Source organism: Nannospalax galili, unplaced genomic scaffold (genome assembly GCF_000622305.1).
Source record: "Nannospalax galili isolate Female #2095 unplaced genomic scaffold, S.galili_v1.0 scaffold591, whole genome shotgun sequence".
NCBI lineage: Eukaryota > Metazoa > Chordata > Mammalia > Rodentia > Spalacidae > Nannospalax > Nannospalax galili.
The window spans coordinates 2,089,724-2,160,596 of NW_008330926.1; the positions used below are offsets into that span (position 1 = coordinate 2,089,724).

Here is a 70,873-nt window from a genome sequence, read left to right on the forward strand (position 1 = left end):
CGCCCATCTGTTTAGCATATCCTGCCTTCCTAAGAGTGGCCCTGTGACCAGATGATTGATCAGTTAAACTTACACAAAATGGAGGGGCTCATGGTATTACAGAGAATGCAGCACTAACTGAGAAGAGACAGAAGTCTTTAAAGGTAAAAAACACAAGACATCTGGCATTTTAGTGAAGCAATTACAAGATGTTAATGTTTTACAAGGTATATGGTTTTTCCTTTGGATAAACATAGTATTTGTGAAACATAAGCTAGTTCCTGTCAAGCAAACAAGCAGATGTACAGAAGCAGCATCTTGAAGGTGCCACCATTGTTTGTGGTCAGCTATCTCTCAGAACCCAGCTTCTAAAGGGGAGGTGAGGGGGCTCCCTGGAATTAGACTTAGTCAAATGTCAATCTTGCCTTATTCAGGGGAACAAAATGGAGAGGCAGTAACAAGATGGGGTTACTCTACTATGGTCCCAAATGGAGCACCCCCAAGTTGTAATAGCCAAAATAACTTCATTTTGTATAAAGCAGCCACTTTAATCTTCAAAAGCTAGAAAAATAGCCAGCTTCAAGGTTAAGCACCTGAACTTAGTTACTTCCCCTTAGAAGAGTGCTTTCTTTGGAGTAACTGACCTTGGGTTTCCCAGACACAGTACCTGCACTTAATTAGAAAGTGCCTTACTGCCAAGGTCTCTATACCTCCTTAAGTGAAGAACTAATACAAGCTTGCTTTGGCTTCTGTAGTTTGCTTATCTGCTAACTTGGGCATGCTGACCATATTCAGGACCACCTGGCATTACTCATGTGTGATGAAATTCCTATGGGATTTGCGGTTTTTGCCTTTAAAAGCTAGTTCCACCCTCCCCTCAGGGGCCCTGGGTCCTAAATCTAAGGGACCACAGACAGCTATATCCCTAATAAATTTGACCAATTAAAATTTGAATTGAATCTCGTGGTCTTTTTCCCAGTATTTTCAAACTCCATAACAACTCATGCTGCCACAGTATCATACAACACATATGTACATGCACATTTGCATATATGTATACATGCATACTGTGTGGCAGTATGACATTTGATAACAGGGTAAACGGTGATGATCATGAAAGGCCTGAAGATTAGAAGAGTGTCCCTGTTCCTGTACTCTGCAATCTCCAGGCTCTGCTTAATGAGAGGACAGAAGGCCCTACCACTTTAGGGACCCACTGACCCAACTCACCAAAGGTGGCCTGTATCTGAACGCAAATGTCCTCATTTGCCTAGAGAAAAGCCTTTTGAAGTAAAAAGCTACTGCCAGAAACAAACACATGCGGTCTGTTGACTGCTGTTGCATCACAGCCTTTGGAGCAGGCCTGGCTCTGGGTCCAGTGGTACCCATGCTCCATGCAGCTATATTTCTGCCCTTGTCTGGACCTTCCGAGTGCTAAAACAGCCAGTCCAGGCCAAATGGAACACTGAATGGCCATCCATTCAGCAGGCTTCGCCTAAGAGGTACAACCTGGTGACAGGGCAGGGGCTGAAACTGCTCTCAACCAAGGTCCTAATGACCTCCCAGTGACGGATCCCTGAATCCCGAATCATTCTCTAGTTTCATTCCCTGCAGTTCCTTGCAATGCCCTCCCTCCTCAAGGCTTCTGTCACCCACTGTGTCCTTGTTCTCTAAGAATCCCTTTTCCATCTCCTCTTCTGGGTCCTGTCTGCTTCCTAAATGCTAGTGTTCCCCAACACTATACCTTTGGTAAGATTTGTGTTTTTCCATACTGGAGATTCAAGCTAGGACTTCTGCATGCTAGGAAAATGCTCTACCACTGAGTTTTTCAATTTTTTTTCTTTGAGACATGGTTATGCTAAGTTGTCCATGGAGTCCTTGAACTCACTGTGTAGCTCATACTGGACACAAACTTGGGGTCCTCTTGCCTTAGTTTTCTTTTTTTTTTTTTGGTCTTTTTGAGACAGGGTCTCCCTGTAGCCCCAGCTGTCCTGGAACTCACTATGGAGACCAGGCTGGCCTTGAACTCACAGAGATCTGCCTGCCTCTGCCTCCTGAGTGCTGGGATTAAAGGCGTGTGCCACCACGCCTGGCTGCCTTAGCTTTCTAAGTAACTGGATTACAGGCCTGTAACACCAGGCCAGGCACCAGTGCTCTGGGTTTAATAGTACTAATAAGCCAATAATTTCCAAATGTTATCTGCACACTTAACTTGTTGAATATGGAACTTCTATTTCTTCATGTCCACAGTGTTATTAAAAGGCTAGTCAGTGGGGGCTGGAGAGATGGCTCAGTGGTTAAGAGCACTAGCTGCTCTTGCAAAAGATGGGGTTCAAATTCCAACACCCACATGGTGACTAACCATCTGTAACTCCAGTTCCGGGGAATCCAACACCCTCTTCTGGCCTCCATGGGCACTGCACGACACAGGTGCACTTATATACATGGAGGCATAACATGCATACACATAAAATAAAAATAAACAAATAAACCAAATAAAAATAAACACTAGTTAGTTAAGCTAGAAATCAAGGAGACACCTTGACTCACTCCTCCTCAGGATATAGTCTCAACAAATGATTCCACTTTTGAAATTCCTCTGTAGCAGTCCTTTTCCTCAGTCTCAAGGCTATGGCCTTGGAGGTACTGTGTTTAATGGTTAAAGACCAAGCTTGGAATGGACTACCAGGGTTAAATCCTGGCTCTACAGGTATTGGCTATGAGACCATTCTAAGCCTCAATTTCTCATCTGTATTGTGACAATTAAATGATTCTTGTAAGATGGTACTAACTACAATACCTAGCATATAATAAGCACTCACCACACATTAACTCTGTATGTTGGTATGTAATTCTGGAGTGCAAGAAATTCAGTTCCATTCAGCTCTGTTTTGAGTTCCTATTGCACTGGGATGGTGGAAGCAATGTGAGTCAGTTTAGAAGCTTTCTCTTTCTTCCCCCAGGGTGGAGTCCAAGCTGGCGTGGGGGGTCGGGTGGGGTGGAGATATGGACTGCTAAGACTTCAAGAGTCGAGCATCCCCTTTGTGGCCATCCATTTACAGGCATATCCACTAGCATCTTTTTTTCTTTCATCACCTGGCCCTTTCAGACCCAGGCCCTCACCCAAACAGAAGAGGCAACAAGCAACTCCTTCAGGAACTGCTTTCTGCCTGGGCCAGGAAAATTTACACACCTGCCTGGCTCCTTATACAATTGTTCGTTTGTGGAGTTCTGTATTCCTGGGGGTCTTCCCAGGAAGCAGGGAATGGGTCACCTGTGTTCAGGAGCCATGAACATTGCTCAATGCTTACCCTAGCTACTGAAAGGTACAGGAATCTCTTTTGGTCTTCAGAAGAGTGATGGAAACTTCACTTTCTCAACCTGAATCTCCTCTTCCTTTGAAAGTTCTGGGTTTAGATATTTCCTGTTTTAAGTTTGTCTTGTTTTTTTTTTCCCCCTTGTTGCTGTGATAAAATACACTGGAAAAAGCTTCTTATGAGAAAAAGAGTTTGTTTTAGCTCACAATTCATCACTATGGGGAAGTCAAGGCAGCAGGAGCTTGAAGCAGTTGCATCTACAGTCAGGAACCCGAGCGGGATGAATGCAATAACGCAATGCTTTTCACCCAGTTTCCTTTCTCTACTTTGTACAGTTCAGAATCTCCTGCTGGGGGAATGTCCTACCCACAGTTAAGAAGGGTCTTCTTACATCAGTGAATATAATCAAGATAACTCCCCACAGCTATGCCTATGAGACTCATCTCCCAGTTGATGATAGATTTTGTTGAGTTGAGAATACTAACTATTGGGGGAGGGCTCTAACATGTCTGCCATGAGCCTTTTTTTTTTTTTTTTTTTTCTTTTTGAGACAGGGTCTCCCTGTAGCCCCAGGTGGCCTGGAACTGGCTTTGTAGACTAGGCTGGCCTTGAACTCACAGAGATATGCTGGCCTCTGAATCTCAAGTGCTTAGATTAAAGGCGTGCACCATCACAACCCAATTTAATTCTTTTTTTTTTTTTTTGAGACAGGGTCTCCCCATAGCCCCAGTTGGCCTGGAACTCAGTATGTAGACCAGGATGGCCTTGAATTCACAGAGATCCACCTGCCTCTGCCTCCTGGATCACTGGGATTAAAGGCGTGCACCATCATGCCTGGCTTGCCAATGAGGTTTTGAGCCTAGGCTACCCAGCTGCTTGAATGGAGTGTGAAGGGAGAAGGGAAAAATACCTATCATAAAATATGCTCCAGTTTTTTCCCCCACAATATTTGTAACAGTTATCTTTTATTAGTTTAAGCCTTTATTATCTGTGCTACTGTAATCACTTCCCAATTGGCCTGTCCCTAGCCTTATCCTCTCTAAGCCCCTGCTGCCACTTTTTTTTTGGTCTTTTTGAGACAGGGCATCCCTGTAGCCCAGCTGGCCTGAAACTTGCTATGTAGACCAGACTGGCCTCAGTACTTACAGAAATCTGCCTACCAAGTCCAGGGATTAAAGGCATGTGCCACTACACCCAGCTTTACCATCACTTTTCTAAAGCATAAAGCTGACTCTGAGCCAGGCGTGGTGGCATATGCCTGTAGTCCCAGCACTTGAGAGGCAGATGCAGGCAGATCTCTGTGAGTTCAAGGCCAGCCTGGTCTCCATAGTGAGTTCCAGGACAGCTGGGGCTACAGGAGCTAACCCTAACCCTGCTTCAAAAGGACAAAAAAAAAAAAATGCTGACTCTGACTTGCATCTAAAGAGCTCCTTGGCTGGTGGCTTCTCACCAGGCCCTGTCTCGGTATCTTAGCAATGTGCCTAAGGTGTATGCAACTTGACCTTCTCCCTAGCTGACCTTTTCTCCCCTATCACCAAGTTTAATTTCTTTAATATTCTTGTACTCGTTGTTTTCACTGGCTGGAATGCCACTCGCCTTTACTCTAATAAATTCTTCAGTTTTCAGCCCACATTGGCAATAGCAGTGGGACATGGACCAGAGGCACACCTTCATGCTGTGGCCTGTAGCAACCTGAGTTCTTTTCAGAAACCCCTACACAGGTGAAGCCAGGATTCTTCACTTTGCTGCAGAAAAGAATTTCAGGTCAAGTCAGAATGAAGACAAGTTGGAGTTTGTTTATTTTATTTTGTGGGGGGAGTTTGAGATAGGTCTCCCTATAACCCCAGCTGGCTTGGAATTCACAATGTAAACCAGTCTGGCTTCAATCTCACACACACAAAAATCTGTCTCTGTCACCTGAGTGCTGGGATTAAAGGCATGGCCCACCACATAAGGCTTGGAGTTTATTAATAAGAGATTGTAACACAGATTTAAGCATAGAGGTTAATAGACACTTTTTGGGGGTCTTTTTGAGACAGGGTCTCCTTATGGCCTGGAACTCACTATGTGGACCAGGCTGGCCTTGAACTCACAGAGAGCCACCTGCCTCTGCCTCCCAAGTACTGGGACTAAAGGTGTGTGCCACCATATCCAGGTGAGTGACATTTTTAATCCAAGCACTGGTAAGGCAGAAGCAGGTGGTGTTCTGTAACTACATAGCAAGCTCCAAGCCAGGGAGACTCCCTTCTTAAAACAAGCAAACTGGGTGTGGGATATGACTCTAATCCCAGCTCCCTGGAGGCAAGGGCAGGTAGATCCAGGCTAGCCTGGTTTACATAGGCCAGCTGGGACTACAGGGAGACCCCTGGTCTCCAAACAACAGCAAAAACACATACAAAATAAACAAGCAAAAATAACCAAACAAAAAATAGAGCACACACACTGGGGCATGTGTGGACTTCTGAGTCTTTTTTGCTTTCGTGCCTTTACAATACCCATGTCTCTGATTTTGGTGGCTTTTGAAGTTGCCAAGAAAATTAAATGATATTATAGGCTATCATATTATAGTTCTCTAGGTGCACTGGCTGGGATTAGAGCAAGTAAGGAAAAGTCATAAGTGGACACAAGGGTTGAACAAGTGAGTTACATTTAAATATATTTTTTCTTTCAAAAGTGGCAGTAACTTTTAGGTTCACAGTTGAATTAATACAGTTATACAATACTGAACTCAGTATAAACCCCAGGAAAGGTGCTGGCACCAGGATGCCAAAGGCTGTGCAGCCCAGGGAAGCAAAGGGAGGTCACATTTAAATTTTAAAAAAGTATTTTATTATTTTTATTTTATGTGTATGTGTGGGGTCTCTCCCTTTCCTCGTGGGTCGTTGCCACCGGTCCACGAGGACAAAGAGAGCAGAAGTGATGAACAGGGACCGCCTTCAGGGGAGGCAGGTTCAGTGATACAAACAGCTCCAGACTCAGTGAAACAGCTCCGTTTATTCAGTGGGGGTTAGGGAAAATATAGTGTGGAGGCAGTAGCCAATGCTTCAGCTAATAGGTGCTCATAGTATGCTTTATTTACCATGTGGTAGTGGGAGTCTATCATCCAACTATGGGCAATGCCTAATTATCATATAGAAAAAACTTGTAGGTAGAGGTTACTCCAGGTAACTATGCCAAAGGTCATGTTTTAAATGAGGCCAAGCATCGGTGCTTGGCGGCACTTTCCAGGTAAGTCAGGCAGGAAGCCCCTGCTGAGAAAGGAGCCAACCTTAACAGCAGGGTTCCCCAACATGTATGAGTGTATTGCCTGCATGTATGTGAGTGCACCCATGTCGTGCAATGCCGCGGAGGTCAGAAGAGGGCTTCGGATTCCCCTGGAACTGGAGTTAAGGACGGTTCGTAGCCGCCATGTGGGTGCTTGGAATCGAACCCAGGTTCTCTGCAGTAGCAGTCAGTGCTCTTAACCGCTGAGCCATCTCTCCAGCCCCACATTTAAATATTTTAACTGTAGATAAAATTTGTATTCTTGATTGTGAGTCTCCCAGGTCCATATCTGGGAAAGAAGTAAAGCCATTACTTGCGGCTCATCCATGCTTAAGTATTAATCATAGTTCATTGTAATTTTTTTAATTTTAAAAAATTTATTTTATGTATGTGAGTGTTTTCCACCTGTAAGTGCACCTGTGTCATGCAAAGCCCAAGGAGGCCAGAAGAAGGCATCAGATCCCCTGGAGCTGAAGTTATGGACAGTTAGCCACCATGTGGATGCTGGGAATTGAACCCAATTCCTCTGCAAGAGCAACCAGTGTTCTTAACCCCTGAGCTATCTCCCCAGCCCCCAGTTGACTGTAATTTTTATTTTATTTATTTATTTATTTATTCATTTTTGTCTTTTTGAGACAGAGTCTCCTTGTAGCCCCAGCTGTCCTGGAACTTGCTATGTAGACCAGGCTGGCCTTGAACTCACAGAGATCCACCTGCCTCTGCCTCCCAACTGCTGGGATTAAAGGCATGTAGCACCACACCCAGTTTTAAACAAAATATTTAAAGAAAAAATAAGCCAGGTGTGGTGGCACATGCCTTTAATCCCAGCAGTTGGGAGGCAGAGGCAGGTGGATCTCGGTGATTTAAAGGCCAGCCTGGTCTACATACGGAGTTCCAGGGCTACAGGGAGACCAAAACTAAAAAAAAAAAAAAACAAAAAAACCTAAAAACAACAAACAAAAAAGACAAAAAACAATTTTGTTTATTTTTATGCCCAGAGTGGTGGCACATGCCTTTAATTCCAGTACTGGGGAGTTCAAGGTCAGCCTGGTCTACATAGTGAGTTCTAGGCCAGCTGGGGCTATGGGGGGATCCTGTCTTTAAAAAGACCAAAAGAGGGCCTGGAGAGATGGCTCAGTGGCTAAGAACACTGGCTGTTCTTGCAGAAGACCTGGGTTCGAATCCCAGCACCCACATGGCAGCTAACAACTGTCCTTAACTCTAGTTCCAGGGGATCCGACAGCCTCTTCTGTCCTCCGAGGGCATTGTACAACACAGGTGCTCTTACCTACATGCAGGCAATACATGCATACAAATAAAATAAAAATAAATTTAAAAATTTTTTAAAAGACCAAAAGAAAAAAGTATTTTTAGTTTATGTGTATGAGTGTTTGCCTATATACACATAAGTGCACCTGTGTTGTGCAAGGCCCAGAGAGGTCAGGAGAGGATGTTGGAGCCCCTGGAACCAGAGTTAAGGATGGTTGTTAGCTTCCATGTGGGTGCTTGAAACCAAACCCAGGGCCTCAGTGTTCTTAACCACTGAGCCACCTCTTTAGCCCTTAGTTTAACATTATTTGAAATATCTCTATAGAAAAGGAATATTGTGTCTATCAGCAAATTTTGTTGATAGTGCTAGAACTTTTTTTTCTTTTTTTTTTTTTTTTTTTTTTGAGACAGGGTCTTCCTGAAGCCCCAGCTGGTCTAGAACTCACTATGTAGACCAGGCTGGTCTCTATCTTACAGAGATACACCTGCCTCTGCCCACAAATGCTGCAATTAAAAGCATACACAGCCACCATGCCAGCTCAGTGCTAGAATTCTTAACTATGGTGATTTCAACCAGACTCCAGGATGAGGGGCCCCTTTCCTTTCCCATGACCCCTTAATTTGACCTGTTTTTCTATCCTTCCTCAAGATCAACTTTTAAAACCTCTGCTAGGAAGATTTCTGTGCCTTCCTGCTATGATTCCCTCCCTCTGTGTTATTTGATTATTTGTCCATTGCTTGTACCATAACAGCATGTCTCTAGAGCCTTATCTGTGTTTATATATCTCTGTACACATCACCTAGTTCAATGTATAACACCAAGCACCCCACAGGTATTCCCCCAGGAATATCATAGAAAGTGGCAGAGGTTAATGGAAAGACTAGGGTGACGTGATCGAGGCAAGGGCAGGGGCAGGGGATACTTGAAAAACAGCTAGTTTGGCAGTGAAGGGGAGTTGGAGAAACAGCAAACCAAGGAACTGCCTCCACCTTATCCCTACTATCCCCACTGAGAGGCCTGTCTTTGGAGGAACTACAAACCCCAGGATTCCCAGCAGCAGGGACCGGAAGCGTCCTATCCCAGTGAGGCGACGGTAAGGGGCGGTGGCCCAGCGGCGGGAGATTCAAACTTGGGAGGAGGAACATGGATCCGAGAGCCGCGGCCCCGGGTCGGGCGACCTGTGAGTGTCGTAAGGGTCCGGGGAGAGTGGGGCAGGGGTGCCACAGGTGGGGCTTGACCTTCGTGGGAGAGGCTGTACTGCGCACTGCTTAGTGAGGAGAGGGCTCAATTGTGGGCAGACCCCGTGCACGCTCCAGAGCTTTCAAAGAGCAGTCTACCCTAATCCCGGATTCAGGAATTCCAGGATCCAGCGAATGTAGAGGATCTAGATGGCCCCTTAAAGCAGTTACTGTACTTGTAGGCTACCATACTTGCCAAAGGCTGCCACAGGACCTGGAAACACTTAGGCTTTGGGATTCCGCTTTGAGACCATGCCCCTCAGACTTCATAGTGCTTAAACACTACTTACTTAAACTGCACAATCTGCTGGTCGGGTATGGTGGCGTTTGCCTGTAATTCCAACACTCGATAGGTGGAGGCACGTGAATCAAGAGTTCAAGGTCATCCTTAGCTACTTAGTAAGTTGGAGGACTGCACTCCTTTAGAGAGAAACTCAGGTTAGCAGAAAGGGGAGAAGGTTCCATCTGATTGGCTGAATGAAAAGCAAAACCTTCACCCCAACCCTTCTCCACTAGGGCTCAAAGAACAAAGCGTGTGCCCTCCAACCTCATGAAGGAACGCTAGTTCCAACTTAAAAAGGGCAGGAAGACTATTTTACACAATGTAAAGATACATTGTGTGTGTGCTCAAGGCCCTAACCAAGCCATCTCAGGCAGTTCCCAATGCATAACTCTGAGGTGATGTCACTTACTGGTTTATTTTCTGTGCTTAATAACCAACACTTGTACCTTGTAAACTCCCTCAGAGGAACCCAGGGATTTTCTACTGTTGGCCAGCATTTTCAAATCTGTACTTGGAAATGTGTGTTTGATTTAACTTTTATAACTGCCAATTCAAATAAGCCCTACCCTCCCTGAAGTCCTTATTGCAGGATATGCAAGATGAAATTGGGGTGGGAATGGCTTAAGTGCTGAGTCAAAGACAGTGACCAGGCTGCCTCTGCAGGCACTCTGGTATGTATGTGCAACTTTCTCTTGCCCTGTGTGTTTAATTTGGTTTTGTGTTCCCTGCAGAGTAGAGATGGGGAGAGGAGGAAGGAGAGTCATAAAGGGAGGCTGTGGCTAAGGCAGAGTAGGAATGCTATCTTATTTAAGGTATTCCCTGTTTTTGAATTTGGAGGTTAGTATTATTTAACCTCCAAACATTTTACTTAACTTAAAATTACTTTCCTCCCCAGATGAGCAGGAAGGATAGTGATGATACCTGTGTGATTGTTTTGTTTTGTTTTGTTGGTCTTTTTGGGGCAGGGTCTCCCTGTAGCCCGAGCTGTCCTGGAACTCACTATGTAGACCAGGCTGGCCTTGAACTCACAGAGATCCATCTGCATCTCCTTCCCAAGTGCTGAGATTAAAGGTGTGGGCCACCATGCCCACTCATGTGATCTTTTAAAATTTTCTGTCCTTTCATTTAACCCCAAGTGTGTGGGATGGATCCCTCTTTTGGACTACTTTTACCTGCTCATCTTTACTAGCTTTACCACCCAACTCATAGGTAAAATCTTTTGCTTCCTCTGCTGTTTCCACAGATTTTATTTGTGGACTATAATTGTACCCCTGGCTTATTTATGTACATGTTTTTCTCTTTTACTAATAGTCTCTCTCTCTCTCTCTCTCTCTCTCTCTCTCTCTCTCTCTCTCTCTCTCTTTGTCTTTTTGAGACAGGGTCTCCTGTAGCTACAGCTGACCCAAAGCTTGCTTTGTAGACCAGGCTGGCCTCAGCGTTACAGAGATCTGCCTGCCTCTTCCTCTGTAGTTCTGGGATTAAAGACCATGCACCACACACCTGCCTATATTTCTTTTTTTTTTTAATTTTTTAAATTTTATGCATATGAGTGTTTTGTCTGCATGTATGTAAGTACACCTATGTCATGCAATGGCCACAGAAGCTGGAAGAGGGCATTAGAGCTCCTGGAACTGGAATTACTGTCTGTTGTTAGATGTCATGTGGGTACCGGGAACTGAACCTCTTGCAAGAGCAGCAGTGCTTTTAACTGGTGAGCCATCTCTCCAGTCCCTATATTTTTTAAGGGTCTGACCAAAAGGAATTGAGTGAATGAATGGCTGTTGCTTACTGGTTGGTTGTGTCAGCCATACCTTTGAGGGAGAACCTGACTGGGACAGCACTTCTTTGAGAAGTTAGCATCTAATGAAGGGTAAGACAAGGGGCTAAGCTGCCAGCCAAGGAAGGATCTAGATAACCCTGCTGGGCAGCACTAAAGGAAGTCCATGAGGTAGACTTGGGAAAGAGGAGAAAGAAAGGAAGATGACTTCAGAGGAAAGAAGGGAAATGTCTCTGGCACTGAAGGAGGTTCCCTGATGATGGGAGTTCTGGGAGGAAGAGTCAGGTCATAGGGAGGAGCTTTCATGCTAGAGGGGCTGTGGAGATAGTGTATTCCCGAGCAGCATTAGCTTCAGAGTTGAGATTCTGTCTTTTTTTTAAGATTTATTTTATTTTTTATGCCAAGCACGGTGGTGCACACCTTTAATCCTAGCACTTGGGAGATAGAGGCAGGTGGACCTTCTCTCTGAGATAGAGGCCAGCCTGGTCTCCATAGCAAGTTCCAGGCCAGCTGTGACTGCAGGAAGACCCTATCTCAAAGACAAAAAAAAAAAAAAAAAAAGGGATTTAAAAAATTTTTTAGTTATGTGTCTGTGGTGTATATGCTCACAGCTCACATGCGTGCATGTGCCTATAGAGACTAGAAGAGAGCCTCAGGTTTTCTGGAGCTGGAATTACAGATTGTTGTTAACTATCTGATGTAGGTGCTGCGATCCTAACTTAAGTCCTCTGTAAGAGCAACAAGTACTCTTAGTAACTGAAACATCTCTCCATCCCCTGAGGTCCCTGTCTAATGTTCCCTTCTTAACCTTCTTCCCTCACACCTTAGATGAACGCCTCACAGCTGAGGAGATGGATGAGCAGAGGCGACAGAACATCGCCTATCAGTACCTGTGCCGGCTGGAGGAAGCCAAGCGGTAAGCAGGGTCCAGAAAGATGGCTATCCTAGGCACCTGTCCCCAAAGCAATGTTGTAAGGAAGGACAAGTTGAAACAGTATCTTCCCGCTGGGCATTGTGCACACACCTATACTCCTAGTCCTTGGGAGATAGGAGGATAAGAAGTTTAAGGTCTGGGGTTGGGGAGATGGCTCAGTTGGTAAAGTGCCTGCCACACAAGCCTGAGGACCGGAGTTCAGTTCCTAAGCACAGCGTAAGCCAGGCATGCTGGGTGTGGTAGCGCACACCTGTGTATGTTTAATCCCAGCACTAGGAGGCAGAGGCAGGCAGATCTCTGTGAGATCAAGGCCAGTCTGATCTACATAGTGAGTTCCAGGTCAGCTGGAACTACAAGGGGACCATCTCAAACAAAGAAACAAACAAAAAAGCCAGGCATAATAGCATGTGCCTGTAATCCCAGTACTGGGGAGACAGGTGAATCTTTGGAGCTCATTGACCAACCATCTTAACCGATCAGTGAATTCCAAGTTCAATAAGAGACCATCACAGAAAATAAGATGGAGAGTAATCAAGGAAAACACCTGACATCAACCTCTGGTCTCTGGTATGTGTACATGCATGCACACACATACACATGTGTACCCACCCATATGATCATGTACATATACCCTCCTTCTCTCCGCACACAGAGTTCAAAGTTAGCCTGTACTACATAGCAAGTTTGAGGCCAGTCTGAGCTGCATGAGACCCTGTCTCAGGGTAAAATTTTAAAAAAAAAAGAAAAGAAAAGAAAAATAACATCCTCTGTTTTTCAAGGCAAATCTCAGATGTTACACCCTTTCACTCCTTATGTCCTTCAATACATAGCTCTATACTGTGTGGGTAATTGCTTACCTAACTGCAGTGCCATTATAATACCCAACTAAGTTATCTGTTAATCCCTGGAAAATCAAGTCATAGGCTGTTTTCCAGTTTTACTCACTGTCTAAAAAGAGAATCTGTCCTTATATAATACAGAACCATGTACAGTGAATAAATACAGTGAAAAAAATTTAATTAAAGGAAAATCTGTTTTGGCTTATTAAAATAAGAATCTAAAACACTGATATATCACGATTGCCTCTCAAGTCTTAACTCAAGAGCAGCTCACCTGCCCCCTTTTTCATTTTTTGTGTCATTGACTTGTTTAAGAAACTGGATCCCTTTCCTGACACTGTCTTTATCTGCTTCTTGATGTCTTCAACTTATCTCTCTAAACTCCATATTTTCTATAAATGGATGTTGGCTCCAAAAGCTTCATTAATTTCAGGTTCAACACTTTTTTTTTTTTGGTCTTTTTGAGACAGTGTCTCCCTGTAGCTCCAGCTGGCCTGGTACTCTCTGTTCAACAGGTTGTCCTTGAACTCACAGAGATCTGCCTGCCTCTGCCTCCAGAGTGCTGAGATTAAAGGTGTGTGCCACAACACCCAGCTCAGGATCAACATTTAAAAAAAATTTTTTCTTTATTATTTTTATTTTATGTGTACGAGTGTATTGCCTGCACGTATGTGAGTGCACCCGTGTTGTACAATGCCGTGGAGGTCAGAAGAGGGCTTCGGGTTCCCCTGGAACTGGAGTTAAGGATGGTTCGTAGCCACCATGTGGATGCTGAGAATTGAACCCAGGTCCTCTGCAAGAGCAGTCAGTGCCCTTAACCGCTAAGCCATCTCTCCAGCCCCGGGATCAACATTTTTTGATGAGAAGACTTCATCGATGGTGGCATGTTTCACATCACATCTCATAGGAACACAGTGTCTCCTTCTGCTTCTTTTAGTGATGCTAAGTCTGATCTAGGAGTTCAGATGGTAACAATCTGTATTTCATAAAATTCCCTATTAACCTATCACCAAATGACTCTTTATGTTGTTGGCCCTCAATGGAATTGATTATCAAGGATGCAAAATAAATGCGAAATGAATGCTTGTTGGTTTTTTCCTACTAGTAAAGATAGAACACAGGACTTTATGCAAAATGAAATAACCATTTTCCAATTCTGTTATTTTTTCCTCATTAATTGATTTCCTAAAATTTTTAGTAGACTAGGGAGATGGCTCGTTGGGTGAGAGCACTTAGTGTATAATCATGAGGACCTGAGTTCAAATACCCAGCCTGAACATTAGCAGTGGTGGGATGGAGATAGATAGATCCCAGGAGCTCACTGGCCAACCAGCTAAGTAGAAATGGCCAGGAGCTTCAAGTTCAGTGAGAGACCCTATCTGAAGACAATACAGCAAGAGGGATAGAAGATGACACCCAATATACTCCTCTGGCCCCTGCATATGTGTGATGTATATATACCCACATAACTCACATGTATGTGCACCCATATACACATACCCTACACACAAAGGACTTCGTTCATCATTTTTTTTAAACTTTTTATTATTTTTATTTTATGTGTATGTGTGTATTGCCTGCATGTAGGTCAGTGTACCCAGGTTGTGCAATGCCCACGGAGGTCAGAAGAGGCTGTTGGATCCTCTGGGACTGGAGTTACAGACAGTTGTTAGCTGCCATGTGGGTGCTGGGATTTGAACCTGGGTCTTCTGCAAGAACACCCAGTGTTCTTAACTGCTGAACCATCTCTCCAGCCCCTCGTTCATCATTTTAAGGCTGGTTACCCTTCAATTCAGTTTGTCCAGGAGGGGCTTGATAAATACATAATTCTGTGTGCGTGTGTGTACGCGCGCAGGTATGCATGTAGATTTCAAAGGGGAATGCTAGGTACCTAGCTCTGTTAGGCTCCATCTTATTTCCTTGAGACAGGATCTCTCACTGAACATGGAGCTAGGCTGGTGGCCAGCATGCTCTAGCAATCCAGTAATATTACATAGTGCTGAGGTTGCAGGTGCCTGGTTTTTGTTGTCATTGTTTTAGGGTTTTTTTGTTGTTTGTTTGTTTGTTTTGTCCTTTTTGAGACAGGTCTCTCTGTAGCTTCATCTGGCCTGGAACTCACTATGTAGACCAGGCTGGCCTTGAACTCACAGGGATTCACCTGCCTCTGTCTCCCCAGTGCTGGGACTAAAGACGTGCACCACCACACCCGGCTTTTGTTGTTTTTTTTTTTGAAACAGGGTCTCACAATTTGGCCCTGGCTGGCCTGGAACTCATAGACATCCGCCTACCTCTACCTCCCAGGTGCTGATATTAAAAGCATCCACCACCATGCCCAGTGATGCCTGGTTTTTATGTGGGTCCCTGTGCTTATGTAGCAAGCACTCTAACCTGCTGAGCATCTCCCTAACCCCTCTTTTCTTTATAACTAATAGTCTGTTTTAGTGTTTTCCAAAAAGCAGGTAGGATGGAGCAGAGTGGAAATTGGGATATTGAGACTCCAGCAGGGACAGCATGAAGCAAGATGTGACTGGTTCTCTTTGGAGATAAATACTATCTTGTAGACCTCAATGCACAGGGAAATCTGGAAAGTTCCTAAGGAGTCTTTTTTTTTGTAAATTTATTTTTATTTTTTCATTTAGTTATTTTTTATTTTATTTTATGTGTGTTATGGCTGCCTGTATGTAAGTGCATTCATGTCATGCAGTGCCCATGGAGGTCAGAAGAGACCACCAGATCCCCTGGAACTGAAGTTATAGATGGTTGTTAGCCACCATGTGGGTGCTGGGATTCAAACCCCGATCTTCTGCAAGAGCAGCCAGTGCTCTTAACCGCTGAGCCATCTCTCCAACCTCCCCGAGAAGTCTTTATGCTTGCCTTTGTACAGCCACTGGCAGAAAAATGCTTTTATATTCCAAGTGTTTTCACAATCACCAGCTCATTGGTCCTGGCAGCTGCTCAGTGAAGCAGACGGTACCAGTGGTGTTGGCCTCATTTTGCAGATATGCAGTTGAGTCTCAGAGGTGAAGTCTGGGACATAAATTGAAAATTAGGCCTCTGATTCTAAGAGGTGTGCCTGTTGTGTCCCTTATGCTGTTTCTCTTCCAACAATCCCTGGGGTTCCTGTTACTGTCATCATCCTCAAAGCTGAGTTATGAACTATGAAGATTATTTGAGCAGGCATGAACTTTCTGTTCTTAGGGTTCTAGAATCATGAGAGAAATTGTAGATTCTGTTTGGTTTGAATTAGGTATGTAGCCAGAGTGGGAGGTTATGTAACAGGCTCTGGCTATACCTCTCTGAAGACTGGCAACTTCGAGATCCACCCAGGAAGATTTTCCAGGGTGGGTGAGCAGAGGGTTGGCTTGGTTAGGCATTTGTGGCAGCTTGGGAAAAGGGGCGTGGGTAGTGAGACAATATGAAGAGAGGGAACTTGAGGGCAGGGAAGGAATGGAGGTGTCCCAGGGCACTTGGGGGCACTTGGCAGGCCCTATAGGGACCAGGACCTATATGGCCTGCCCAGTGGGTGAGACAAGCTCTCATGCTCACAGCTGGATGGAGGCATGCTTGAAGGAGGAGCTTCCATCACCAGTGGAACTGGAAGAGAGTCTTCGGAATGGAGTGCTCCTGGCCAAGTTGGGCCATTGTTTTGCACCCTCAGTGGTCCCCCTGAAGAAGATCTATGACGTGGAGCAGCTGAGGTATCAGGTGGGCACCTGCCATGTCTTTCTCCCAAGCTATCCCTTTTCACAGCTATGAAGGTATAGTGACCATGTAATTTAAGAGTCCACATCTGGCTGGAGAGATGGTCCAGCCATTGAGAGCACTTACTGCTCCTCCGGAGGACCTGAATTCAGTTTCTAGCACCCACGTGGTGGGTAACACCTGCCTATAAGTCCGTGGTTTCTGGTCTCTGAAGGCACCAGGCATGTGTGTGATGCACTTACATACATTCAAGCAAAACGCTCATACACATAAAATAATAAATAAAATCTTCTAGTCACAGTCTCCACTACAAGGTTCACAGGCTTCGTCACCCTGAAGGACCTTCCTGGGTGTGTGTGTCCCTTCTCTGCTCAAGCCGGCCTAAGCCTCCTGTCCTACGCCAGCTCAGACTCTCTTTTTAGGAAGCCTTAGTGAACTGTTAGCCCTTCTCCAGTGCCATCCTTCCCAAATGTCCAGCTGGGTCACCCATTCCCCTGTTGCTCTGTTTTTCTATCCTGGAGAGCAGGGGAGCTATAGAATGGGGTCCTCTGTCTCCTCTGACCCTTCCCTCCTAAATCCTTAAGCTGGGATCTGGTCTGCCCATAGGGAACCCTGAGAGTTATAGAAATAGATTCTCTCTTTCCTCCCTTTCAGGCAACTGGCTTACATTTCCGTCACACGGACAACATCAACTTTTGGCTGTCTGCAGTAGCCCACATTGGTCTACCTTCGGTAACAAGGGGCCCCAAGATTATTGTTTATCTAATCTAAGAGAACAGCTTTTTGGGGCTCTGTGCCCCTGCTTTCCTGTTCAAAGGTGTGAGCTACCATGCCTGGTGGGGTTTTGTGCCTTTGAATCAAGTTGCATGGTGGCTTCACTTCCTTGTGTATGAAAGGAGGTTAAGGTCTCCTGGGCTAAGAAGAATCATTATTGTCACGCAGCAGAGCTATGAAGTGTAGGCATGGAGGACATGTCAGCCCCATCAGCCCTATGCCAGAAAATGCAGCAGAAAGGAGGGAGGGCAGTAATATGAGCACTTTTCAGGAGGGTGAGATTTTAGATCCGCATGGGTGTTTACATTCACGTGCATGTTGAGGGCATATTTATGTGTGACCTTTGTGAGCAAAGGAGCAGCAGGGTAAGATTCAGGTTATGACTAGGATAAGATGAATCAGTCAAGAGCATTACATGCAAGACACTTAATGCAAATAGGGAAGGCTACTTGGTCCTACCCACAGGCAGCCATCATCTTACCAGAACTTCAGAGTGGAGCAAGAGCCTGCCACATTTCCAGGTGGGAGACTTCAAGCCAGAGATGTAGGACTAAGACCCCACTGCACCCATGTTACATGTCCTTTTCCTCTGTGAACCCCAATTTGTTTTACACCTATAAAGTAGGTATGATCATTTCTGCTTGTCTACCCTATAATGTTGATAGGAGGATTCCATGGTCTGTAAATTCCCTTTGTAGAAGCACTATGCAAATTAAGGCTTGATAGAATTCTGCAGTGTATGGTTTCTTCTTTGTGTTTCTTCCACATAGAAGGGAAAGATGAGGAAGGGCTATTAAGATGGCTTACTGGGTTAAGGCATTTGCCACCAAGCCTGGCCTGAGTTTGCTCTCCAGGTCCCACATGGTAAGAAAACCAACTCCTGAAAGTTGTCCTCTGACATCTATGCACACTATGGCATGTGTGCACCCACATATACACACACAGAAATAAATAAAAAATGTAAAAAAGTAATAAAAGAGGAAATAGCAAAGAAAGACATTTTTCTGGGTGTGGTAGCACAAACCTATAATCCCAGCACTTGGGAAGTTGAGACAGAAGGATTGTGAATTTGAGGCCAGCTTTGGTTATATAGTGAACCCTATCTCAGAAAAGTAAAGAGTTGGGCAGCTGGAGCAATGGCTCAGCAGTTAAGAACACTTGCTGCTGCCGGGCATGGTGGTGCATGCCTTTAATCCCAGCACTCGGGAGGCAGAGGCAGGTGGATGTCTGTGAGTTCAAGGCCAGCCTGGTCTACATAGTGAATTCTAGGCCAGCTGGGGTACTGGGAGACCTTGTCTCAAAAAGACCAGAAACCTGATACCTATATGAGCCTTGGCAATACATGCCTCATTGGGCCCTCCCTGACAGCATGGCCAGCTCCCCAACATACCATCTTTGTGGAGAGAGACTCAGGTGAGAGACTGGGGCTCACTGAGGCTGTAAGAGCCTGGGGCCCAATTTTTCTGCCAAATATAGCTTACATTCTATAGTCCCCATTGTCTCATCTAGTGATCAGTTAATCCTAGGCACTCTGTGACTGGCCATGTCTTGTCTTAGTATGTGTCCCCTCTGCCTTTTTACACTGGGCTAAAGGGAAATGGTCATGGAAACTGACCTAGAAGCCCCAGGCTTCTAGCTTCTAGCTCTGGTTGGCAAGGAAGATTCATTGCCAGTCCTCTCTATACCTGATACAGTAACTGGCTGACTTCTCCTCTAGACCTTTTTCCCAGAGACCACGGACATCTATGACAAGAAGAACATGCCTCGGGTGATCTACTGCATTCATGCTCTCAGGTGAGAGAACCCTGAATTTTGTCAACTAGGCTCCTCTAGGTGGATGTAACCATCAGTCAGCAGCAGTAAATGCAGCAGGTAGGAGGGAGGGCAACCACATGAGCACTTTTCAGGAGGGTGAGATTTTAGATCCGCATGGGTGTTTACATTCACATACATGTTTGAGGGCACATTTATGTGTGACTTTTGTGAGTAAAAGAGCTTCAGGGTAAGGTTCAGCTTGTGACTAGGATATGATGAATCGGTACCTGGACTCATCAAGAGAATTACATGCAAGATGCTTAATGCAAATAAGGAAGGCTGCTTGGTCCTACCCACAGGAAGCCATCAGCAGTCAACTGGCCAAGTCCTAGACAGGGATTGACCTGTACCCACCATGCCATCTTTTTACACCCTCCCTTCCCATGTCCTTTGCCTCCATTCCTGGCCTCAGCAGCTCTGTTTGCTATGCCATTCCCATCCTCCATCTCTACCCTGTTATTTTTCCACTACCCTGTATCCTCCTTCTGTGGCACCTTCATGGCTGCCTAGACTTCCTGTAGCATTGAATTTCCCTTCCATAGCTCTTGCCTTGGCTGATTTTCCTTGTAGGTTGGGGTGATTTGAGGGCAGGTGCTAAGTGCTCTTCATCTTTGGGTTCCCATGTCTGTCCTACCTACCTGTTGTGAGCAGATTGTGAAAATGAATAGATACCAGTGTGTCCTAAAACCTTCCATCCTTTCCAGTCTCTTCCTCTTCCGGCTGGGATTGGCCCCTCAAATCCATGATCTCTATGGGAAAGTGAAATTCACAGGTAAGCCAACTCCTTTCTTATCTCCATAGTCTGGGAAAAGCCTTTGGGCTCTGAGTCTAACGAAGGGCATCTATCGTACCATCGCAGCTGAGGAACTCAGCAACATTGCCTCGGAACTGGCTAAGTATGGCCTCCAGCTACCTGCCTTCAGCAAGATCGGGGGCATCCTGGCCAATGAGCTCTCAGTGGATGAGGCTGCAGGTAAAGCTAGGCTCTGCCTTTGGAGTAAGACATAGGAGCATGCAGAGACTCACAGCCTTTGGATGGGCTCTGATACCTCTTATATCCACAGGCTGAGAAATCAGGCTCTGTCCCCTGAGAATGCAAAGGGGGTATATTAGAGTGGGTATGTCAATTGCTTGTATTCTTGTCCTGGTCCCTCTGGCTTCTTGACTTTGTTTCCATGCCCCTCCCAGTCCACGCAGCTGTTCTTGCTATCAATGAGGCCGTGGAGCGAGGGGTGGTGGAGGACACTCTGGCTGCCTTGCAGAATCCTTGTGCTCTTCTGGGGAATCTTCGTGAACCTCTGGCAGCTATCTACCAAGAGCTGCTGGCTATGGCCAAGATGGAAAAGGCTGCCAACGCCAAGAACTTTGTAAGGCACCTTGGGGTACAGGGGCCAAAAAACTAAGTGGCCTGGAAGTCTCAAGTGGAACTGGGACTGCTGTCTATCCTGCCTCAGGTTCTAAAGCTGCTTCTTAGCAAAACAGGCCAGTGATGTTTTATAGGAGAGGAAATGGAAGAGTGATGTTATTCAGCCAAGGAGGCTGGGGGAGATCTTCAGGGATGAGCCTCAGGGTGGCCTGAGGGGCTCAGGAATGTGGCACAAGATGAGACTAAGACTAGAGAGTCCACAGGCTCCTCTGGCCTAATTATGTCAGTTCCAGGGGATAGACCCCACAATTTCTCCAAGTCCTAAGCAGATTGGTCTGTAGAAGTGAGTGTAGACAAGGACAGAGAGGAAGAGATTGCATTGGTTCCCCTGGTCTCTTTCTAAGTCTAGCTTTTACAGGATGACAGACAAGAACAGGACATCTATGAGTACTGCCTCACCCAAGCAGAGATCCAGGGCCATATCAACCACGTGAATGGTAAGAAATGATGAGGAGCGTCCTAGGAAGCTTAGGGATGGCTGCTCTGATAAACTCCATGACCTCATGTGAGCCAGTTCCTATCCCAGGAGATCAGAGGCCAAAGGGGTGTGTGTCTTCTGTCTGGCTGTGGTGGAGGAGCGGCTCTCTACTTTTGGAATGAAGAATTACAGAAAGGCCAGAGGCAAATGGTCTTTCAGCTCCTGGTGCTGGGGACAAGGGAATTAGAAGGTTGTATTTGAATTAGAGTCAAGAAAGGAGTAGAGCTGGGAATAGGGGTATACACTTATAATACTAGCAGTCAGGAGGCTGAGGCAGGACGATTGAGAATTCAAGGCCTTACAGAGCTACACAGTGAGACTGTCTCAGAAGAAAAAGAAATGGAGGCTGGAGAGATGGCTCAGCGGTTAAGAACACCGGTTGTTCTTGCAGAAGACCCGGGCTCAAATCCCAGCACCCACATGGCAGCTAAAAACTGTCCATAACTCCAGTCCCAGGGCATCCAACAGACTCTTCTGACCTCCGCGGGCATTGCACAACACGGGTGCATTTACCTATATGCAGGCAATACATGCATACACAGAAAATAAAAACAATTTAAAAAAAATGGGAAGGATGATGGATGATGGTAGATGGGGGAGGAGCGGTCAGGGGCAACTGGAAGGCTCAGAATGGGAGGACATTTTGCTTGTTAGGGTCAAGATACCTTCAAGGTCTAGTATGGTGAGAAGGGAGGGCTGTGAAGACCAAGGTGTAGATATGGGCTGTACCACATGGACCCAAATTCCCAGGGATCAAGAGCAGGGATAGCTCTGGGCAGACAGGAAGGAGGCAGATTCCCAGGGTTGGTGAGAGGTGGGCTTTTCACACAAAATCTTGGAGTCTTGCTCTTTTTCAGTCCATGGAGCTCTAGAAGTTGTTGATGATGCTCTGGTAAAACAGAGCCCTGAGGCCTTGCTTGAGGCCCTTCAAGACCCTGTCCTGGCTCTGATAAGAGTGAGAAGAGACTTTGCTGACTGGTACCTGGAACAGCTGAGCTCAGACAGAGAGCAGAAGGCCCAGGTCAGGCTCTAGCTCTCACCTCTGTCTACCTATAGGGTAGAAACAGCCTCTTTTGTGCACGTCACCACTAATTCCATGTTTACATAGCTAAGTCACCCCAAAGCCCAGAAGACCAAGCTGTCAGAGTCTGTTTCTGAGAGCCCCTCAGACAGGAGGGACCATAGCCAGTCCAAAACACAGTGATAGGCTCCCGCTTGATGAATTTCAGTTTTGATTTGATGATTTTGTTCTCAATGTTTTGACCCCTCCCCCTATTTCTCATACGTATGTATCTGGTGTGAGTTCATGTGCACATGTGTGTTCATGTGGGAGGGGATGTGCACATGCACATGTGCACATGGGTATAGAGGCCTGAGGTTGATGTTGAGAATTATTCTTGCTCTTCCACCTTATTCATTGAGGCAGGGCCTCTCAGTTGAACCCAGAGCTCATCAGTGTGGCTGGTCTCACTAGCCAGCTTGCTCTGGGAATCCTGTCTCTGCATTCGGAAGTAGAATTACAGGTGGGCCAGCATTTGCATGGGTTCTGGAGATCCAAGCTGCATGGCAAGCACTTTAACCACTAAGTCATCTTCCTAGTCCTCAGTGCTTTGACTTTCTGTCTGGTGCTATTAATACTTGCATCTTGTTTATTATTATTTTAGATATGTGCTAGATAAAAAAGATTAAAGATGGGGTTATAGAGATAGGTGGGAGAGGCAGGACCGCATGCTTGGTGGACGTGGAATTTGTACAGGCAACTCCTAATGCATGTTCATGGCCCTCAAGGACTCTCTTCTACTGCCTCTGCCCTCTTGCAGGAGCTAGGCCTGGTGGGGCTTCTGGAGAAGGAGGAAATCCAGGCTGGTGTGGCTGCAGCGAACAAGAAGGGTGATCAGGAGGAAGCCAGTAAGTCATCTCCAGGTTGGGAAGCATCTTGCTGGCTCTTGGAAATGTATCCTACCTCTTCTCTGGCTTCTGTGTTGGACAAAACAAACTGCTGCCTAGCTCCCCAGCCTAGGGACTTTGCCCTTCATATATTCTGCCTTCTGCCCTCCCCACCCTCCCTGGAAGGACACAACAGATGAAAGATAATGACATGTCACTACCTATCAGGACTAGGCTTCCCGGCAGGCAGTTTCATTCCAGGCAGTTTGCCTATAGTTTTGAGTTTGAGCTTGCTTACATTTCTTTGGCTTCTGAATTGTGATTCTTCAGGTGAGGAAGAAACACAATTGTTTACATTTAAAACATATGCAAACACAATTTTTTGCTTTTTTTTTTTGAGACAGGGTCTCCCTGTAGCCCCAGCTTGCCTGGAACTCGCTATGTAGACCAGGCTGGCCTCGAACTCATAGAGATCCCAGAGATCCACCTGCCTCTGCCTCCCAAGGGCTGGGATTAAATTTCTTACATTCTTTATCTCACACTTTGATCCCATGCCCTGGACAGATGAGATCTTCCCAGTGCTCTCCTGTTCTTCCATTTACCTTTCACCCAGCATGATTGCTCCCTAGCTTTTCCAACCCCTGACCTCTGGGCCTCTGGATTATACATTTTACCTATCAGAAGAAGGTGAAAACATCTTCAGAGTTGTCTCAGAGGCTTCTTTGTGAAGAAGGGTCTCTGCTCACTCTCAACACAGCCACTATAGCACTGGGGTTGGTACTTGTACTGTAGCCTTTGCTGCTGGGTGCTGGAGATGTTTTTGTATCCCTATTCCTCCTCACAAGATCCTGTGCTCCTTGAAGCCAGTAACCACATCTGTTGGCATTTTACTAACTTAAAGCATGTAAACTCAAACCATACCCAGGTACTATGGCCCCTTTTAGCTTCTTCTACTCACTGTAGCTCAAGTGGAACTGCCTCTTTATTCTTTTACACTGTCACCAAGGTTTGGTCCCTAGAGCCCTTGACTCACTTCATCTTAGTTCCCCTCCATAGCTACCTATCAATCTTGCGCTCACAGCCTTAGGAATTCTCTGCCATGACACTCTGCTGCATTCTGAGCTACTCAGCTTTTGGGCCTGACAAATTGCCTCTCACAGAGCCTCTTCTTTGAAAATGACCTAGGCCCCTCTCCTCTGGCACATTCAGAAATGTATTTTGAACCTAGAAGAATGACTTTCTAGAGGGTTACAAAGCCATTTCCCTTACTGGTCCCAGCAGAGCCTGGTTGGCTAGGACATCCAAGATAACTAGAATGCTCCACCCGTGTCCTCTCTTTCTCTTCTCTCTTGCAGTGCTCCAGGCTGTGTGGAGGATCAACAGAGCCATCCAGAGGGGAGTGGCCACAGACACTGTGAAGGAGCTAATGTGCCCTGAAGCGCAGCTGCCCGCTGTGTACCCCATTGCCCCTGCTGTGTACCAGCAGGAGCTGGCTGTACTCCAGAAGCAGCAGCAGAGGGTAAGCCTCAAAAATGTAGGGGTAGGCTTGGGATTCCCAAGCAAGTAGAGGAATGGGGACAGCTAGTCCTCTGGGGGCAATGTGAACTATTGGCCAGAGTTAGGATAGGGAGGGCCTTGCCTTGCTGCAGCATGGTAGCCAGTACCTTAATCAAACACTGCTGTATACTCTCCCTCAGTCCTGATGACAGTCCTGTTGAGTAAGTGCTGGTCTTTCTGATTAGAGGTGAAGAAACGGGAACACACACATTGAGTAGCTCACCTACTCACTTGACTGGCGGCACTGTGAGTGAATTCAAAGCTGAATGGACTGGCAGGACATGCCTTAGCCATGAGGCTGCCCTACCTCACAGTGAGGTGTGATTCTTGCTTAGTGTTATCATTGTCTGCCGCAGGAGTTAGAATACACCTGAGGTACCAGGCAGAGGTGGAGAGAAAAGTAAATGATGTAGGTAGAAGATGATTTTACATCAAGGACCAGGGAGACGGGGGAGGTAGAGCTGAAGGAAGTCGGAGACGGCTTCCTGGAAGAGAATTCATAGAGAATCCCACGCACAGCAGGTGTTCTTAGAACATTTACTACAGACACTAACTAGACACCACTACCTTCAGGAAGGGTGCATTCAGCATCTGAGTAAGACTGTGCTATAAGGACGTACTACATAAGTACTGAGCGGTCACAGCATACTGACTAAGGTGTAGACCATAGAGGTCCGAGTTCAAATGTGGCTCTGCTACTTTCTAACTATGTGGCATTGGGCAGGTTATTTATTTTCTCTGCTGCTTAATTTCTTCATATATAAAATGGTAACAACCTCATAGGGTTGTTTGAAGGACTCAGTGAATTAGCATACATACTTAGAGAAGAGCCTAGCATATAACTTTTAGCTATCATCATTGTCATTAGTGGCATTCTATTTGTAGAATAAAAAAAGGATGCTGCTGGGTGTGGTGGCACACACCTTTAATCCCAGTACTGGGGAGGCAGAGGCACACTGATCTCTGTGAGTTCAAGGCCAGCCTGGTCTACATAGTGAGTTCTACATAGCCAGCTGAGGCTACAGGGAAACCCTGTCTCAAAAAAAAAAAAAAAAAAAAATATGTACATACATACATACATACATACGGAACAGCCTAAGCAGGTATTTTAAGAGGAGGTGAAAGAGAAGTAGGTGGGGAATGGGGCCAGAGCATTATGGTATACAACATAGTATGGAGGTAGCCACTTGGTCTTTGTCTCTGTGCCAGGACCTTGTACAGTTTTTTTTTGTTTTTTTCCTTTCTGGCTTTTTAGACAGGGTCTCACATAGCCCAGGCTAGCCATAAACTTGCTATATGTGTGAGGATGGCCTTGAACTCTGGATCTTCTGCCTCCTCAGTGCTGGGATCACATATACGCATCACTACGGTCTCTTGAAGTTTCTGGTGTAAAGTGGGGGCCAGAAGGTTGTTGACAGAGGTCACAGGTTGAGTGTGGTCTCTGCAGTCAGGCAGGTCCATTACTATGGGCTTAGCTGAGAAATGGGACTATTAATAGTACCTACTTCATTGACTTGTTATGAAAGTTAAAATGATACTGTGTGTGAAGTCCTCATAATTATGTTCATAGTAAACAACCCCAGGTATGAAGTATGAGTGTTGTTGGTGAATGAAGGCATCCCAGGTATGAAGTATGAATAGTGTTGGTAAATGAATGAATCCAGGTATTGAGTATGAGTTGTATTGGTGAATAAAAGCATCCTGGGTGTGGAGTATAAGTGGTGTTGGTGAATGACTGCATCCCAGGCATTGTTTATGAATGGTGTTAGTAAATGAATGAGTCCAGGTGTTGGTGAATGAATGCATCCCAAATGTGGAATATGAGTGGTATTGGGGAGTAAATGGAGGCTCTGGAGTTTGGGAATGGAGATGGATGTTGAAGAACTTGAGGCAAGCTAATTCCAGCAGCCCTTCCCCCGACTCCCTTCCTATACAGGAACTGGTCCAGGAGGAGCTCTTTGTGGCTGTGGAGATGCTCTCAGCTGTGATCCTGATTAATCGTGCTCTGGAGGCTAGAGACACTTGTGGCTTTTGGGACAATCTAGTGAACCCTGCTTCTGGCCTGGCCCAGGTGGAAGAAGAAAATGCTCAGCGGTAAGTGCCAAAGGTTTAACTGCATGTCAGAAGTAAGGGGACAGTGATATGTGGCCAACATTGGAAACTAGCCTTCTGCCTGATGCCCACTCTTGGACCCAAGCCCCAGTTCTGTTCAGTTCCAAAGGGTGAGCATGGACCAGTTTTCCTGTTCATATAGTGTGCTTATAGATGGCTCTTAAGGAAGAGGGTCATGGGGCTGGAGAGATGGCTTGACAGTTAAGAGCAGTGACTGCTCTTGCAGAGGACCTGGGTTCGATTCCCAGCACCCACATGGCAGCTAGCAACCATCTGTAAGTTTCAGGGGATCCAACACCCTCTTCTGACCTCCATGGGCATTGCACACGACACAGGTTACTTACATACCTGCAGGCAAAACACTCAAATACATAAAGTAAAAATAATAATCTTTTTGTTTTAACAAGGAAGAGGGTCATTTGGAGAGGAACCTAAGGAGCCTGAGTTATTGCCACGAGTCTCTCTGAAACAGAGGAGTATCTTAGGTGCATCCAGAGAACATTAGGAAGGGCTTGAGGTATAACTCAGTGATAGAGTGTTTATATGGCATGTTTGAGGCTCTAGCCTTAACCCCCAGTGTTCAAAAAAATGAGAAACAAAGGCCATCAGGAAGCCAGAGTGGTGAGTAGAGTGAGACAGGAGAGGAATGGGCTAGTGGAGAACAGCTTATGTGGACCTTTGGCTTTTATTCCAAGTGAGGAAGGAAGCGGGGGGGGGGGGGGGGGGGGGGAATGTTTGAGCGCACTGCCGGACCACGCCGGTAGGTCCAGTCCTGCTCTGCGCTGGCACCCGCCAAGGTGACCGCGTCTCTTTGTCCTTGCTGCAGAATCTCCATTCAAAGTAGCCGTGGGAAAGTTCACTTTCCCTTCGTATTACCCAAGACTTTTGTTATGATGTGCAGAGTCTTGGATGGGGAGAAGAGACCCTGTAAATTGTGGCCTTGGGAAGAATCAAAGTTTTTCCCATATGTCAGTGGTGCATGCTCATTTCTAGCTGACGCATGCTCATGCCACTCACACTACTCTCCTTCCCACCGCCAGTTACTTTGATGCCCTGGTGAAGCTGCGAGAGCTGCGGGAAACTGATGGAGGCTTCCTGAGCTGGAATGACCTGCAGGCTACTGTGAGCCAGGTCAATGCCCAGGTCCAAGAGGAGACAGACCGTGAGTGCTTTTACCCTCTAGTTCCCCTGTCAGCCCAGTCCTTCCCCTATCATTCTCATCCAGATCTTTCCTCAGAGGTCCTTGCCATCAGCCTCATCAATGAGGCTCTGGACCAGGGCCATCCTGAAAAGACTCTGTCCGCCCTGCTGCTTCCAGCAGCTGGCCTGGAGGACATCAGCCTGCCTGTTGCTCCTCGGTATCATCTCCTCCTTGTGGCAGCCAAGAGGCAGAAAGCCCAGGTGAGGCTAGAAATGGCTGGGTTGGTAATTAGAGCAGGGGGAACAGCCTTGTGGACAGAGATGTGCCAGCATGCATCCTGGCACTGCTCCAGACTGATGGATACAGACTCTTCCCCAGGCAAGGCACAGGCAGAATTTAGTTGATATTGGGGAAGTGTGGTCCTCTTTGCCAGGGTCCTGGACAATGTGAGGAGAGAAGAGGCCTGGGTATCAGAGGCTGGGCTGGATTCCCCACTCTGATCTTCTGGATTCACCTGACCTTGAGCGATCTCTTGATGTCTCTGGGCTATGCATACTTATCTGTAAAGCACTGAGTACTCTGTCCCTTGAACCTCTTGGTGAGAATTCAGTGAGATGACAAATGAGGTAGGGATTTGAACTGACATACTCCAAGTATGTGGCAGCACAACAGGGTTGAAAACTAGGGCCCCCAAGCCAAAATACTGAGTTTGCATTCTCAGTCTTACCCTACAGTATCATTTAATTTCCCTGCTGCCATTTTCCCACACAAACTTGTGACAGGAACGAGCTTACAGTTGTTAGCTCACAGTTGTTGGATTTGAGTAAGGTAATCAGATCACAGTATTAGCAAAACCAAGCATTGTTTTTTGCACCTTTCAAATATTAATGCATAGAAAGGTCTTCATAACAGTTCCTGGAAGCACATACTTGCAGTCCCAGCACCTGGAAGGCAGAGGATTGCTTTGAGTTTGAGGCTGTCTTGAGTTACAGAGACCCTGTCTGAAAGGAAAGGAAGAAAGAAAAAGAGGGAGAATAGAGGGAAGGGAGGGAGGAAGGAAGGGAGGAAGGATGGACAGTACCTAGCACATAGTCGGTGCTCAATAAAATGTTAGTTTACAGAATCTATTCCTGATGAGAAGAGAGTAGATGGAGTCAGGTTGGGCTTCAGGCCGACCACATGGCAAACAGGTTTATTGACCTGTCTCATAATCTTCCAACTACTTTTGGGGAGTTGGGCGTGGTGGTGCACTCGGGAGGCAGAGGCAGGTAGATCTTTGTGAGCTCAAGGCCAGCCTGGTCTACATAGTAAGTTCCAGGCCAGTTGGGGCTACAAGGAGGCCCTGTCTCAAAAAGACCAAAAAAAAAAAACAAAAAAAAAAAACCAACTACTTTGTGGGGACAAGAAATATGGAACAAGGAAAAGATTCAGGTCAGGGTCAGGATTCAGCTAAGAAGGAGTGAACTGAGGTGGAGGATATGGGAGGGTGGTTGGGTAGGTGGACCTCCAGAGTGGGCTGTCCCTAGGCATGGCTATAGCACAAGGGCAGGCAGTGCAGCTGCCGAGACGAATCTGAAAAACAAAAAAAAAAAACCAACTACTTTGTGGGGACAAGAAATATGGAACAAGGAAAAGATTCAGGTCAGGGTCAGGATTCAGCTAAGAAGGAGTGAACTGAGGTGGAGGATATGGGAGGGTGGTTGGGTAGGTGGACCTCCAGAGTGGGCTGTCCCTAGGCATGGCTATAGCACAAGGGCAGGCAGTGCAGCTGCCGAGACGAATCTGGATACTGAGGGAGTAAGAACTGTGGAGACTCCTGTGGCCAAGCTGAGCTGATGCTTAGGACACCAGAAAGCAGAGTAGGAAAAGAGCCTTCTGGGCCTGGCAACTGTCCAAGAGGACCATAGGGTCATGCCTCCACTGGGCAGGAAGAGGGAGCGGAGAGTTGCCCTTGCAACTCCAGGGTTTGCCTGCCCTTTGATTTCCCTGGGCGGGGAGGTTAGAGTCCAGAGACATGGGATCTTGTCTTTTTCCATCTTCTGCAATTTGCTAGGTGACAGGAGATCCTGGAGCTGTGCTGTGGCTGGAGGAGATCCGCCAGGGAGTGGTCAGGGCCAATGAGGACACAAACATGGCTCAGAGAAGTAAACAGACCAGGCTGGGGCACTGGGAGGGCAGCGGTGTGGCTCAATAGCAGCCCAAACAGGGGCCCCCACTCCTGTCTTACCTCAGCTATGGGGAGGTAGGACAGAATCAGAGCACTGGGTAGATTTCCTGGCACAAGGCTGGGCAGGAAATACTCAAAGTTTAGAACCCAAAGTCTACCTGCCAAAGTCTACCTGCTACTTCTTCCTATGGCTTCCTGTGGGCATTTCCCTTGTAAGGCAAGCTTGTAAAGTCATGTGAGTGCCAAAAACTCATCCCATTTCCACTGGTAGCTTGAATTTGGGCTCCAATAATTAGCTCTGGTTAGATAGTCTTGAGTGGGAGTTAGGGGAAACAGGCAGTGTTAGGTCAAGCCGATCAGGTGTGTGGGGTTGCATATACAGGGTATTGATCTCTGGGTCTGTGAGGGCTAGAAAACTGGTGGTACATCAGTCATCTTCATTTCTTATATTTTACTCTTCTAAGAAACTATCCCAAGGTTCTCAGATCCTACTTTGAAGTTTCTGAATAGAATGCTTTCATTTTTACAGTGCCCCTAGCAGAAGCTATAGAAAGTCCATGGTACAGGCTCCATGCCAGCCTCGTCCCACCCTGCCTCCCACAGGAGCCTACCTCTTCTTGCCAGTACGGCTGCTTGCTACAGCTTACCATGTGTATCTGTCCATCCTAGACACGCCTTACCCCTCCATTTCACAGAGTGATTTTGTGTCCCTCTCTGAATCCTGCCCCACTGAACAAGACAGGGTCTATGGGAGGGACTCCAGAAAGGTTGACTTCTCTCTCCTGTGCCTACCAGTGGCCCTCGGTGTGGCAGCTATCAATCAGGCCATCAAGGAGGGCAAGGCAGCCCAGACAGAGCGGGTGCTGAGGAACCCCACCGTGGCCCTCCGAGGGGTCGTTCCCAACTGTGCCAACAGCTACCAGCAGGCCCTAGAAGATGCAGTGGCAAAGAAGCGACAACCTGGTAATGGCCTGACCTTGTTCTCTGCTGCCTGTCCCAGCTGCCTTTCACCTCCTCTGAGCCTTTTCTGCTTACTTGGTTTCTGTTCAGGGGACACGGCTTTCTGGGTTAAACATGATATGAAGGATGGCACCGCCTACTACTTCCATCTGCAGACCTTCCAGGGGACCTGGGAGCAGCCTCCAAACTGCCGCCTCAATACCTCCCACCTGACTCGAGAGGAGATCCAGGTTGGCAGAGCTCTTGCCAGGGTGGAGGATGGTGTGTGGGGAGAGGCTCTTACCCACAAAAGGACTACTGCCTCTACAGTCAGTCATCACCAAGATCACCACTGTCCATGACCGCCAGCTGCTCTGGAAGGCCAATGTCAACTTTGTCATCCAGCTCCAGGCCCACCTTCGTGGCTTCCTTGTTCGCCAGAAGTTTGCTGAGCAGTCTCATTTCCTGAGGACCTGGCTTCCAGCAGTCATCAAGATCCAGGTGGCAGCTCTGGTTCTCTGCATGCCTAGGCAGATCAGAGATGCAGGGTGTCTACCCTCCTTCCCATCCCTGGGGAGTAGTTGGGTAATCCTTAGACCTCTGGACAGTAGTGGTGAAGGGTGAGGGCTCTGGAGCCAAGACTATTGGCTTCCTGACCTGTTAGCTGTGTAACTCAAACTACCCTTTCTCTTTGTGCCTCAGTTTCCTCCAAACAATGGAGGTAACCCTAGCACCACTTTACAAGGTAGTTCAGAGGGTTTAATAAGATGCCTAGTGTTTCTGTAAGAGCGATCTAAGCACTGGCTATTGGCTTCATTATCACTGTCCCAGGGAAGAATGAAGTAAAATTCTAATACCAGGAAGATGCTTTTTCTGGATCAGGGGTTGTGAGGAGGGACTGGCAGAAAGGGAGTCTGCCCCTCACTGAAAGATGGCTGCGATATGCATGTGATCCTTACCAGTGGCTCTTTTATTCAGTTCCTCCAACCTGTGCATGGCCCATGGGGCCTCTAAGGCTGGTCAGCAAGTGACTGGGGCAGGAAACTACCTAGGAAGGTAGCCAGGGCACTTTGTGAGCTGGGAATAAGGGGAACTTTGCCCTGGCGGGTATGCTCTAGAGAGCCTTACAGGGATGCTGTCAGTGTAAAGATACTTTGTTTAATAAGCCTCTCTGGTGCCCAGTACCTGCAAAGCATGCCCCAGTGCACAGGGCAAGGTTGGAAGATCATGTGAGATTCACAGTGAGCAGTTATGTTCCTCACTTTGCAAGAACTTGAGTATGGTTGACATTAAATGTGACAGGAAGGACACAAAGATAATACCAGAGGAACTTAAGGGAGAAACGTGGAGCTGGGGACTGGCAGATGCCCTTGGTCATGACCTAAGCCTGCAGGTAGTAACTGAAAGCTCAGGCTCTGAAGTTGGAGTTTGCCTCCTGGCCCTACTGCTTTCTGGTTATGACCTTGTACTCCTCTGTAAGGAGGGTACTTGCCTAGTGCGTTGACAGGAAGATTGAGTAGGAAGTTGTGTGTGACACTGAGTGTGCCACAGGCTCCCTTGGCAAAGCTTTATTGAATATTGGTGTCAGGGCCTTAGTTCCAGAACTCAGTAGTCTGCATGGAGGGTCTGGATCACAGGGACTCACCCTCCTGATTCCAGACTGGGATTTCTCACTAAAGTGATAAAAAGTCACTGACAATGGGAGTAGAGATGGAGTCACAGGAGTGTTTGTCCCTCAGACTGGAGCTCTGTGGGTTCTGGCCTTGGACCACATACAGGCAACTCAGTGCCTCAGACCACTTGTCTCAGTAAAACTCAGAAATGAAGTAGCCTGGGTATCCAGAGATTTTACCCTCTCTGAAAGCTCTGACCATAGCTAGAATTCTAGTGAGATTCTGAACATAATCCAGATTAGGGGGCATGTTTTGATTTTGGGGTTTTTTACATTTATTTGTATATGTGTATGTAAGTGTGTATATGGGCATGCTTGTGCCATGGTGCAAGTGTGGAAGTCAGAGGGCAGCTTTCAGGAGTCAGTTCTCTCCTACCATGTGGGTTCCTGAAGATTGAACTCAGGTTGTTGGGCTTGGTAACCAGCACTTCTACCCACTGAGCCATCTTACTGGCTTGAGATGCATGTTTTTAGGGAAGAGTCTTTTAGGGGCTGACAGAGTGGGGGTAGAGGTGTTGTATATGGAAGGGCATGGTGTGATGAAGCTGGTGAGCATCTGTACTTTACTAAGAGCTCTTGGGTGTACATCTCATAGTTGAGTTTCCATGAAGAGGTGTTAGAGTACATAGTCTCAGACCCTCTGCCTCCTGCAGCACTTCTTGAGGCTGCATCATCAGAGCCTGGAATGGAAGAAGCAATGTGGAGAGCAGATGTGGGAATGGAGTTTCCTGGCCTCCAACTCCACTAAGGACATACTGTTCTGACAGCTGTAGGAGGAAACCAATTTGGAAGAACTGGCTTTGGGAAGGGTGGTAGGACAATTGAGTGAAAGGGTGATTTTCTCTGGGTTTGTTTTGGTAGGCTAGCCTGGCACTCTCAATGCTTCTGGTCTGAGTCTCCTGAGTACTGGGATTTTAGACATTTACCACCATAACCAGCTTTGAAAGGATGGTTGTTTTCTTTTGGTTTGAGTATTGAACCTGGAGATTTGATTTACTGCTAAGATACATCTCACCCTCTTTTTTTTTTTAAAAAAAAAAAACCCAGCCCTCTTTTATTTTTTATTTTGAAACAGCCTCACTGAGTTGCCCGGACTAGCCTTGAACTCACTGTAGCCCAGACTGGCCTTGAACTTGGAATCTTCCTGCATGAGCCTGTTCTGTAGCTGGGATTATAGGCCACCAGACTCAATGAAAGGATGCTCTTAAATTTCATCAAACTACAGCAATTTCAATCTTAGAGTGGCTTCTAGTACCTGCACACTAGATATTTAGCTTGGGCCCCAAAAGACTGGATTTCAATGAATAAGGTAGTGCTCAGAAGATGGCAGGTAGAACTCATAAAGCATATTTTAGGAGGTGAAATATCTTGAGAGACCCTGGAAGTAGTATTTTAAGAAAGTTAATCTTGGATTGGTAAGGTGGCTCAGGGGTTAAAAGTACACACTCTTTTTGCAGAAGACTCGAGTTTAGTTCTCAGCACCTACATCAAGCAGCTCACAACTACCTGGAACTCCACCTCTGGTCTCTGCAGGCACCTGCACACACTTGTACACACATACATATGCATTCACATAACTAAAAATAATAAAAATAAATCTTTAAAGAAAGTTAATCTTACACAGACTTTTGGGGGAAGAGAAGAGGCTTCTCAGAAGACAGGGTATTTGTAGACTGATGTCAGCTAGCCCCTTTGTAGCAGATGAGAATGAGGAAAGGCTATGAGACTCACAGGTTGTTCTGAGGACCTTGGTGGGAAGATTTGCTGAGAGCCAGTTTCAGAAGCTGGATGGTGTCATAAAAGCATTAGAACCAGAGAAGTAGCTCAAGGTTAGAGTACTTGCTCTACCCTAGATTCAACTCCTAGTGCCAAAATAAAAACAGAAAAATTATTGCATACAGCTCTGTGCCTATACACACTACCATGTAGCCCTTTGCCACTCCTGACTGCTTTCCATCCACAGCCTATGCACATGTAAAAGGTAGGCATTGGATAGGAGATGAATATATGGAAGACAGTACATTCTCTAATGAAGCTTCCATGAAGAGGTATTAGAGTGGAGAGTCTTAGTCTTTTCCATAAAGTTGAGAACAGTGCAATTTCACCTATCTCTACCCTCCTCTGAGTGCCTAGAACAAGGCTGTTCCCACAGTCCTCGGGCCCAAGGAGATCTTCTAGAGTTCCATCTTCTGCTTAACAGGCTCATTGGCGGGGCTATAGACAGCGGAAGGCTTACCAGGATCGACTGCAATATTTTAAGGCAAACCTGGATACCGTAATCAAGGTAGCTATAGTGGTTTGAGTGGTTTCTTTCTCTTGAGGGAGCCTTGGGGTGATTTTATCTCCTCTCACCTTCTTGGGACCCTGGAGTTGGCTGAATTGGCTCGGGTCTGAGGGGGTTCTCCAGCTTGGTGTTCTGAAGCAAGGTCTTTCTTTTCTCTCAGATCCAGGCCTGGACCCGAATGTGGGCAGCCCGAAGACAATATCTCAGGCGACTGCACTACTTCCAACAGAATGTGAGTGTTGCCTCATTGTGCCAACCCTTACCCAGAGCAGAGCAAGCTGGGAAACTACCCTGTTCTCTTGTGTTTGTGGCAGGTTAACTCTGTTGTGAAGATCCAGGCATTCTTCCGAGCCAGGAAAGCCCGTGATGACTACAGGAGGTTAGGTATGCTGGGGAGACAGAAACCCCAGAGCCAGGCAGGTATAGGTATCCCTCATGGGAATGCATAGTTATCTGGGGAGGTGTGGCATCTCCACCTCCCAATACCTTCTCATAGTCAGGACTCCTCTAACTAAACACTCTCTGACCAGGCTTAGCATCCCCTCCCTCGGCATCCAGCCTTCCAGCTTGGCCCTCTGCTCTGGTTCAGGCTCTCACTCCCTGGCCTCTGGGGTCCAGACACACAAGGCCTGGCAAGGCCTGTGGTCTTTCTGCCTGCTGGGGAAGGTAAAAAGCACTGAGAGGTAGGGAAGTGGGGGGATCAGCTTCTTGCCCTGTGTTTCCCATAGTTGGGCACACATGTAAAGTTTTAAGAATGCTCTTTGGTGTATCTGTGTGCATATGGTGTATGCACATCTGTGTGCATGTGAGGAGATATCCTCCTCTACTGCTCTCTACCTTATTTTTTGAGATAAGGTCTCTCATTGAATGTGGAACTCACTGATTGGCTAGGCCTTCCAGCCAGCAAGCCACCAGGATCCTCCTAACTCTGTTTCCCAGCCTAAGAATACAGACATATGCCTTCATGCCTGGCTTTTCACATGATGCGGGGAATCCAAACTCAGGTCCTAATGCTTGTGCAGCAAGTACTTTACCAATAAAGTCCTCTTCCCAGCCTGTGGGAGGCCTTTCTAGGCCTCTCTTATTCTTGTCCTACAAGTCTAGGTGTGCTGTGCTTCCGGCTCCTCTGGGCAGCTACTGCTACCTTTTCTCTCCTCTTCTGCAGATAGTAGGTAGGAGGGCCTCACAGCCTCTGAAAGTATCTCTTTGCTCTCTGGTAGTAGTGGGCCCACCTTTGTTTCCCCAGAGAGTCTCCCTGCTTGCCTGTCTCAAAGCAACACCTAACAGTGGCTCATTTGCCTACGCCCCTTCCTAGATTTGCCCTCCAAATTTGACTGCTTCATTCATTATTAGCTGCATAACCTAGGGCAAGTTACCTACCCTCTCTGTTCCTTTCTAAGTTCATCAATAAGATGAATGGTTACAGTGTCTGACCCAAGCCTGGTAGCACCTGCCCATAAGCCAGCATTTGGGAGGCAAAGCCAGAGGATCCTAAGTTCAAAGCTAGCCTGGACTACATAGCAAGACTGCCACAACAACACTGAACCAAAACAAGACACTAGCAACACTGTCTATTCTGTAGTATATGTGTTATTTTTTTGTTAACCTTAGCTCAGAGACTTCTGTTGTTTTTCTATTTTAGTTTGCTTTTTAAAATTTTTGTTTTTTCTCAAATACCAACTCTCCATTTAACTCTGACCTCTCTATTATAAAATTAACTGCCCTGGCTACCTGTGCCCCACCCCAATCCCAGACACTACGCATAAGTGCTACATGAAGCTGGCCAGGCTAAGTGGTGGCTGACTGGTGGGGATGGCCAAGTAGGCAGGAACAAGGAGGGCTTCTAGAAACTTCAACAAGAGCTGGGTCCTTGCAAGGAGGACTTCTAGGAACATCAGGAAGGACTGGAGCCCTGCAAGTAGGGCTTCTAGGAACATCAGGAAGAGCTGGGGCCCTGGCTTTGATAAGGGGGTATCTGGAAAAGCCAAGTGGGCAGTATATCTGGAGCAGAGAACAGCTTTGTTGTCCAAGTGTATGATAGAAATGGCATAGACCTGGCAGTTGGAAGAGACTAGGGTTGGAGCATGGGGCAGAGGGACATGACATTGATGGGGCAGGTACTAAGAGGTGCCTGGGTAAAACCTGCCTAATACATGCCTCCTCTCTTGTTAGTACATGCATGCCACCCTCCCCTCAGTGTGGTGCGCAGATTCGCCCACCTCTTGAACCAGAGTCAGGAGGACTTCTCCACCGAGGCAGAGCTGCTAAAGCTCCAGGAAGAAGTAGTCAGGAAGATCAGGTCCAATCAGCAGCTGGAGCAGGACCTCAACCTCATGGACATCAAGATTGGCCTACTGGTAAAGAACCGGATCACACTGCAGGTGAGAGGTTCCCTGGGCCACCCCTCGCCCAACCCAGCTGCTTCTGGAAGGGAGTGCTGACCATTTTCCAATTGGTAATTCCATCATTTCAAATGTGTGGTTTACCACCTGGCTCAGGTCCTGTGCTGATGGCCATCTGTCCTTGTGGTCAGCTATTGGTTGAGATGTGTGTGATACAGAAGGAGCCTTGCAAGTAGAATGGGGCTGCCTGGCTCTGCTGACTCCTAGTAAAAGGGCTGTAGGTGATCAGTTAACCTTAAAGTTGGTTTCCTCTTTAGCAAGCTGGAAGGATAAGTGTCTACCTCCCCAGGCTGAGTGCAGAGACAGATATGAAAGCTCCTTTAACTGTAAATTACATTCAGATATACAGCAACCAGCTGGTGATTTGGTGATGACCACCCCACATTTGAAGATCAGTCTAATAAGAAATAGTAGCAAAGGGGCTGGAGAGATGGCTCAGCGGTTAAGAGTACTGACTGCTCTTGCAGAGGACCTGGGTTCAATTCCCAGCATCCACATGACAGCTAACGGCCGTCTGTAACTCCAGTTCCAGGGGATCCAATGCCTTCTGACCTCCACTGGTATTGCATGACATAGGTGCACTTACGCACATGCAGACAATACACTCATACATATAAATTAAATTAAAATGATAAAATAATTTTTTAAAAAAGAAAAAGAAATAGTAGCAAAACTCTAACTAGGCACAGTGGTTCTGCCTGATGAGTCAGAGCTCTTTGGAGACTGGTCTGTGAGAGCAGAGGTGCCAGATGGAGTACAAGCAGTAGCAGTAGCCTTCTCTTGTGAGTCCTTCAACTACAGCCTTCCTAGATACCAAGTCTGGACCATATGCTCCATGCCTGGTACTGGCCTGGACCAGTTGCATTGCCACCACACCCACATGCCATTCCTGGCAGGAAGCAGTCTCCCACTGCAAGAAGCTGACCAAGAAGAATAAGGATCAGCTGTCAGACATGATGATTCTAGACAAGCAGAAGGGATTAAAGTCTCTGAGCAGAGAGAAACGACAGAAGCTAGAAGCTTACCAGCACCTCTTCTACCTGCTACAGGTAAGCAGAGGGCTTTCTAAGAAGTCTCTGTCACATCCTGAGCTTGAGTCCTGCTTTATGCCTTTCCCCATGCAAGGCATCCTCTCCCATCATTCTGATACCCTGTCCCAGGGAGACAGCTGCTTCTGTGTGAATATTTCCAGTGCCCCAAGAAGGTGATCCTTTCTTCACTCCGAGTTCCCTTCAGGAAAACCTTTGCTGTGAAATGCCCAATCTGATTGCTAGCTCTCCAAGAGCATCACCAGCCCTGTCTCCCCAATCTCTTGCAGACTCAGCCCATCTATCTGGCCAAGCTGATCTTTCAGATGCCACAGAACAGAACCACCAAATTCATGGAGGCGGTAATTTTCAGTCTATACAACTATGCCTCTAACCGCCGAGAGGCCTACCTTTTGCTACAGCTATTCAAGACTGCACTCCAAGAGGAAATCAAGTAGGTTTTTCTGACACAGAAGCAGGAGGGATTTGAATGGCACATCAGAAGGCTCCTTTGTTCTTACTCTTGTAGAGAATAGGACACCTCTGGGCAGTAGTGGGAGGATATGGGCCGACATGTTAGCAGAGATGATGACACCCAGATACCAGGACCTTCCTCAGGGTAGGGACACTAGAGTAGGCTTTGAACAGCTAAAAATCTCAAAACAGAAAATCAGCTATGTCCTCCTTTAAGGCATGAAGCCAGTAACCTCTTGAACCACAGGTCAAAGGTGGAACAGCCCCAGGACATGATCACAGGCAACCCCACAGTGGTGAGGCTGGTGGTGAGATTCTACCGAAATGGGCGGGGACAGAGTGCCCTGAAAGAGATCCTGGGCAAGGTCATCCAGGATGTGCTGGAGGACAGGACACTCAGCATCCACACAGACCCTATCCACATCTATAAGAGCTGGATCAACCAGATGGAGGCGCAGACTGGGCAACGCAGGTGATTTGACAGGAGGGGAAGACTCTCTTTGATCAGGCTCCAAGTGGGCTCTGTTAGGAAGCCTGGGTGTGTTTGAAGGTCACATACAAAGGAGCATGCTGACTTATTCAGAGATGACACCAACTGTATAGGCCTAAGTCAAGGGACCTTCCAGACCCCTGGTTATTAACATAACATAGATGTAAATGGCTGCAGACCTGATGGGCTTCACTGAAGATGAGCAAAAATAAACAAATGTGCTTAATTGCCAATCATGTGCCACATTTGTTAGGAGTTGGGATCTAGGCTCTTTATTGTTAGGGGCATTAACAAATACTCAGATTTATAGATGAATAGGCAAATAAGTAGTAGGAGAAATCAGTTGGTCTTGCAGGTTGGGGCATTTTGCAGGTTTATAGGTACTAGGGAAGTCCAGCATGGAGAAGGGCTGTTGCTCTGCTGATATCACTGGATGACATAAGCAGCTTTAGGGGAGGGGAATATGAGCCCCAGCCTTCTGTTACCCCAGCTGCCAAGGACAATTTGATGGCAGAACCTTGGTGTCTGCTTTTGGGTCTTGCACTCCTTCCTGCCCTTTTCCAGTTACTCCATAGTACATAAGTCCTTCCTCTGCTCTGTGTACTTGCACTGCTCCAGTCCTCTCTGAGCTTGGGCTTTTTCTCTGGCCTTTTCTCTTGGCACACTAGTCTGTCCTGAGCCTGTCTATAGGAGTCCCTGGAGTTAGAGAAGAGTCCCTAGGAAGGGAGACAACAGGAAGGGATGCCAGCTTTCCCTTGTCTTTCTGCCCACAGCCATCTCCCATATGATGCCACCCCTGAACAGGCTCTGAGCCACTCTGAGGTCCAGAGACGATTAGACATCTCCCTGCGCAACCTCCTCGCCCTGACCAATAAGTTCTTCATTGCCATCATTTCATCTGTGGACCACATTCCGTATGTGTGACAGCTTTCCTCCCAGGGCCAAGTCATTTGGGAAGGGTCAAGCAGAGCAAGGTGATGTCCAAAACAGAAAAGTATGGGAAAGAAGAAGCCAGACAGGCTCCAGGTGTGTGGAGACCCTCGAAGCCCCTGCCAGAGGGCTGAGCTGGAAGGCCACAGGCAGGTCCGTGTGGCTGGTAGGATGTCATTGGTCAGAGGCGGGATCCAAAATGATGACAGGGACATACATTTTTCTGAGAACAATTAGGGGAAGAAATGAGACTCTTTGGCCCACAGAATCAAACTGGTAAAGCATTTTATAGTTCTGTTTTAAAAATCAATGAATAACAGGGCCAGAGAAATAGCTTAGCAGTTAAGAGCACTGACTACTCTTGCAAAGGATCCAGGTTTAGTTCCCAGCACTCACATGGCAGCTAACAACCATCCATAACTCCAGTTCCAGGGAATCCAACACCCCCTCTGACCTCCGTGGACATTGCACAACATGGGTGCACTTACATACACACAAGTAATACACTCATACACATAAAATAAAAATAAAAACTTTAAAATTTTATTTATTTATGTATATGCATGTATTGCCTGCATAAGGTAAGTGCACCCATGTTGTTCACTGCCCACGGGGACCAGAAGAGGATGTCAAGTCAGATCCCCTGGAACTGGAGTTATGGACAATTAGTTGTTACCTGCCATGTGGGTACTGGGATTTGAACCCAGGTCTTCTGCAAGAACAGCCAGTGTTCTTAACCACTGAGCCATCTCTCCAGCCTCAACAAAAACATTTTTTAAAAACTGGTCAATAGGGCCTGGAGAGATGGCTCAGCCGTTAAGAGCACTGACTGCTCTTGCAGAGGACCCAGCTTCGATTCCCAGCACCCACATGGCGGCTACAAACCAAACCATCCTTAACTCCAGTTCCAGAGGAATCCAAAGCCCTCTTCTGACCTCCACGGCATTGCATGACACAGGTGCACCTACATACATGTAGGCAATACACTCATACGCATAAAATAAAAATAATAAATTTTTTGAAATTAGTCAATAACTTTGAGGGAGAGGCAGGATAGTTAGAAGTACAAGGTCAGCCTTGGCTATATATTGTTTGAGTTCAACCTCAGCTACATGAGACCCCAAAATTGGCCAATTGATGTTTTGTTGAAAACAGTTTAATGAAAATGTGATCAGGTAAGTGTCATCTAGATCTAGCATTCTGCTTCCAGCCTCCTTGGCACAGAGGGCAAGGTTGGGTGCTGGAGGGGAAACCCAGGATTCATAACAACCCCAAACTGGAAAGTTGGATTGGGGATTTGCATTTAGGAGTAAGAAGAGATTGTCTTAAATCTAAAAAGAGAAATGCACAGTGAGTTATATAAATTCTGTCTAGTAGCCTGGGAGGTAGAAATAGCTTTGAAAGGAATCTAGCTTTGTAGGTAGCAAATCCATTACAGGAATAGTAATAAAGCAACGCAGCACATTGGAATAGCACTCTGCTATTATGTGCCACTTGCACAAACCTCATTTTACTGGATCTCACAAAAATCCTGTGAGGCTGAGGGCATGAGTGCTTATTCCAGTCCTCCAGATTAGGGGACAGATGTCTAAAAGGGAGGACAGCAGCTAAAAGTGGGATCTGTAGTTGGTTGGTAGGCAATCAAGCCCTGCCCCAACCTAGACATGCCATACAGGGGCTCTGGTAGCTGGCAATTTTGGCTTCCTTGGAGACTTCTGGGCTGTCTGGTATCCAAGAGACAGGCTGAAAGTGCCTCCTAGGGAAAATGAGGCTTTTTATGAGTTGGGGTTCCCTCAGGGGAAACTAGAGGGTCTCAAAGAAAAGGCTCTTGAGTCTAGGTGTGGTAATCCCAGCATTTGGGAAGAAGATCTTGAGTATGAGGCCTGTCTGTGCTGTATAGCAAGACCTTGTCAGCTCCTCATTCTATACTCCCAACCCTCCCAAAGAGGCCCTAGGACCAGGGAGCTTTAGGGGATACAGGGTCCTATCCCTAGAATTGGCACAAGGGCAGGAAGATGGGCCCAGGGATAGAGTACTGCAGCAGGGGGTACTTGTAAGTAGAAGGAATATACCTGGGCTCAGCTCTAGTGCATCTGAGATTGAAGAGGGAAGGCAGCCAGGCTGTCATGCCCTGAGCCCTGGGACAGGGATGGATAGGGCCATAGCATATCTTTGACTTTGTCCCCAAGGTATGGAATGCGTTATGTGGCCAAAGTCTTGAAGACAACCCTGGAGAAGAAGTTCCCTGATGCCACAGAGAATGAGGTCTATAAGGCAAGTGTTGTGTCCCCTCCACTACCTTCCAAAACCCCCTTTGCCTGCTCATACTCATGATCCCCAGACTGACATGCTATAAACATGCAAGGAGGGAAATGGCTTCTACCCTGTAAATGGAGCCTGGCCCAGCAGTGGGGCATGTAGGGCCATGACTGTCAAGGGGGCTTCTGGAACTTTCTTGGAGGTTCTCCTCTGCCCACAGGTGGTAGGAAACCTCCTGTACTACCGCTTCCTGAACCCAGCTGTGGTGGCTCCTGATGCCTTCGACATTGTGGCCATGGCAGCAGGCAGTGCCCTGGCTGCCCCCCAGCGCCATGCCCTGGGGGCTGTGGCTCAGCTCCTGCAACATGCTGCTGCTGGCAAGGCCTTCACCAGAGAGAGCCCGCACCTACGAGTCCTCAATGGCTACCTGGAGGATATGCATCTCAAGTTCAGGTCTTGGGTCCAGGCATCCTATTGCTCCCTGACCCTCTCTCCATGTCTCATGTTTCACATCCCAGCTCTCTTCTGTAGAGCTGTGAGGCGAAAGAGGCACAGGGAATAGGGGCATTTAGAGGGCAAAAGGAAGCTTCCCAGGGGAGAGAGAAGAGGACAATTAACAGCCTCATACGGGTGGCACACTGAGAGTAGGATCAAACAAAAGCAGGGCAGGGGCTAAGACTAGCATCAGAACTGGCTTGAGCTGATTTGGATGATGGTCAGATGGTGGGGTGCTGGCTCAGTCCACTCTGATATGCCCTCTTCCACCCCCACCCCCGGGATAGGACGTTCATCTGCAGAGCCTGCCAGGTCCCAGAGCCAGAGGAGCGTTTTGCCATGGATGAGTACTCAGATATGGTGGCTGTGGCCAAACCCATGGTGTACATTACTGTGGGGGAGCTGATCAGCACACATGAGGTGAAGGGTCAGCATTGGAGGGCCAGGCTGGATGTCCACATTGGAGTGGGGACACTAACCCCCAGAACTGAACCCGACTTAGCCCTGCACCCATTTTCTTTCCACCGTCCACAGCTCTTGCTAGAACACCAGGACCGGCTGGCCCCTGATCACCAAGACCCTCTGCACCAGCTCCTGGAGGACCTTGGGGAGCCACCCACCATCTCTGACCTCATTGGTATGTGCCACCTGGGGGCCCTGCAGGGAGGGCATGAGCACACATTGCAGCCTAGGTCAGCCACACAGCTCATCACATTCTGTCTGTTGCTCCCTCTGGCCCTAATGGACACAGGACCACAGCCTCATATGGAGAGTGCACAGACTAGACAGTAGAGGGGGCCAAACTATCGTGCCAATGACCAATGAAATCAGACAAGAGATGTGAAGGGAGGAGAGTCTGTTTGGGTCCTACTAGGTCTAGCAGTCTATCTCTAGAGGGGCTCTAGAGCTTTGGAATGGGAGGAGTTTGGCATATAGTGGAAGGACAGTGTCAGCAGGATGCCAGGACCTCTAAGCTGCAAGGCCTGGCCTGCACCTAGGCTGAGGGTATACAGATCTTTCCCATGGGTGTCAGGGGTTAGAGCATGGTGTGGTCCCATGGGGCAGTGTGGGAGGGCTTCATGAAAGATGTGTACAGAGGAGACTTCTGCTATAACCCCCATCTTTGCATGCCTGTCCATTCATCCCTTACCCCACCTCAGGAGAAAGCATAGCTACAGATGGGCACATGGATCTGAGCAGACTTGAAGTGTCCTTGACGCTCACCAACAAGTTTGAAGGACTGGAGGCTGATGCTGACCATACCAGCGATCGGAGCCTGCTTCTGAGGTGAGTATGGAAGTTCCCCCAGGGCTCAACAGTCTTACTGCCAATACAGTGGCCCCACTCAGAGGCAGTCATTACACCTTCTTATTGGGCTTCCCTGTTCCTCAGAAAGTTCTCCCTGAAGCCTAACTCATATTCACCTTGCTACAGTCTCTTTTTTTTTTTTGAAGCCTCAACCTTTTGCTAAGAGCCAGAGCAGGCATAGGAGTGAGCACGATCTTCTGGCAGCAGGCACTTGAGGGTTGTGCAGTTGGGAAAATGCTTTGGTTTATTTGCTTTGTAAGACAGTCTCCCATTGTAGCCTAGGTTGGCCTAGAATCCACTCTGTAGTTCAGGCTGGCTTCCAACTCTAGGAAATCCTCCTACCTCAGCCTCTCACCTGCTAAGATTTTAGGTATGGGCCACCATTCCTGGTTTGACCAAATGTAAAGGTTAGCATTTCACCTTGGGAACAAGGTACTTCAGGTAAGGAAGCAGCTAAGATATGATACTCTTTAGTCCACAGCCGGTTGGGAGGTGGGGCCTAGTTGTCATCTGCTCTAACCGGTCAGAAGACAGGCCAGGAACTTTGTGTTTTCCTTTATTATCGTGTGTATATGTACATGATGGGGGTGGTGTGCATGCCATGGCACGCATGTGGAGGTTAGAATTAGTTCTCTCCTTCTACCTTTACTTGGATTCCATGGATCAAAGTTAGGCCACCAGGCTTGCACCTTTACCACCTGAGCCATCTTGCCAGCCCAGGCCAGGAACTTACTCTTCTTCCACTTCTGCAAAAGCCAGTTAAGGATCCCACAGGGCTGGGTTAGTCAAATTAGCACTGTGGCAGTCCTGCACTCATTCATATACTCCATCATCAAATAGCCAGAACTATCTTCAAAGAGCTTATAATCAGCAAAGTTGCAGTAACACAGACAGCCACCCAGAGGAGTCAGGCACCTTGAGAGTCTGATATGGATGCTAGAAGGAGGAAGTGCTTATCTGAGCTGAAAGACTCAGAGGAGGGCAGTTTGAGGGAAGGTGTTCTAGGTGACAGTACTTCTCTGAGGCCCTCTCTCACTCTTCACCTCCTAGGTGTCCCTAGCAGCCCAAACATGGGGCAGGGTCCACTTATTCTCAGCCTACCCTGTCCAGACCCTTCTCAGATCTCCCTGTCTTCCCTTACAGCACCAAGCAGATGCTGGCTGATCTCATCCAGTTCCACCATGGGGAGTCCCTTGAGGAGATCCTGTCCCACTCAGTTTCCAGAGAGCAAGTAAGTGGCCAGGCTAGTCCACAGGGCTTTGTCTTCAACTCCACTTCACCCTAGCACTGCAGGTTCCCTTCCAGTCTGCCACATAGTACCCTGGGCTCATAGTACCCCAAGTCTTGGCCTTTGACCCCAGAGGCCACAAGAAATAGCCCATTCCCTCCCTGTTCCCTGCACAGTGCTGAGGTTGGGGAAGAGCCTAGGGGCAGTCTGGGAGGCACTCTGAGGAATGCAGAAGGCCTTGTTCTGGAAAAGGAGTAGTCTGTTGGAGGGCTCGGAAGTCAGGAGGGGTCCCCAGGTGGGTTGAGGTTCAGAGGCAGCTGTGGGGGTTGGAGCAAGGGCAAGGCCAAGGGTTCCAAAGTAAAGGTGGTAAAAGTAAAGAGTAAGAGTAAAGGTGGGCAGACAGGGGCGTGTCCCAAAATAGCACGGGAGGCTCCACACACACACTTGAGGCTCCCAAAGTGCCATGGTGGGTTGGGAAGCTGCCAGAAACCAGTCTCTCCCCAGTCTGTGTACTGCATGTTTGTCTCCGTCTCCTTCAGGCCCTCCTATGGCAATCCACCCTGCCATGTGTCACTCTACGTTTATACCGTCATGTTCAGTGCCAGCCGTACCATTCACCACCATCCCCTAGGACTTAGGCCTGGTTGGCAGCACTTCTGACAACACCCAGAAATGTGCATAGGGCTCCTAGGCTTCGGTCTCAAGGGCCTGCCCTGGTTTGGGCCAAGGTGGTAGGGCCTTGGGCCCCCTCAACATCTCTGTCCCCCAGGAAGCAGCTCACACTCGGCTAATATGTTGGCGCCAGGCCTGTGAAGCCCAGACCCCGGAGCCACTGCGACAACACCGCTCACTGGTGGCACACTCTCTTCTGCCACTGGCAGAGAAGCAGCGGCGTGTCCTGAGGAATCTGCGTCGACTACAGGGCCTGGGGCTGGTCAGTGCCAGCGATGGCTACCAGGGACTGGTGGATGAGCTGGCCAAGGTAACAAACGACCAGGCCAGAACTGTGTGTAGCTGCATGGACTCAGGGCACACATGTATGCATGTGTATACACCTGTGCAGAGCCACTGTGCTGGCATTCCACAAGCAGGCCTCTCCCTAGTCGAGGCCACTCAAGATTGCCACTAGTCTAAAGAAGGCCCAGGGTTATTTTCAAAGTCAGTCAAGACCCTAAGATTAACCAGAGAGGCAATGTTCTGGTAGCTCTTTTCACTAAAACACAGTATCCTGGAAGCAGTTACTGCTCTACTGGAAAGACTCCGAACATGTGCCTTGGGTGTTGGGTGTGGCGAGCTTGCAATTGTCCTCCCCCTAGAGAAAGCACCTTGCAAGCTCTCCTTTTCTTGCATTTTTTCCTGGGACTGGGTGGGATGGAACCCACATGCTAGGCATACCCTCTACCCCAAGCCATCCCTGCCCCAGGCCCTCTTCCTGCTTCTCTTAAACATCCTAACTATGAGCTTGTAAGTTGTTCTGAGACCTCTGTCAGGCCCTGAAGCTGTCTGTTCAGACAGTTCACTGATCGGCTCCCTCGGTCCCCATCTGCAGGACATCCGCAACCAGCGCAAGCACCGGCACAGGCTGAAGGGAGAGCTGGTAAGACTACGGGCCACCTTCCAGGGCCTGAGTGTAAAAACCACCTTCTATGAGGAGCAGGCTGACTACTACAGCCAATACATCCAGGCCTGCCTTGACCACCTGGCCCCCAGACCCAGGTAAATGTTGCGTTCCCCATTCCATGTCCCCATGTCCTCTCACCACTGCTCTTGTCCACCTTTGCCATCTCCAAACCCTGCTGGAATCAGCCCCAGCGTAGCACAGCCAGCTCCTGACTCTGGTATTTGAGTCTTCCATGGCAAGGAGGCTCCTCAGGGAGCCTCTTGCCAGCCACCAGGGGCTAGCAACTGGTGAAGACTTTACTGGGAAAATTGTTTGGGGCCTTCTTTTAAGCAGGAGTTCTGGAAAGGAAAAGAAGCAACCGTCTCTTCATTATACAGCTTCCCAGCTCCTGGAAAAGGGTGTCTTGGTGGAAATTGAAGATCTTCCTCTCTCTCAGTATGTGTCTTTGAAGAGCAGTGTAAGACTTTTCCAGTCCCCTGGGAGGAACAACTCAGCAGGGCTCTGGGTAGGAAGAAAGGAGGAGCATGCTTGCTGAGAGAGACAGGGGACATGGGGCATCCCCAGACACAGTGGAGGGCAGTGGGCATGTTCTAGCACTTGTAGACACCCCAGTCCAGAGGGTACTGGGAAAGCTTCCTGGAGGTCAGAATAGCTTGGTAGAGCCAGGCAGGTAAAAAAGATGATAGAGGCTGAAGTGAAGCTGGGAGAAGACAGAGCAGGCCCCCAGTGCTGGTGACAGTTCCTGCGTTGACTCCTTTCTATTCCTGGCAGCTTCAGAAATGTCATCTTTGACATTACCCCTGGAGATGAGGCAGGAAAGTTTGAGGTAAATGCCAAGTTTCTGGGTGTGGACATGGAACGGTTTCAGCTTCATTACCAGGTAAGGCTCATCACCCCTCACAACACCTGCTGGAGACATCCTGTAGGTGCAAGCCTATTGGGAGGCTGAGGTAGGAGGATCAAAAAAGTTCAAGGCAATGGGCCAGGAGATGGCACAGCAGTTAAGGGTGCTCACCACAAAACCTTGAGTTTCAGTCCCTGGGTCTTACCCACATGGTAGAAGGAGAGAAGTGACCCCAAAAGTTGTCCTCTTACCTCCATACATGTGCCATGGTATGCAGGCCCACACATATGCACACATACACACATAAAAGTAAATGAATAAATGTTAAAAAAAAAAAATGTTTTTAAAGTTCAAAACCAGCCTAGAGAACTTAGCGATACCTTGTCTCAAAATAAATTGGGGCTTCAGAGATGGATCAGAGGTTAAGAGCACTGACTACTCTTGTAGAGGACCTAGGTTCAGTTCTCAGCACCAACATGGTGGCTAACAACCATCTGTAACTCCAGTTCCAGGGGATCCAATGCCCTCTTCTGACCTCCACTGGCATTGCTTGCTGTGCTGCACTTACATCCATGCTGGCAAAACACTCATATACATAAAATAAAATTTAAATTCAAAATAAAGAGTAAGAAGAGAGCTGGGACTATAGCTGTGATAAATTGTTTGCTTAACATGCAAGAATCCCTAGATCAAACCCCAGCACGGCAAAAAAAAAAAAAAGGGCCCAAACACTGAGTTAAGTGCTAACCTACAGAAAGTAGCTGCATCAATCCCTAGGCATCAGGTGACACAAGCTTGGCTTCCCTCTCAGTTGGTATAGTCTGTTCCTGAGAGGGCTGCTGAAGCCCTCTTCCCATGTCCTGATGCAGACTCCACCACCACCATCATGGGAGTGGCATTGGGTTGATGGTTTTCAGAAGTAGGATAGTGTGAAACTGTATTGCCCATACAATCTGAGGATGACCTTGAATTTATGATCTTGCCTCCTCCCAAGTGGTGGGCTATGAGTATACATTACTATGACTAGTTTATGGAGTACTGGGGATCAAATGTAGGGTTTCACCCATTTTAAGTATGCACTATACCAGCTAAGCTATATCCCCAACCCCATTTTATTTATTTATTTTTTTACACAAGTTCTGGGAATCCAACTCAGGTCCTTGTGCTTTCAAGGCAAACAGTTTACCAAATGAACTCTCTCTCCAGTCCTATTTTTTTTGTTGCTGTTGTTGGTGTGTGTGTGTGTGTGTGTGTGTGTGTGTGTGTGTGTGTGTATGTGTGTGTACATTGGAAGTCTTCCTCTACCTCTACCCTGTCTCTCACTGAACCTGGAGCTCGCCAGTGAGCTCCTGGGTTCCACCTGACTTTGCCTCCCTGATGCTGGGGTTATAGGCAAGGACCTGCTGAGCCACCCTCTTATCCCCCTGTGTTTTGTTGGTTTTTTTTTTTTTACTTGTTTATGTGAGGGCAGTGGTGATGGGTACCCTCACCTGTGGGTATGCACAAGCCAGAAGAAGGTATTGAATCCCTCACAGCTGAAGTTATAAGCATTTGCAGAACACGAGTGCTGGAATCCGAACTCTGGTCCTCATGATTGAGCAGCAAGTGCTCTTAACCCCGGAAAATCTTTCCAGCCCCTAGTTTTTGTTTTTTGAGATGGGATCTCACTTCATAGCTCAGGCTGGCCTGGAACTCAGTGTGTAGTCCTGACTTCAAACTCAAGGCTATTCTCCTGCCTCAGCCCCTCCCCCCGAGTGCTGAGCTTATAAAAGTATGAGCCACTACATCCAGTGAATCAGTTATTTGATTTTATTTGTTTTTTGATATGGGGGCCTCACTCTGTAGCCCAGGCTGGCCTGGAATCTGTGACAATTCTCTTGCCTGGGTCTCCTGAGTGCTGGGGTTATAAGTATATACCCTGACACCTGCCTTCAAGGCAGCTATTTTCAGGCAAATCTTTTTGCTCTGTTGTTTACCTTTTGAGTGAGAAAACTAGTTTCAAGTCCTGGCTCTGCTTGACTTGACATTTAGGCAAATCACTGAACTTCTTTTCCTTGGCCTCCATTTCCTCATTTGTAAAGTGGGATGTCAACACCAGTGGCAACTGTCAAGCTCCATGACTTAGTATTTCACAGGCTGTCTGTCTGGGCCACTTGCAAAGCCCTTACCCCTGTCCTGTCCCTCTCCCCGCCAGGACCTCCTGCAGCTGCAGTATGAGGGTGTGGCTGTCATGAAGCTCTTCAGTAAGGCTAAAGTCAATGTCAACCTTCTCATCTTCCTCCTCAACAAGAAGTTCCTGCGGAAGTGATGGAAGCAATGGTGCAGGCCTCTCACCTCACTAACTGCTCCTCTAGTACTAACTTTCACAACACATTCCTGCAGAATCCAGAGCTCAGGCCTGACCATGATTCACAATTCTCACCCCTTCCCCGGGCCCAGGAGGAGTTGGCCTACTTGGCCTCAGGCACTGGACCCATCCCAGTGGACCCAGGGCTTGCACTTGTGCTTGTGTGTGTGCTGTTGCCCTCATACAGTCACTCCAGTATTACAAGCACTGACCAGCAGCCAGATTTCCCTTCTTCCCTCCTCGCTGCAGACCCCTAAAGCCAGGGCCAGGCTGTCAGCCTCTGCCTCCCCCTCATCAGCCATGGGCATTGCTGCTTCTTGTAGCCTGGGGCCCTCTGTGCTGTGCAACCTGCAACCCCTTGTCAGGACTCGGCAGGGAGCAGGTCATAGCTCTTGCTGATGTCTGCTATGGTGGCAAATCTCATCCCTTCTTTTCTGGTCAGTTTCTTATGTGGGTCATGGGTATTTATTCTCTCCAGATTGTTGTGAAAACTTAATCATGGTTTTTTGAACTCAAGAGTTCTCGTTTTTTTCTATTCAAACTAACGTCCATGCCCTTGTCATCTTCCCTGGGACTGCGGCAGTGGGGTTCCTCTGGTTCCACTTAAGAGCCCCTTATCACAGCTTCTGACAGGACAGAGCAGTCTTGCCCTCTTCCCTGTCAGCCATAGGCCTCAGAGCTGACTTCCAGGTGGTTCCTGTAGATCTGCAGGCCTGCCTCGGCTACTGTCTCTCCACCTCACATCTTCCAACATCCTGGCCCTGCTGCCCTCTAGATTTCATTTTAATAAAAGCAGCTGTTACCCCACATCAATGAGCCCTTGTGTACTTTCTACAATGCAGGTCTCCCATTCTGGGGCATAGCTTCCAAGAACTTGGGGACCCATTCTACATCCTCCTCCAGCCCTCTGCTTGACTTGGGCACAGGTCCACTGTCTAGGCTTGCACAAGCAGACAGTGTGGTATCTCTTCTTCTCTTCCCACCTCAGGGGACAAAGAAGAAGGAATGCTCAGAGTTTGCTGCTGATTTTATGGGCCACTGTCAGCTCAAGCTGAGAGGGACTAGTCCAGGTTCTCCCCACCCAGTTCGTGCCTTTCTGGAGCCTGTTCATGCCACACATCCCCTTTCCATGGAGAAAGCCCCCATGCTGCACCATGCTTTCAGGAAGTCACAAAGACCTGTGGGGGAGGGGACAGAACAGACACCCAAATTCAGTGGCGTCTCTTGGGCACCCATGTTCGCCTGGCGGCCTACTTCCCTGTGGTCTGCTCTGCTCTGTCTGTCACTCAGAATCAGTGTTGGTGTCACATTCAGTCTCGCAGCTTCTCTTTCAAGTACTGCCTTGCTTTGGGTGACAATGAAACATAGCAGAGTCCTAGTTTCTACACGCTCAATCATTAAGAATTTCATACCAAATGGCTCCAACACTGTACCTCTGCAGTGCCCCCATGGTCAAAAGCTCAGCAAAACATGCCACGTGGAGAATTTCACAATAGCTGAGTTGGTAATACCACCAGGTTCCATCAGCAAGTTCCCTGCAATCCTCTGAGACACTCCACTCACCCACACCACCTGGTGACAGTTGCTTATGAGCTCCAGTTAACTAACGCTCTTGCCAACCCTCAACACCCAATCTGAGATACAGGGACTGAGTTCCTATGGACTAGAGTGCATGTGAATGTATCCTCAACCTCTTTAAGGACAATTTGGGACAATCAGAAATTAAAGTACAAAGTGTTAGCAAACAGTAATATAGGCATAGTGGCACATGGTTGTCATCTCAGCACATGGGAGGTAGGGGCAGGATGATCAGGAGTTTGAGGCCAGCCTTGGCTACATTTCAAGTTCAAGGCTAGCATGAGCTATTTGAGATCCTGTCTCAAAAAGCCCCAAGAGCTAAGGATGTAACTGTCTCTGTGATATAGTACCTACCTAGTGCACCCAAGGTCCTGGGCTGAATCATTAGCACTAGACAAGAGTGGTGGCTTAAACAAGAAATTCACATGTTAGAATAGAAAGACATTGAGCCATATGCAGATGTTTTTTTAAAAAGAGTAGTGCTGTGGGTAGTGGCTCAGAGCTCAGCAGACCGCCACAGAGTGCCGGGTTCTGGCCTCCAACTACCAGAGGGCCTGAGAACCCTGGGGGCTGCCTGATAGCCCCTGGATCCTGCCTCCATGTGGTAGTCAAGGAAGAAACGAAGGGTGAAATTGCAGTCCTTTGAACTGAATAAAATTTAAAATGCAACAGAAAAATTATCTGACACTATTCACTGTTCAGTGAATATTTAGGGGGCATTTCTAACACTAAATTCCCATGTTAGAAAGGAAGAATGTTCTTAAATCAATAATCTGAATTCTTACAAAACTAAAGTAAGAAAAAATTAAATGTAAACTAAGCTTCTGCTTTATTCTTAAAGGAAACAAAAATCAGAGTGAAAATCAAGGAAATAGAAAATAAGAACAACAGCAAACAATGAAACAGTGAAGTTTTACGACATCCATAAGATAAATATGTCCCCAGCCAAACTGATCAGGAAAACAACAAAGAAGACACGTATCATAAGGACGAGTAGAAAGTAACAGAAAACAACAAAAACTGGAGGTGAAGTAAGCATGAGTTCTACAGAAGCTGAAATACAGCAAGATTAAGTACAATTGATGGTACTACTTCATGTTTAACAAATTCAACAATTCAGATTAAGTGGGAAAATTCTTCAAAAAGCACAAACTGTCAAATATCAAAGCTTAATCAAGGATTAACATATAGCATAAATTATATTTTATCATTTACAAATATTGTTGGGTTTAACTTGCTAAAATTATGTACAGAATTTTTGTATTCATGATAATGAGATATGATGGAATGTTTTTCTGTTCTTATAGTCTCTCTCTCTCTCTCTCTCTTGCTCTCTCTCATTTAATTTATAAGTATCCCCTTCTCTTCAGTTTCCTGAATTTATTTTAAAATAACATTGTTTTCTTAAATGTTTGACAGACATTACCAGTGATGCAAACTCAACTTAGAGGGGTTTTTTGGAAAGCTTTTAATTAAAATTGACTTTCTTTAATAAAAATATAACATCCTAAAAAAAAAAAAAAGAGTTGTGCTATATAGTACAGGCTGACCTTGAACTTTTGATCCTCCTGCCTCAGACTCCCCAGTGTTGGGCAAAAATTAACTCAAATTGACTCAGAATCTAGATGAAAATGAAACTATGAAACTCTTAGAAGTTCTGGGCGTGGTGGCATAAGCCTTTAGTCCCAGCACTTGGAGGCAGAAGCAGTCAAATCTCTGTGAGTTCAAGGCCAGCCTTGTCCACATTGTGAGTTCCAGGCCAGCTGGGGCTACAAGGAGACCCTGCTCTTGGAGAGGGCCGGAGTTTGATTCCCAGTACCATGTGGCAGCCAAAAACTGTCCATAACTCCAATTCCAGAGGATCTGACACCTAGCCTCAGTAGGCATTGCATATATATGGTGCACATACATACATGAAGGCAAAACACTCATACACATAAAAATTGAAAAAGATTTTTTAAACATGTATAAGCTGGTTATGTGGCTCAGTTGATAGACAGCCTGCCTAGCAAGTGCAAAGCCCTAGGTTGATTCCCAGCACTATATAAAACCAGGTATGGTGATGTGTATCTGTAATCTCAGCACTCTGAAGACAGAAGGATCAGAAGTTCATATTGGCTACATATTGAGATCAAGGCCACCTGGAATACATGCGACCCTGTCTCATTTAAAAAAAAAAAAGGAAAGGAAAGAAAAGAAAAAAACATAAATATTCCTCACTTTTGGCTAGACAATCATTTCTTTAGGAAGAAATCAAAAGCCCAAGTGGCCAGAGTGTTAGTGCCACCAACAATGAACTCGCACTACAAAGGACACATTGAAGATGTTTGTGATGCACCTTGGTAATCCTAGCACCCAAGAAGCTGAGGCAGACAGGCAAGGATGGCACTAGTTGGAGGTCAGCATAGACTACGGAGTGACAGTTCCAGACCAGAGTGAGACCCTGTTTCAAAAAAGAACAAAAGTGGGGGAAAAGGGCAAAAGATCTGAGTAGATTTAATTCCAGAACCTCCGCAAGAGCATGAAAGGGCCAGGAAGCCCCTGCAAAGACGCCCAGCGGCAGCCCTCACCAAAGGAACGCAAGGCAGAATGACCCTGAAGGAACAGAAAGGACCGGACCGAGGGGCTGTGGACAGCATTCCCGCTGCTTCCTAACCTCTTGTGCCCTGTGGCCAGTACCGTACCTCACGCTTCTGTTGCCATGCCTTCCCTGCCATGATGTGTGACCTCAAACTGTGAGCCAAAATGAACCTTCTGTCCTTAAAAAAAGTTACTGTGAGGCCGGGCGTGGTGGCGCACGCCTTTAATCCCAGCACTCAGGAAGCAGAGGCAGGTGGATCTCTGAGTTCGAGGCTAGCCTGGTCTACAGAGTGAGTTCCAGGACAGCTGGGACTACAGGGAGACCCTGTCTCAAAAAGAACACACACCAAAAAAAAAAGTTTCTGTGAAGTACCACTTTACCCCCACTAGGATGGCAAAAAGAAAATAGATAGTGAGTCTTGGTGAGGATGTGGAAAGATTGTGCTTCTCATACATTGATAATGAGAAAGTCACACTGATAAATATTAAGTAGAAGCTTGAAGACACTGAATAAGGTCAGCAGGAATGACCGTATTTGATCCTTTATCTGAAATACCCAAGGCAGACAGAGCCCTGAGACCAAGAGAAAGTCAGTGACTGAAGATCCTGGGAAAGGGAGATGGAGAGTAACAACTAATGGGGGTGCAGTTGAGGGGGTGGGGGATGATGAAAATATTCATAATTAAAACTGGGAGTGGTGATGTGGGCCTGTAATCTCACCTACTCTGGAGGCTGAGGCAGGAGGATCACAGGGTCTACTTGGCAAAAGAGAACAAGGCCAGCCTAAATAACTTAATGACTCTGTCTCAGAAAGGGGATGGAGCTGGTAATTGTTCTAGTTTACCTTCAATTGCTGTGACAAAACACTGACCAATACCAACTTGAAGGAGAAAAGGGTTATTTGACTTACGTCTCCTGGGTCACAATTCATAATCCCAAGGGAGCCCAAGGTAGGAACTCAGGGTAGGAACCTGGAGCAGGAGCTGAACACAGACTATGGAGGAAAACTGCTTACTGACTTGTTCCCCTGGCCCATGCTCAACCTGCTTTTTTTTTTTTTTTTTTTTTTTTTGAGACACGGTCTCCCTGTAGCTGTCAACTGGCCTGGAACTCACTATGTAAACCAGGCTACCCTTTGAACTCACAGAGATCCACCTGCCTCTGCTCCTGAGAACTGGGATTAAAGGCATGTGCCACCATGCCCAGCTTCAGCCTGCTTTTTTATACAATACATAACCACCTGCCCAGGGGTGGCACCATCCATAGTGGGCTGCCCCCTGCCCCCAGTCACCCAAATATCAAGAAAATACCCCACAGACATGGCTACAGGCCAGTCCAATAAAGGAAATTCCCCAACTGAGGCTCCCTCTTCCCAGGTGTGTCAGGTTGACAACTAAAGCTCTCCAGCACAGTGATGCAGTCCTTACCTAGCATATGCGGGGGCTGGATTTGACAACACTTATGTAATTAGTGAATGCAATGCAAACCACTCAGCTGTACACTTTAGAAGGCTGAATATTGGGGCTAGAGAGATGGCTCAATGGTTAAGAGCACTTCCTGCAGCCAGGCGTGGGGCTGCAAATCTTTAGTCCTAGCACTAGGGAGGCAGAGACAGGCAGATCTGTGAGTTCAACACCAGCCTGGCATACACAATGAGTTCCAGGCTAACTGGGGCTCTAGAGAGACACTGTCTCAAAAAGACCCAAAGTGGGGCACTTCCTGCTCTTGTAGAGGACCCTGGTTTGGTTCCCAGTATCCACATGGTGACTGACAACCATCTATAACTACAGTTCCAAGGAATACAACGCCCTCCTGTGGCCTCTTTTTTTAAAAAAAAAGGCTGAATGTTATAGCATATGAATTATATTTTTATAAGCCTTGTATTTTTGTGGGAGGAAGAGGGCACACTTATGTGGTGGTAAGAGAAGAACTTGTGGGAGTTGTTTCTTTCCTTTCACCATGGGGGTTTCCCAGCAATCAAACTCAGGCAAGTGCTTTTACCTGATGAGCCATTTTTCCAGCCCAAGCCTCTGGGTTTTTTAAATCAATTTTTATTTTATTTGTACGAGTGTTTTCCCTGTGCATGTTCCATGTACATGCAATTCCCACAGAGGTAAGAAGAGGGCATCTGGTTCCCTGGAACCAGAGTTACTTATGGTTGTTAGCCTCTGCAAAAGCAGTCAGTGCTCTTATCTGTTGAGCCATCTCTCCAGCCCCATAAAACCTCTAGTTTTAAAGATGTGGCTGTGTCTAAGTATGCAGACAGAACACTCTCAAGTATTTGTTGCATTGTTGTTTGTAACGGCAAAGAACATAAAAGGGCAGCCATACAGTGAAACACTATGTAACCAACAAAAATGATGAGCTAGATTCATGTGTGCTGGTGTGATAGAGTATCAATGCAATGAATGATACATAAGAAGCCACCCACGGACGGGAGGGGAGCCTCTTTCTGTGCCATTATTACAATTAGCTTGTATTACTTGTAGGAGAAAGGCAGCCGGCACACTGGCTCTGGAACCAAGAGCTAGGCTGGAAGTGCAGCTCAGCTGTGTGGCACTTGCTTAGAATGCATGAGGCCTGGGTTCCATACCCAGCACCACATCAATGAGGAAAAACCCAGAGACATGATGCACACGGAGCAAGGGCTGGCCTCTGGCTCCAGATCCCTGCAGAGTAACACAGAAATAGCAACTTTAGGAACCAGAACAAGGCACCAACAATTTCATGTCTGATTATAGTAATAAAAAAGCGAGGCTTGTCTCTTTTATGTCTTTTTAAATTAGTTTTCCTTTTTTCTTCCCCGCCCCCTTAGTCTTTTTAAGACAGGGTCTCCCTGTAGTCTCAGCGGGCCTGGAACTTATTCACTATGTGGACTGGGTTGGCCTTGAACTCACATAGCTCCACCTGCCTCTGCTGAGACTAAAGGCATGTACCACCACGCCTGGTTTATTTCATGTGTCTGAGTATATCACCCGTATATGTGTAAGAGCACCTCTATGGTGCACAATGCCCACAGAGGTCAGAGGAGAGCGTCGGGTTCCCTGGAACTGGAATTACAAATGGTTGTTAGCTACCATGTGGGTGCTAGGACTCAAACCCAGGTCCTCTGCTAAAGCAGCCAGTGCTCTTAACTGCTAAGCCATCTCTCTAGCCCTTAAATTCATTTTTCTAGTAACTAATTTGTATTGTTTTATATTTAAAAAAAAGTCAGCTGGGCATGGTGGCACACACCTTTAATCCCAGCACTCAGGAGGCAAAGGCAGGTGGATCTCAAGGCCAGCCTGGTCTACATAGCAAATTCCAGGCCAGCTGGAGCTACAGGGAAACCCTGTCCCAAAAAGCCCAAAAAAAAAAAAAAAAGTTAATAATAGATGAAATTTTGAAATTTACCCTTCTCGAAAGTATGAGAATGCTCCAGCAGCCATAGTTTAGTATGAGACATAAGAGCACATTAGGTCTGTTGAATTAAATTAGGCACCAGTGTACAACTATATGAATTTACAATAAAAATAAGTAAATGAACTAGACAGACTGACTGGAGTTGCCAAGACCATATTAACTGCAACTTCAGATTCAGCTTCATTCACTTACACATGAAAAACATTCTCCTTTGCCTTTAAATTTTCTTTATAACCCTTTTTTTCTCCTCCCCACTCTCCTTGAATCATCAGTTAAGTCAACTTACTATCCTTAAAAGCATTATTAATGCCTATAATATGTAGCCCATACATTTCTATTTAGCACACCTATGGTATTGAAGAATTATTTTCCATTTTCACTATTATACCTATGTGCTGGGCATTGCTTGAGTTGAAGCCAGAGCCCTGCAAGTGGTAAGCACATGCTCTGTCACTAGGCTCTACCCCAGCTCCTATCTTCACTGTTGTAAATCATTCTATAATGGACATCCTGTGTACAAGGCTAATTACATTTGTAATTATTTCCTTACAGTAGAGTAAAATTTTATAACTTTTCTGATTATAAATTATATTCATTCTAAGAAGCTTAGAAAAAAAAGTTTTTAAATGGGGGCTTGGGAGATGGCTCAGTCAACAAAGTGCTAGCTTTGCAAGCATGAGGACCTGAGTTCAGTCCCCAGAACCCTACAGGGTGGCATACGATTGCAATCCATGTGCTGAGGAGGCAAAGACAGAAAGATTCGTGGTGTTCAGTGTCAGCCAGTCTGAGACCTCATCTCAGAAAAACAAAAAGGTAGATGGTACCTGAGGAATGGTACCTGAGATTTGTGCTCTGACCTCCACATGGACCCTCCACACACACATGAACACACAAACACACACACAAATGCCAAGCATAGTGATGCATGCCTGTACTCCCAGCACTTGAGGGCTGGAGGCAGGATGATCAGAAGTTCAAGGCCAGCCCCAGCTACATAGTGAATTCAAAGCAAGTCTGGGCTACACAAGACCTTATCTCAAAAACAAGGCCTTATGTAACCCTATGTGTGTGTGTGTATTTACAGACACACACACACACACACACACACACACACACACACAGGAAGAATTGGTGCGTATGGAAAAGGAAAGAATGCAGGAATTCAGAGCATCCATAGTCTCTCTCTCTCTCTCTCTCTCTCTCTCTCTCTCTCTCTCCATTAAAGATCTGGAGAATGAGAAAACAGACCCATGAGGACATCAGTGGTTGGCTTTCCAACACCCGTGAACATTCTGCTGCAGGGTCACTACAAGGTATCCACTTACATTCTTCCCTTGACCTGAGATGGCAGGGCAGAGCAGGACAGGCAAGAAGGAGCGAGTCCCTGATACACACTGCTGGGACCAGGCCAGGAAGGCCCAGACTGGTGGTGTTCCAGATTGTCTCCTGGCCACCTCCTACCCTTTCTCCACAAGGAACACGAGCACCTGCCAGTGCATACTGGCAAATGCAACATGATGCCGTGGCTCAAACCTGTCACAGAAAAGAAAACATTAATTGGCAAACAGGAGCAGAACCCATCCAGGAGTGTAGTTTGAAGCAGTGTGTTGCTAGCTTCCCAGTTTTGACAAATGGTGTGGATGTTACCTGGGGAAATGACAAGGGCATAGAGAAACTCTGCCAGCTGTGCTACATTTCTAGTTTTCAAATCATTGCACCAAGTGCTTGTCCCTCCACGCCCTGGCTGGCAGCTAGTGATTTCAATGAATGTAATCCTTTAACAAATATTTGTGCAGCACCCTCTGTCCCAGGCACTGTCTCAGGCCCTTTGGACACATTTCTGAACAGAGCAGACATAGAGCAATGCCCCATGGGCATGGATGTTGATGCAGAGAGAGACAGGCACTCAAGGATATCACAAGGGAAGTCTGAGGTGGAGGCTGCAATTTTGTTTTGTTTTGTTTTTTTTATAGGCAAAGTCTTACCATGTTGTCCAGCTGGTCTTCAGCTCCTGGGCTTACATGATCCCCCACCTCAGCCTGCTGAGTAGCTTTAACTACAGGAGTGCATCACCACACCTAGCTTCAGTTGCATTTTTTTTACACAGTGTCTCATGTAGCCCTGGAACTCACTATGTAGATCTAATGCTGCCTGCCTCTGACTCCCAAATGCTGGGGTTAAAGGCGTTCACCTTCAAGGGAGAGATAGCTCAGCGGTTAAGAACACTGACTATTCTTGCAGAAGTTCCGGCAGCTAACAACTGTTTGTAACTCCATTTCCAGGGAATCTGACAGTCTCTTCTGTTCTCCTTGGGCATTGCATGACACGGGTGTACGTACCTACATGCAGGCAATACACGCATACACATAAAATAAAAATAATAAATAAAATATTTTAAAAGGCATTTGCCTTTACTCCTAGCCTTCAATTGCAATTTTGAAGAGGGTGATCCATGTAAAAGCCTAAACAGGAACAGTGGGTGTCTACAACCCCAGTCCTGGGAAGGTGAAGACAGGTGGATTAAGGCTCATTGGCCAGCTAGTCTAGCCAAATCAGTGAACTTGAAACTCAGGGAGAGACCCTGTCTCAAAAAATAAGATGGAGAGTGATAGAGAAAGACACCTGCTATCAACCTCTGGATGAGAGAAAGAGACGAGGGGAGAGAGAGAGAGAGAGAGAGAGAGAGAGAGAGAGAGAGAGAGATGAGTTTCTTAATTAAAAATAAATTTTTTTTGATCTTTTTGAGACAAGGTTTCCCTGTAGCTGGCCTGGAACTCACTATGTAGACTAGGCTGGCCTTGAAGTCATAGAGATCCACTTGCCTCTGCCTCCCAAGTTAAGGGCATGCCCCACCACAGCTAGATAATTTAAAAAATTTTAGCAGGGGACTAGAGAGGTGGCTTAGTGGTTAAGAGTAGTGACTGCTCTTGCAGAGGACTCAGGTTGGGTTCCTTGCCACATGTCAGCTAACAGCCATCTATAAATACAGTTTCAGGGAGTCTGACACCCTCTTCTGGCCTCTGTGGGTATTGCACGACATGGGTGCCTTTACATACATGCAGACACAACACTCATACTCATAAAATAAAAATAAATAAATCAGCTGGGCATGGTGGCCATGCCTGTAATCCCAGTACTTGGGAGGCAGAGGCAGGCAGATCTCTGTGCGATCCAGGCCAGACTGGTCTACATAGTGAGTTCCAAGCCAGCTGTGGCCACAGGGAGACCCTATCTCAAAAAGAAAGAAAAAAAAAAGAGGAAAAGAAATTCAAAAAATAAATCTTTTTTATAAATTTATTATTAATTTTAAGGACTGGAGAGATGGCTCAGCAATTAAGGGCACTTGCTGCTTTTCCGGAGAACTCAAGTTAGGTTCACAGCATCTACATGGCAGCTAACAACATTTTGTAACTCCAGTTCCAGAGGATCCAATGCCCTCTTCTGGCCTCCTTGGCCCCTGAACATATGTGGTACACTTACATGCATGCAGGCAAAACACTCATACACATCAAATTAAAAAAAATAATAAATAGGGACTGGAGAGACGGCTCAGTAGTTAAGAGCACTGGTTGCTCTTGCAGAGGACTTGGGTTCAGTTCCCGGCACCCACAAGGTGGCTAACAACCATCTTTAGCTCCTGTTCCAGAAGATCCAACACCCTCCTCTGACCTCTGTGGGCACTGCATGACACGGGTGCATTTGCAGACATGCAGGCAATATATTCATACACATAAAAGAAATGTAATAAATAAAATAAAATAACAGTAACAATAAATAATAGCCAGATATGGTGGCACATGTCTTTAATCCCAGCACTCGAGAGGCAGAGGCAGGTGGATCTCCGTGAGATCTAGGCCAGCCTGGACTACACAGGGAGTTCCAGGCCAGCTGGGGCTACAGGGAAACCCTGTCTCAAAAAATAAACTTTTTTAATTTTAAAAATTTATTTTTAGCCAGGCATGGTTGCACATGCCTTTAATCCCAGCACTTAGGAGGCAGAGGCAGGTGGATCTCTGTGAGTTCAAGGCCAGCCTGGGCTACATAATAAGTTCTAAGCCAGCTGAGGCTATAGGGAGATCCTGTCTCAAAAAGACTTGGAAAAAAAAAAAAAGATCAGGGGCTGGAGAGATGGCTCAGCAGTCAAGAATACTGGCTGGTCTTGCAGAAGACCGAGGTTTGAATCCCAGCACCCACATGGCAGCTAACAACTGTCTGTAACTCCAGTTCCAGGGCATCCAACACCCTCTTCTGACCTCTGTAGGCACTGCATGACACAGGTGCACTTACACATATGCAGGCAATACATGCATATACATAAAATAAAAACAATAAATAAAAATTTTTTAAAGACAAAAAAAATTATTTTTAATGATGTGTGGGGATCTGTGTGGACTTAAGTATGTACATGAGTGCCAGGAGAGGCCAGAGGTGTCAGGGCCCCCTGCAGCTGGAATTGCAGACAGTTGTGAGTCACCCAACATGAGTGCTGGGAACCAAACTGAGGTCCTTTGCAGGAGCAGTATACACTCATTAACTGCTGAGCCATTGTTCTAACCCCTTGATTAAAACTGTTAAAAATAAAGTGGGTCATAAGAGCTAGGGTGTAGCTTAATGGTAGAACACTTACCAAGGATGTACAAGGCCCTGGGGTTGATCCCAGCACCTCAATAAAGAAAAAGCACGTGATCAGATGCTTCTTGGCCTCCCTTTGAGAAGCAATATCTCCGCAGTTATGTGAAGGAGGGAGAGAGGTGAGGCTAGGTCATGTGTGACCTTGTAGGTCATAATGAAGTTGGCAAAACCACCAAACACTCTCCCTCTAGTTATTCTGCTGTGTTCCTGCCCCCGAAGTTAGACAGAATTATGATTAGTTTGGGTCAATGAATGTTTGGGTGTCACTTCCAGACTCAGGAAATAGCAGTTCCATATATGACTCTCTGAGCTTTCTTTCCCTAACTGGTATCTGAGCATCCAAACAGCTGTCATAAGATGGCAGAGCCTCCAGCAGCCTGAGCCCTGAGGGTGAGGTGGACCAGAGCTTCCCTCACGAACCTGTGGTTGCTTGTGTCATGAGCTGAGTCACCAGCCAAGACCACAGGGAAAGGCAGCCATTCCCTGGCTCTGAGTCCCTGCTGATTGTGAGGCCCTGAGACCTGGCATGGCTCTCACAGCCCCCACACTGGCTTGATTCGGTTAGCTGGGTCAATTGTTAACATATATACATGTCTTTTTGAGACAGGGTCTCCCTGTAGCCCCCAGCTGTCCTGGAACTCACTATGTAGACCAGGCTGGCCTTGAACTCACAGAGATCTGTCTGCTTCTGCCACCCAAGTGCTAGGATTAAAGGCGTGCGCCACCATGCCTAGCCTAATTTAAAATATTTGTTATTTTTATTTTATGTGTATGAGTGTATTGCCTGCATGTATGTGAGTGCACCGTGCCATGGAGGCCAAAAGAGGGCTTCAGATTCCCCTGGAACTGGAGTTAAGGACAGTTCGTAGCCGCCATGTGGGTGCTGGGAATCGAACCTGGGTCCTCTGCAAGAGCAGTCAGTGCTCTTAACCACTGAGCCATCTCTCCAGCCCCAGTCAATTGTTAATTTAAAAACAGAAGCATCATGCATCGTTTTCTTTGGTAGTGAATGCAGCAATTACATTTTCCAAGATGGCTATAGCACAGTCTCCCATCCCCCATGCTCTTCTTGCAGGGACATTGATCCTCCTTCCATTGAGAGATAGTTGGCATCTTTGTTCCCTCTTGCTAATCCTGGAAAGGCCTGTTACTGCAGAGAAAGTGAAGCTGGGCACATTACAAAGTTGCCTGCCACTGGACTCTACTGACCACTTGCTCTGGGGCCTCCACCATGCCAAGAGGAAGTCAAGGTCACAGGAAGAAGTCAAGGGCAGGTGTTCTGGGTGAGTTGTCCAGCTAAGGTCCTGACAACCAGACCTGTAAAGAAGTCTTGGGTCTGAATTGAGAAACCAAAGTTAGACCAATAGAGGGAGTAAGTCCAGAGTCTTACTAATAACAAAGTAATATTGTTTCAAGCCATTAAATTTGTTTTGGAGGACTAGGGATACAGTTCTGTTGGTAGCTTGCCTAACATGTACAAGGTCCTGGGTTCAGTCCCCAGCACCCAATAAAAACCAGGCGTTGGCTGGTGAGATGCCTCAGTGTATAGCCTGACTTGAATTGAATCCCTAGAACTGAAATAAAATAAAAACAGGCATGGTGGTGCATACCTACACCCCAGCACAGGGAGGCAGAGGAACAGGAGTGAAGGAAGTTCTAGACCAGATTTATAAAAGTCTCAAAACAATTTTTTAAAAAATATGTAAGGGGAAACTGAAAATATGGCTCAGGTTAAGAGCACTGACTGTTCTTGCAGAGGACCCAGGTTCAGTTCCCAGCACCCATTGGTACTACTACTCTGCAGGTACCAGGCATGCATAGGGTATTCATATATAGATGTAGGCAAAATACTCATACATGTAAAATGAAAAATAATCAGGGAATGGAGAAATGGCTTAGTGGTTAAGAGCACTGACTGCTCTTGCAGAGGACCCAGGTTCAACTCCCAGCACCCACATGGTGGCTAACAACCATCTCTAATTCCACCTCCAGGGGATATGATGCCCTCTTCTGGTCTCTGGGGGCATTAAATGCATATGGTACACTTACATACTTGCAGGCAAAATATTCAGGAACATAAAATACAAATAAAATTTAAAATTAAAAATAATGAAAAGAAAAAGAAACAAAATTCCATTAAAAAATAGACTATTCTTTTTTTTATTTTATTTTTATTTTTTGGTCTTCTTGAGAGAGGGTCTCCCTGTAGCCTCAGCTGGACTGGAACTCACTATGTAGACCAGGCTGCCCTTGAACTCACAGAGATCCACCCGCCTCTGCCTCCTAAGTGCTGGGATTAAAGGCGTGCACCACCACGCCTGGCAAAATATAGAATATTCTTAAAAATATATGTAGGTCTAGCGAGATGGCTCAGCTGGCAAAGGTGCTTGCTGCCAAACCTGATGAACCCACATAGAGAAAGGAGAGAATAGACTCCTGAAAGTTGTCCTCTGGCCTCCAAGGCATGTTAACACCCCACACACAAATTAAATAAATATGAAGGAGAGTGCCCCTCAGACCCCATCCCTGTCCTCTGAGAAAGAGCTGCCCTCCACCTGACTCTGGAAATCCCCTCCATTGTTCAAACCCTTTCCTGGTACATCTGTTTATGGTTTCTATGGAAATGGTCTGGGGCAGAAGAAGAAGAACGTTCTGCCCCAGGTAAGCTAGCCAATGGCTGTATAGGTTAAGGCTCTGGAAATCAGCCCTAGATTGTTCAAATCCTTTCCTGGTTCTTCTGATTATGGTTTCTATAGAAATCCCCTGCTTTGTGGCTTTTATGGGTTTTGTGCTTAAAAGCCCTGCATTTTCACAGCTCAAGGCCACAGTACGGCTCCCGAGACTGTCTGTGTCCCCAGCCAGTTGGCCTCAATAAAGTGCTTGTATTTTTACTGAGACTCCGTGTCTGAGTGGTCAATTCAGGGAATTCTTCGGACCCTAAATAAATAAATAAATAAATAAATAAATAAATAAGATGCAATAGCAACAAAGCATGTAGGGTTCTCAACTATATCTGTGAGTTTCTTAGGTTACTGAAGAAATCAAGGATTTCCTGCTCACAGCCAGGTGAGAGGATGGCAAATTGTCAAGATCAAGAAAAACAAGTGCAACATGAAGTTTATAGCTGCCTGAAGCAGATGCCTTTATAATTGGTCATCACAGACAAGAAAAAGGCAGAAAAGCTGAGGCAGTACCTGGCCTGGTTTGGCGGTGAAGGAGCCAAAATGAACCAGACACCCTCATTTGGATAGTATTAAAAATCTGGAAGCCGGGCGTGGTGGCACACAGTTGGGAGACAGAAGCAGGTGGATTTCTATGAGTTCAAGGCCAGCCTGGTCTACACAGTGAAATCCAGGCCAGCTAGGGCTACTAGGAGACCCTGTCTCAGAAAGACCAACAAAGAAAAAAATACCTTGAAAAGCTGGGTTAGAGAGATGGCTCAATGGTTAAGAGCACTGGCTGCTCTTGCAGAGGACCTGGGTTTGATTCCCAGCAACCACATGGAGGCTAACAACCATCCATAACTCCAGTTCCAGGGAATCCAATGCCTTCTTCTGACCTCCATGGGCATTGCACGACTCAGGTATACTTACAGGCAATACACTTATACAAAAAAATAAAAAATAAAAATAATAAATAAAATGGTTTAAATTAAAAAAAGATTTCATGGTCATCATCAGAGACACATTAAATCCAAGGCCCAGCATAGGATACATAAGTAAGACCTTGTATCAAAACAATAAAAATGAAATAAAATATAATCAACCTATTCAAATGCTTTTATTAAACTCATGTATTGTGCAACATTCCCAAGAAATACTGACCTAATAAACCCTTTTATTCTTATGTTTTGATGGTGCTAGGGATTGAACACAGGTCTTCTTGCCTTGCTAAGCATGCAGTCTCCAATCAAGCCCCCAACCAGCCCTGTGAATCTTCCATTATAAAAAGCTTACAACAAAGTTTCCCTTTTTCTCTCTCTTTTTTTTCACTTTAATTAAACAAATGAAATAGTGCATATACTTTCTCAATAAAGAAAACTCAGGTAATTCACACAAAAGTAAAATAAAACCTATCTGCCCCCACCTTCCCCACAGGTTGCTCTGCTGGCAGCCTGGGACAGAACCTTCCAGAGCCTTCCTAGCCTTCCTTCTGCACACTTGCCTTCATGCACATGCTCAGGTCATGAGTAATTGAATTTCCCAAAATGGCCCAAACTGCTTTTCCTCTTCCACCTGCTCTTGCCACTCCCCATAAGGCAGTGGCTCTGTCATCCACCCTTGAACCTAGGCAGTCCCCTGTGATTGCCTTAACTACTGTATGGCCGAGTAACACTGTGTCCTTCAAGGCTAGGTCAATGCTGTGGTTTGGATTCGGTCTGAGTCCTCAGAGTTTCCTGTGTTGAAATTTAATCTCCATTGTGTAGTATTAAGAGGGTGGATACTGGCTTGGGAGCATGGTTCAGTGCTAGCAGGAGTGTGAGGCCCTGGATTCAATTCCAGCTCCCAAAAAAAACAGAAAAGAGGGTGGGATTAAGTGTGATCACAGTGTTCAGGATGGGCCTTTGGAAGGTGATTAAATAGAGACATTAATGTAGCACCCATGTGGGACTTTACAAGAAGAGACACTTGCTACCCTGGGAGAAGACTATCAGAGATATGACCAGGATTTCCAAAGCTGAGACCTAAAAATGAATGGGCTTTTTGCTGTTTGTGAATTATAGTCTTGTGGGGGATTTTGTTTTTTGTTTTCTTGTTTTTTGGGGTTTTTTTTTCGGTTGTTTTTGTTTTGTTTTACTGTGATAAGATCTCACTATAAAGCCAAGCTGGCTTTGAACTTATGATTCTCCTGCCTCGGCCTCCTAAGTGCTGAGATTATAGGTGTGGGCTACCATGCCCAGCTGGTATTGTGTTATTTGAAACAGAAAACAGTGTAATGCAGTCATTAAAAGCAATATTGAAGCCAAGCCTGGTGGTACAGGCCTGTAGTCCCAGCTATTCAGGAAAGAGGCTGAGGCAGGAGGATAGAAAATTCAAGGCCAGCCTGGGCTACAGAATGAGACCTTGCTCCCCCACCCCACAAAGGCTGAGGATGTATTTAGCTGAGTGGTAGAACATTTCACTTAGCATGTACAAGGCCCTGGCATCTCTCTCTCTCTCTCTCTCTCTCTCTCTCTCTCTCACACACACACACACACACACACACACACGGAAAGAAAGCAAAACTCAAGGGGAAGAGACGGAGAGAGAAAGGGAAGTAGAGAGGGAGAGAGAAGAGAGAGAAAGGAACAGAGGGAAAGGGGTGGGTTTCTTAGCAGGAAAGGAGGAGGGAGAAGAAGGGGACAGAAAGGAGGACAGGAAGGAATAGGGGAGAGCTTGCCACCCTGGTCTCTTGCTGCCTGTGGTGAGTTTCACAGTGTGGAGGCAGGAAGTCATGGAGCCAACGAGGCTGCATTTCATTCTCATCTTTCTCATCCTTGTGGGTTCTCTGAGTTCTACCTTCAACATCTGCCTTAGAGAAGCAGAAAAAGAAGAGCTGGAGCTGGGCATGGTGGCACACGCCTTTAGTCTCAGCACTCAGGAGGCAGAGGCAGACAGATCTGTATGAGTTCAAGGCCAGCCTGATCTATATATCAAGCTCCAGGCCAGGTAGGACTACAGAGAGATTCTGTCTCAAAACAAAAGAAAAAGAAGGAGGGTGGGGAGGGGAGGGAGGGAGAGGAGGAAAGAAAAAAAGAAGGAAGGAAGGAAGAAAGAAAGAAAGAAAGAAAGAAAGAAAGAGCTGGAGTTTTCTTCCACCATCTGTCACCAGCATCCAAAAGGACAAGATCTGCTCAATCTTAATGCCCTTGATCCAAACTTGAGCCCCTACCTTGTCCCCTGCCTACCACTAAGGGGGAGGGGTCTTATGCTGTTGTGCCAGTACTAAAACCAACAGGTTTGTACTCCTCTCAAATTTGCCCTTGGAGACATATCTTCTGCAGGGGCTGAAAGGGGAGGCACCACTCATCGCTGCCAGGCAACAGTGTGCCTTCTACTTTGTTTACACTATTATCTGTGTCATTTTTGCAGCTCTTTATGAGTAACTCTTACATTATCTTATCACTAAAGAAGCCAAGGCTCAGAGAGGATCAGCGATTCACCCAAGGCCACACAGCTGGAAAGGATGGATCTGGGATTGGATCTCAGAACTGTCTGACCTAGCCATATCTGCATATGGGCAATTCTGAGGTCCCTGTGTGGCCAGGCTGGATTTTTTGTGCATTTTTTCTAAGATTTGTTGTTGTTGTTTTGTTCTGTGAGTGTGTGTGTGTGTGTGTGTGTGTGTGTGTGTGTGTGCGTGTAGACATGCATGCAGGTGCTCACGGATATGGACTTGGAGCAGGAGTTAAAGGCAATTGTGAGCCATCCAGCAGGGGTGTTGGGGACCCAACATTCCTGTGGAAGAACAGCATGTTTACCATCTCTCCACTCCCTGTTCTTTTTCCCTAGTGACACCTTCAACATGAAATTCATAAGGATATTTTTCTAAGATTGTCTCAGAGTTCTTCCTCATCCTTTCTGTGTGAAGTCCTGGACCCCCACTGCTCCTACGAGTGCAGAGTAAGTGCTTCTCCACAATGGCAGGGGCCACGCTGCTTTCTCTCTCCACCCTTTATTCTTGGCTGGGCACAGTCCTGAGTTGGAATCCCACAGTCACTTTGTTTGCTTTGTCTTTTTTTTTTTATGTGTATGCATGTATTGCCTGCATGTAGGTAAGTGCACTCATGTTGTGCAATGCCCAAGGAGGTCAGAAGAGGCTTTCGGATCCCCTGGGACTGGAGTTACGGACAGGTGTTAGCTGCCACGTGGGTGCTGGGATTCGAACCTGGGTCTTCTGCAAAAACAACTTAACTCACTCTTAACTGCTGAGCCATCTCTCCAGCCCTGTTTTAAGTCTTTTTTTTTAAAAGATTTACTTTTCAGCATTTGGGAGGCAGAGGCAAGCAGATCTCTGTGTGATTGATGTCAGCCTGATCTACATGGCGAGTTCTAAGCCAGCTGGGGCTACAGGAAGACCCTGTCTCAAACTGCCCCACCCCTAAAATATTTATTTTTATTTTACACATATGAATGAGTGTTTTGCCTACATATGCCCTCGGAGGTCAGAAGAGGGGTCAGATCCCCTGAAACTGGAGTCAGGGACAGTTGTTAGCCTCCACGTGGGCTCTCTGCAAGAACAAGCAGTGCTCTTAACTGCTGAACCATCTCTCCAGTTCCTTGTTTTGTTTTTTAAGACAGAGTCTCAATAATCTTGAACTCTCAGCAGTCCTCCTGCCTCAGCCTTTGGAGAACTGGGATCACAGGTATGAAGCTGCCACCTGGCTCTATAGCCATTTCTTGCTGAATGGACATGAATATACTCATTGGCCTCTCTGACCTTTACGTTTCCTTATCTGAGAAGTCATTGAGCCATCGTGAACATGGATGATGATGCTATACAGGGTGGGTGACATAAAGCAGGAATTAAAACAACACACACTTAAACCGTTTTTGTCCCCCACCTTTCTCTTCTTCGTGGGGTACAGTAAGAGGGTCTCATTTGCCTCATGTCTCCTCAGCATTCAGCTCTGAGCTCTGGAGCATGTGAGATGAGGACTCCAGCTTCCATCTCCTCTGAGAGGCAGGGACTGCAGAACACCCTGTTCCCTGAAGAGCATGGGTATCATGCCAGGAAGCCAGTAAGTACCACATGTATCTGATGAGAGAGAGGAGTCCATTAAGATGCCAGTACGCTGGCTATGGGTGCCCAGCACCCCTTTAGACTCCCCTCAAATCTTGACCAGTGGGTTCTAGCTGCTCAGTGAAGGCAGCTGAATGAAGGTACTCTCTTCAGGAAAAAGCTGAACCAATGGAGAGGAGACAGCAAGAGAGTGCACTGGCATGTGTCAACACTGGCAAGTCTGTGCTGCACAAGACACAGTTACTCGGGTTAAGAGCACTGGCTGCTCTTGCAGAGGACCTGGATTTAGTTTCCAGTATCCACATGGTAGATCACAATCATCAGTAACTCCAGTTCTAGGGAATCTGACACCCTCTTCTGGCCTCTGCAGACATTGCATACATGTGGTACACTTAATCCATACAGGTAAAACATTTGTACACAAATAAACAAATAAATAAATAATAAAAAGTAAAGCCACAGTTACTTGAGTGAAGGGCTGGGAGGAAGAAGAGGAGTCTGTATTACTGATCCTTCTTCACTGGCCCCCACTGATTTCATGGGCTCTCCTGTTGATGGACCTCACTGACCTCCTGACATAGTCCAGTCAACCTGAAAACAGAGGGGCTTACACAGCTTTTGATCCCAGACCTCAGAGGCTGAGGCAAGAGGACCACAAATTTCAGGCCAACCTGGGTT

General features: G+C 46.7%; 1 protein-coding gene across 3 annotated transcripts; it reads left to right on the plus strand.

The window, feature by feature from the left end:
- The first annotated feature begins 8,892 nt into the window (after positions 1-8,892).
- On the plus strand, positions 8,893-51,087 carry Iqgap3 (IQ motif containing GTPase activating protein 3). 3 transcript variants are annotated; one of them, XM_008853549.3, is made up of 38 exons: positions 8,893-9,010; positions 11,957-12,044; positions 16,450-16,606; positions 17,258-17,335; positions 19,095-19,171; positions 19,897-19,964; positions 20,052-20,165; positions 20,381-20,559; positions 20,977-21,055; positions 21,954-22,117; positions 22,917-23,004; positions 24,339-24,502; positions 26,477-26,634; positions 27,693-27,814; positions 27,890-28,053; positions 29,847-29,937; positions 30,756-30,923; positions 31,011-31,150; positions 31,230-31,400; positions 34,772-34,855; positions 35,016-35,087; positions 35,170-35,239; positions 37,028-37,236; positions 38,154-38,306; positions 38,576-38,739; positions 39,007-39,231; positions 40,023-40,163; positions 42,369-42,453; positions 42,659-42,891; positions 43,221-43,353; positions 43,468-43,570; positions 44,094-44,220; positions 45,385-45,472; positions 46,239-46,451; positions 47,019-47,185; positions 47,424-47,525; positions 47,862-47,970; positions 50,129-50,332. In XM_008853549.3, the coding sequence occupies exons 1-38, from the start codon at positions 8,974-8,976 to the stop codon at positions 50,240-50,242; spliced, it is 4,899 nt and encodes a 1,632-aa protein (XP_008851771.1). In that variant the 5' UTR covers positions 8,893-8,973; the 3' UTR covers positions 50,243-50,332. The 3 variants fall into 3 exon arrangements, with proteins under 3 accessions (XP_008851771.1, XP_029412566.1, XP_029412578.1); XM_029556706.1 differs by having other exon boundaries at positions 8,907-9,010; positions 47,421-47,525; positions 50,129-51,087; XM_029556718.1 differs by lacking the exon at positions 20,052-20,165 and having other exon boundaries at positions 8,907-9,010; positions 47,421-47,525; positions 50,129-51,087.
- Positions 51,088-70,873: the final 19,786 nt, after the last annotated feature.

Excerpts from the sequence above, each read along its gene's own strand:
- Iqgap3 (XM_029556706.1), top strand. The coding sequence starts at position 8,974 with ATGGATCCGAGAGCCGCGGCCCCGGGTCGGGCGACCT. Across the intron at positions 40,164-42,368 it reads TCATCTGTGGACCACATTCC|GTATGGAATGCGTTATGTGG; the intron begins GTATGTGTGACA and ends TTTGTCCCCAAG. Across the intron at positions 47,971-50,128 it reads GGTTTCAGCTTCATTACCAG|GACCTCCTGCAGCTGCAGTA; the intron begins GTAAGGCTCATC and ends TCTCCCCGCCAG.